Raw genomic sequence first — 72089 nt, forward strand, 5'->3', positions numbered from 1 at the left:
AAACATCTTTTCCTAATTCTCAGTTGTATGGAAAAATAGTGTCTACCCTTAATTTTCTTTTCCCATCCTTTCGGCTATTCTTTAATTAATCCCTCTTTAACCCTTTTTCTCTCAGTTCCACCCTTCCCAAGGATACATGGATACCTATGCAAGAACTGGGATGTTTTCAGCTTCCAGGAATTCTGTACAGATCCTTGCAACATGGGGCCGTGCATTATCATGCTGCAGCATGAGGTGATGGTCGTGGATGAACGGCACAACAAAGGGCCTCAGGATCTTGTCTCGGTATCTCTATGCATTTAAAATGCCATCAAAAAAAATGCACCTGTGTTCGTTGTCCATAACATACACCTGCCCATACCATAACCCCACCACCACCATGGGCCACTCGATCCACAGCGTTCACATTAGAAAACCGCTCACCCACACAATGCCATACACGCTGTCTGCCATCTGCCCTGTACAGTGAAAATTAGGATTCATCCGTGAAGAGAACACCTCTCCAAAGTGCCAGATGCCATCGAATGTGAGCATTTGCCCACTCAAGTCAGTTACGACGACAAACTGCAGTCAGGTCGAGACCCCGATGAGGACGACGAGCATGCAGATGAGCCTCCCTGAGACGGTTTCTGACAGTTTGTGCAGAAATTATGGTTATGCAAACCGATTGTTGCAGCAGCTGTCCAGCTGGCTGGTCTCAGATGATCTTGGAGGTGAAGATGCTGGATGTGGAGGTCCTGGGCTGGTGTGGTTACACATGGTCTGCGGTTGTGATGCCGGTTGGATGTACTGCCAAATTCTCTGAAATGCCTTTGGAGACGGCTTGTGGTAGAGAAATGAACATTCAATTTACGGGCAACAGCTCTGGTGGAAATTCCTGCAGTCAGCATGCCAACTGCACGCTCCCTCAAAAATTTGCGACATCTGTGGCATTGTGCTGTGTGATAAAACTGCACATTATAGAGTGTCCTTTTATTGTGGCCAGCCTAAGGCACACCTGTGCAATAATCATGTTGTCTAATCAGCATCTTGATATGGTAGCAAGTCTCGGTACAGCAGCATAACAAATCTATTCCGCCAAGACCAAATACATTTACATTGTCATGTACATTACCATGCCAATCCCTCTGAGAGTTGTCATGACAGAACTCTATTAATGCATTTTTTTTTTTTTTTTTATTAAAAATCAAGACCTTCTAAGGCTGCCTCAGTTCTTGGGAAACTTGTGAATGTACACTCAAAAAGTAAGAAATGTATTCCCCCCAGCTTTTTTAAAATTGCACTGGAAACAGTAAACCAAACCAGTGGTTATTACAAATAAGTGATTTTAACCATTTTAATTTCCATACACCATTCATAATGTCAAAATCAATCGCATGAACCCCCCATCTTCATACTTTTTAATATCATCTTTTCTTATGTACTGACATTTATTCCTCCAAATAAATTTACAATTCATCTTATTTACTGCTTTAAAGGGGTCATCGGATGCTAAGTTCACTTTTTCATGTTGTTTGAACATTAATGTGTGTTGGCAGTGTATGTACAAATCTACCCTATAATTGTAAAAATCCATGCAGTGGTTTTTAATTAATCTGTAAAAATAATATCCCCTTTTTCAAATCAAGCCGTTCTCAGATGCCTGTCATTGTGCCATCACACCAAGAGAGGCCGCTCCCACGATAGTTGATTGACATGAGTGTCTTACCTCAGATCAGCTGTCACAGTCCAGTAACTTTCCTTGTTTTGATGCCAGAGCAGGGATGTAAGTTAGACAAGAATATCTCAGATTGAGCGATTTAAGGTTGTAGCCATTTAGCTCAAGGGAAATGTATATAAATAATTAATTACAATTATTTATATCAGCTGCCAGTAGTAACTGTAGCAGAATTAATTTTCCATCAACTAATCTGTTTGTCCAGCGAACATTCAGTAAAATTTTTACTTAAATTTTATCAACTCTTAGAAATGAAATTTTCTTGGCCACAGAAAATAACTTTCTTAAAGTACTGTTGCATTAGAGCACATAGCTTGATTCTGAATCGTAAAGGGACATTAATTTACAAGGCAGAATCAGAATCAAAACTCATTTAATTTGTGCACAATAGTTTATTAACGAAGGACTAACACATAACTAATCTAAACAAACAAACATGAAATCACTCAAACATGGCGGAAGGGTCAGTGAGAAGCAGTTAGAGAGAGACAAGCGACAAGTTGCTATGAAAAGAGTCAGTTAGCCACCCAAGTGAAACCATCAGTGCTGTCTACAGCTTATACCAAACCTCTGTTTTGTTTAGTTAAATGTACGATACTTGCATTGCCTTGGTCGTTGAACAAGTGTCCGAATGCAGTCTCTGGTGAAAGTCTTGATGGTTGGAGCAGTGGTGGTTTTGGAATCGTGATTACGTTCTTCTGGGTTCAAAGAGTGATGAACTCCAAAGATGTTCTGACTCGATGGTGACTGGGAGTTTCTTCCCATGTGAAATGTGAAGAAGAACCAAGAGCTGAGAGGGACCCATCTGAAGTCCTGTGATCTTTGGGGAATGGAAAGACAAGGCCGCAAGGCCGCAAGGCCTGGTGCGCGCTTAGGGAAGCCCTGTAGAGTTCTAGCTCATCCTCCTCATCCTCTTAGGTTCTAAAAGAACCCCTGACTGACTGAGGCGAGTCATGAAGATGAATTCCAGGGTTGAGTAAAATGTCTGGCTCTTTGTGGTCGAGAGCCACAACTCTGTATGTCAGGGCCTGTCGGGCCCGCCGGGCACGCCCTGTGCCGGCTCAGGCTCCCCGTGGGTTCCTTCACACGGGCAGCAATCGGAAGATGTTGCAGATGAAAAAGAGAGTGAAGAGAAGAGAGCGAGGTGATCAATCGTTTGATGCCTTTAAGCTCCACGAGGTCCACGAACCAATGGTAACTTTCACCTTTGGAGGGAAAGTTTACGACTCTTTGTCTGTGAGCATGGTATCTTGCATATGTAATTCGAATGGGTGTTGATGCAAAAACTACTAAAGATTATTAAAACACTGATATGTTGCAAAGGTATCAACATATAATATACACCATCATTTTGAATACAAATTCAAAGAGACCAAACATGGCATAGGTGGGTTATATGGCTACTCATCTATCATAACACATGCATAAAACAGTAGAAAGACAAGTACAAATACAACAGACAAAATTAAAATACAATGCAGTAATACTGGACAAAATGACCTGGGCTATGTGTGATAGAAAGGTCAAAGAAAGGTTTGTCTATGAATGAATAGGAAAGAGTCTATTTCTATAGGCATTGTGTCGTTTTTATGGACAAATGTAGCATGGGCAAATGTGCATTCCTTTGGGCAATAAAACCTCTTATCAGATGGTCGTCCTGGCAGCTGAGCCTTTTTGGGGTGTTAGTTGCTTTGGGGGTTGTCTCCAGAGCTCCAGCATATAGCTGGTTTAAAGACTATTTGTTAAATGTAACAATTAATGTATGTCTGATTGGTCCAGATGCTACAAGGTGTTGTGTTGCTGGATGTAATAATGAACATAGTGGTCGTCATTTACTCCCGACATCTGAGCCACTGAAGATGCAGTAAATTACGTTTGTTTGTAAATAAAATGCACCTCCTGATCTACATATATCGGTCTATGTTCACGCAAATCATTCGTGATCCAGCTTCACTTACAGCAGAAGTGTGTATAAGTGTTTTTTATTGAGTCTTTGCGATCGCCTTTCCTTATAACGTAGTAGTTAGGAAGTTTAGCGGCTAAATGTGGCTAGAAGAGAAGAGAGGGGTGAGCAGAGCTCATTTGCATTTAAAGGAACAACCCCTTAGAATAAGATGATTTTTGCAGAGCTGATTTTGACAAGGTTAGGGTTAGGGTTGTTTTACAAAACCATTGAGAATTTTTAATCAAAGTATATTAGAGACTTTTCATTAAGACCCTAAAGAATCATATCAACTTGTGGAAAATGGGCATCCGATGACCCCTTTAATCATTTATGTTGATATGGGTAAGGAAAAGGCTGGGTAGATGAGTCTGGACAGACTTTCCATTTTAAACAAAATATCTTGTTTTTTCGTTAACGAAATTGGCCCTCTGCATTGAGCATTGAGCATTGAGCATTGAGCACGCACGCACGCACACACACACAGAGCAGTGGGCAGTATTGCTCCAGCACCCAGGAAGCAATTGGGAGTTCAGTGCCTTGCTCAAGGGCACTTCAGTCATGGTACTGAAGGTGGAAAGAGCACTGTTTATTCACAACCCCCACCTTCAATTCCTGCTGGTGCAGGAATCGACCTGGCAACCTTTGGGTTACGAGCCCGACTCACTAACCATTAGGCCATGACTCCCCCATGGTTAGAGTAAAGATCCAAGTAAAGATCCCTCTGCAACCATTAATTCAGTATTAATTTGCATTTCTCTATGTTATTCCATACATTTTTATTTTCCATTATTTCTCTCACTTTAGAAATTACAATCCCTAAATATTTAACTTCCTTTTTTATTTGGATATTAAACAATGATTGCAGAGGAAACCCATGTAAACTTAACATTTCACATTTCTTTAGATTCAGATGCAGCCCAGAAACTTTAGAAAACAGAATGTAAAGCTAGAGGAATTTGTTGTTCATTTTTAAAAACAATGTTGTGTCATCTGTGAAGTGATTTATTATTATTTGCCTGTCCAACACTGTTAACCCTTCAATATTATTATTTTTAATCAATATTGATAATAGCTCAATAGCTCAATATCGTAATAAACAGTAATGGAGAGCTACCACATCCTAATTGGAAATCTTGTGCAAGTTCCATGACCTAAAGCTACAGAGCTATTGACATCCTTATATAACATTTCAATTAAATTTATAAATCTTGCTCCAAAACGAAAATGCATCAATGTTTTCAAAATAAATGGATGCTCCACTGCATCAAATGCTTTATAGAAATCTAAAAAAATAAGTCACTATAATCTAAATCACTATAATCGAATAAATCTAAAACCAATCTAACATTGTTATGGATTGACCTTCCTTCCAAAAAGCCTGATTATGTCTCACTAATTATGGTAGAAATGTCTTTTTTCAGTCTAGCAGGGATAGCTCCAGAGAGAAAAAATAAATAAATTCAAACCAGTCCAGTGAGCATCCCAACACTACACATTTTGTAGGTCTCTCATATCTGACACACCCATTTCAGGTCTTGCTGTCTCTACTAATAGGCTGATAAGTTAAATCAGGCGTGATAGATGAGGGAGACCAACCTGATCTCAAAGAAATGCGTGAAATGAACACGAACCCCTAATCCCGATATACGTGGTGGTGGCACGAAATGTGTTGAAATTACGTGTCGGCACCACGGAAACAACACACATACAAAGTCAATGAGGCTAATTTGTGGTGGTGGACACACGGATTCCCTGGTTCAACAACGTCACACAGTGGGCGGCGGTAAATGTTGTTTTCTAGTTTACGAAACGTCCTCCTTTTATAATTTATTATAGTGAATTTGTTGCTATTTTTGTTGTCTAAATAACAGTAAATTGTTTGTGATATAACTATCAATTTATAGATGGAGTAGCTTTAAAGAATGGCCCGAGGCAGTGTTAAATAGATTGTTCCCTTTACGTTATTAAACCCTTTACGATATTTTATGATTTTCAAATGTATTTTCTGTCATAGCAGCGAATATTATTAATAATTATTCTTACAAATCAGAAAACTTTCAGTGCTTACCACGGCAACGATACGTCACGTTACGCACCGTAACGCACGCTTCATACCCATAATCACTTTCACAACTCATTTCACCCGCCAATTGACTACAGTAAGTATCTCAACCCAATGGGTGTTTGTTTGTTAAAAACTACGCAAAACCTTTTTTCTGTTATTTCTTTAGTTGTAGCCCGATCTGTGTAGCGTTCAACCCTGGAGATTAGGTTGAATTTGTTAGTGTTGCATTTTCATTTACACGGCTACCTGTTGATGTCCCCAGCACTGCTAACCACAGCTACCAAAATCCGTTTAAACTCATGTATTTGTGTTGTGAAGACAACAATTAACAACGAGTTGTTGCAGTGGTTAAAGTTTTATTCAAAGTGCAAAGTAAATGTCAGAAGTGTAACTAAGGGGAATTGACGTTACCGGTGTTACAATATATTCGGTTCCTGAAATATTTGGTTCCAATGGGTGGCGCAATAGTGAATATTCATGAGTTTCCACTTTTATGGGCGTGTCGTTGAGACAACGCGTAAACTAATGGAACTGAAAAAATTACTGCACGCTCCTCTAGTCGCTGCTTGTTTAATGGATTGTTTGGAAAAGATAACAACGTTTCAGTGTTAAGCATTAAAGCATTAACTGCAACGGTGTCAAAACAATGCATTTGTGTGATATGATAAATCGTCTATAAGCTGTTTTGCTTGATTTGCTTAATTACAGGCACGAAGCAACGCAAACAATAAGCGAATAGCCCATGTTAAGCTTGGTTAAAATTGTGTCTCTTCAATGTGTTTAACTTTGTATAATTAATTTGTGGTGCTTTCATTTTTGCTTGAATATTTGATTAGCCTATACTAGTTGTCATTGGTGACTATTACTGCAGTACTGTACAGTACATTTGAAGTAGATCAAAAAAAGTTTATCACAGTTGTCCTATAACAAGAACGGTATTGTTTTGGTTTTTAAGAACAACTTTGATGAAAGTTTTTGATCCACTTCAAATGTTGACTAGACATGAAACAAACCTCTACAAATGTATCCGTGGCAAAATAAAACGTATAAAAACTAGACTGTGTGTGTTGTGTCATTCATAACTTTTTTTTTTTTGCAGTTAAAATGTTAATATTGTAATCATTACAATTTGTAATCGATCAGACAGTGCATAAACCTTAAAGCATTGTTATGATGGCACAGTCTTTTTGGACATAGGCCATCAGCTACTCCAAGAATATTATTTTTAAATTGGGATAAGAAATTATACATGTCTTCATTACCAGTGTCATGATGCCAATGGCTTTGATTTGTTTTTGTGATGTTTCCACATATATTTATCATCATGTAAAGTAACTGTCTGTTTTGGATGTGAAAGCTGATGTCACTGGTATCTGGTAATTGTGTGAACTGGACATTGAAGTGGACATACATAGAGGCTGTTTTCATTGGGTGCCAAGGCCTGACACCTGACACCAGACAGTCAGTTAATTTTGCATTGCTTTATTCTACATACAAAAAATGTCCCTTGTCTTTTCAATTTGAGTTATATTCATAACAATTGATTTTGTTTACAATTACCTAATGTATTTGTCAGAGTGACAGTTAATGAATGTAACTAATAATTACAATACAATTTTCACATTAAAACACTAAAAAGGATAATGTCTGTTAACCTGTATGACATCAGAGAAATGTCAACATAAAATTATGTTGTTTGTAAAATCCTGAAATATTAATTTTAATCTCAAAATATATTAATCTTAGGAGGAGACAAGACAACAGAGTTTGGCTGACAAAGGCATTTGGGTTCCATTGTGTGCATGCTTAAAAAATGTGATTTTTAATGAGATTTTTAAATGTTAAACATGATTAACAACACTATGGGTTATGAATTTTTGGATGTTTTCACAGACCATTCTTAAACATGACATGAAAAAGGTTTTTCAGTGCAAAATTTGGTCAAAGAATGTATGCTTATGTTATTTATTATAATATCTAGTACGTAGTTCTTTTTTGTGATTCCCTAAACTGTTAAGCAATGTTATATATTTGGCTGTTAATTAAATACAATAAAGAAAAACATGACACATATGCTTTTGTGGGTCCATTTTAAAAGGATAGTTCCTTCAAAAATAAAAATAAATAAAAAACCTTAAAAACTGTTGTTTTCTTCTGTAGAAGACACTTTGAAAATGTTTTTTCATACTGGTTTCAACTGGGTGACTAAATGATGACAGAGTTGTCATTTTTGGGTGGACTTGGAGATGGGTAATTCTCAAACAGGAGAATGGGGGAAATTTTTCAAAAAAGTAAAATTAATAATAATAAGAGAAAATATGTGTCTGAATTTGAATATAGTACAACATGATATCCAGTTTAATATGAAAAAAGAAGAAAATACTGGCTAATAAACAAAACTAAAAAAAAGGTGAAAGAATGACACAGGATACTCACACCTGTCACGAATCTGGTCGGTGCTCTGCGGACCGCTCACCACCAGATGTCACTCTCACCCCATCATTACATTCAGACTGTTGCTTTGCACCCCGGGCTACTACTCCCATCACCCATTGCGTTGCCTCCGGTAGCCAATCAGGCTCACTATAAAAACCCCGGACTTTCCCCTTGCAAGTCACGGATTGTTATATTGTATTGCTATTGTTAGTGTTTTTCCTAGTTTCCTAGTTTCCTAGTGTTCTCCGTGTTTTTCGCTCTCGCCTGGATTTCTCAGTAACGTTTGTCTGCCGCCTGCCTTTTTGGACTTTCGCTCGTCTCTCCTCTGACACCCCTGTTTGCCCTTTGCTTTGACCCTGCCTGTTTTTCAACTATGTATCTGTCTCGTCCCTTCAATAAAAGCGTGCACATGGATCCGCTCGCCTCTCGTCTCACTCACCCCGTAACAACACCAAGCTAGCTTTTATACAGTTTATTTGGTCACAAATACATTTGTAATGGTTTGTTTCATGTATAGGTTAGCATAGCTTATTAGTTTATTTTTTGTTTTGCTGTGTGCCTGTAAAGCAGCACAGCTTATAGACAATTTATCATATCACACAAATGCATTGTTTTGACACCGTTGCAGTTAATGCTTTAATGCTTAACACTGAAACGTTGTTATCTTTTCCGAACAATCCATTAAACAAGCAGCGATTAGAGGAGCGTGCAGTAATTTTTTCAGTTCCATTCGTCTTCGCGTTGTCTCAAAGAAATGCCCACAAAAGGGGAAACTCATGAATACTCACTCTTGCGCCACCCATTGGAACCAAATATTTCAGGAACCGAATATATTGTAACACCGGAATCAGGGATGGACTGGAGTAAAAAAGTGGACCTGGAGTCTTTCCAGAGGATTTGACTGCTCAGTGCGACTGTCAATGACCGTTCATACCTGTATAATCAATGCATAATTAAATAGAGAGATATAGATAGAATGTCCTGTAACACTATGGTGCCATACTTTTGTAAGACTTTGCCATTTTAGAAGACAATGAAATCATCATGAGATAATTGAGGGTAATTGTTACTTTAGTTATGTGTGACATTGAGAAGAGAGAGCAGTTGTTATCATGTTGCTTGTGTCAAGTGACTGTGGTACAAATCTGACATTTGTACAGTAAGGATTGATTTGTATTGTATGTAGTGGTTGTGATTGATTAATATTTAATTAATAATTACAATTACTCTGTCCTAACAATTAAGAAATGATCATTTACCACAAAGGCTATTCTAATAATCTTTTGCTTTTTTTCTGTTTTACAGCTTTATTGCAACACTTTTTGACTTCACCAACACACACATATTCACACACACAAATCAAAAACAACGACACTTTTAAGAGCCACTCTCTCTCTCTCTCTCTCTCTCTCTTTCTCACTTTCTCACTTGTCTCTTTAGATCACTCTCTTTCTCTATTTCTTCATTTTTTTTTTTTTTTTATTGTGTCTGTATTGTTTCTATTTGTATGTGATGTCCCTCAATTCTGACATCAGGGTCTTTGATGATCCCAATGATGCCAGGATCCACATGGCAGCATTAATTAGTGATGCTTATCTCCGTGATGCCAGGGTAAGGCTTGTCATGAGAACCAAATACCTAAGTCTGAAAATACTAATTGCTATTGCTGTTTATAGATGTGATGAAAAGGGTTAGTAAGACCCTTTTATGCAACTACTGAATAATGCACAATTATAAATGCTGCTGGTATAAGTGTTCTGCAAATATATAGGCTGCCATGGCCAAGAAAAACCCTGCCTTTCCTCAAAGAAAAACGAGAAAAAGCAGGAAGAGATCCCTCACTAATCCACTGGTCACAGGCAGGCGTGAGAAACGTCAGGAAACACACTGCCCTGGATCGGGTTTGTTCTTTACTAAAACATGATTACTGTATCTAAGAATAAACATAATTCATTAAATAGTGCTTTGGTGGTTACACGTATTATAAAATGAGAGTCAGATACCACTTTGACATAATGGTGTTGCAATGTTTGTGAAAAATTTTCTCACTAATATATAAGATATTTTAAGAGCATGTGACTGATAATCCTTACTTGTGTTGTGTTTTAATATCTTTTGCTTAGTTTCCCTGCCTCCAGTCCTCATGGAATATTTTCATTTTGAAATGAATTGGTTTCATGTTATATTGATCAAAGGGTTAAGTAAAATGACTGTCTCTGCAGCTGCTTCTCAATCCAGAAGAAGGGATGAGGAAGGCCTTCAGATAGAAGATCAAGAGTTGGCAAGTCTTGGTGAGGATACTGAGTGTTACAGTAGTAACACTACACTACAGTTTTTCCAATTCCCACCATTTATTTAATCATAATCAAGACTCACAGTATAACTGATATATTAAATTCAATTCAATTCAATTAAATGTATGCATTTAGCAGACGTTTTTATCCAAAGTGACTTACAGTGCATTCAGGCTAACAGTTTTTACCTAACATGTGTTCCCTGATATATACTTGTGATATATACTTGTGTATGATCATAATCATGAGTATAGACCTTTTAAGGACAAGTGAATGTATATTTTTGTTTTTTAGAAACAAGACTCCAAGAGTTCAGGGACACCATAACTGCAGACCAGGTTCCGGAGGGAACAGACAGAATGGTTTCTGCTTGGGAACAAAGGCAGCTTCTCACAGATGTGAGAATGAAAACTGCTAGGCCTATGCTTTTTGATGCAAAGCTCTCAGCCGAGAGAGTATTGGTCCAAAATTGTCACAGATGCTGTGCTGTAGAAGCTGTGATTAGGTGCCTGGACTGTGTACCACTGGACATGGAGTACCTCTGTTCTACCTGTGACATGGAGGCCCACAAGAGAAATGTCTTCCATGACAGAGAGGCTGTGTTCCATGGATTTCTTGAGCCCATTCCCCCTACAACTGCTGTGGTGGTGAATGAAAATGGCCAGCCTCAGTTTTGTGAACAAAGTATGTTAAAATTATTATTATATTAAATTGTCTCATACTTATAGTGTAATTCCCCAAATGTTTTTGTAGTTTGGCACATGTTTATATTTAACAGTGTTTCTAAATGGCTTAGAATTTTTTTTTTCTAAAATGCTAATCTCATTCTAAGATTATTCTCAAAACTCTAAAGTGCAAGTGTGAAATTTAATAGCTGAATAACAAAGTATGATGGGTTTTGACAGTTCTGACCAGCATATCTTTGACCAGCTAAGTCAATTGCATCTTAATAAATGTGTTTAAGCATTTACTTGTTTCTACATAGTGACAATTACAGGTGGTATAGTGGTGTGGCCAGTTTTGATTAATGGTTGTGTTTTAAAGCACTATTTTGAAAATGAGGTTAGCGTTTTGGGAAATGCATCTAAGGGACTGAGGAGAAGCTGTAAATACACCCTTCATAACTTCTTTCTGTTTTGCAGTATGTCAACTGCCTGTTCCTGCACCAAGGTCAATTTGTGAATGCACTCATGACTTCACAATCACTCCAGGGAAGCATATTTCTGTGGATACCATCAATGGTATGTTGTTCTGAAAGCCCTCCGTTCTGTGCATTATTGTACTAGAACTTTACAACTGTGTGCAAAGCAAAGCGTTGCCCAAATGCCATGTCAAATAGCTAATATACCATATATTTGTATCTCTGTGTAGAAGGCAATCTGTTGCAATTTAATTACTGAAATTATTTTAGTCTTTACTACAGTATATTCACTTGTTCACAGGACGATACGATGTCTGCTTGCCTCGGAAATCCTGTTCATCATGCTCTGCAGAATGGACTCCCGAGGTGAAGGACCTGCTCATTTATCGGTACTGGCCAGCTAGCACCAGCTGCCAGACCCTATACAAGTTTGATGTCTTCACCTCTTTTGAACATATGAAGGTGACGGCACCAGCCATGTCCAGGCAGGCCTTCCTGAAAATGTTGGAGCACAGATCTGTACAAGCTGGAAGGGTAAATCTGCCTAAATATCACTGAAACATATAACAAACAAAATTATATTACTATATACCTAATATTTAATTGTGGGCATTGCTTCAAAAAATCCTAACCGATCATTTTTTAATATACAGACAGGTAGTATCTGTGCTGATACATTTCAGCGAAGCTTTTTTGAGTTTACCTTCTGTCAATACAAAGAAGAGGATATGTGCCAGGTCCATCATTTTGAGTGTCCAGCATGTTCTCCAGACATGTTGGCTGTCTGCTCTGATGGAAACCGAAACATTACCGCTTCAGCAAGTCAAAAGGGTAGGTATAGGTATTTTTCAGAAGTTTATTTTAGACTTGTCTAACACACATAGTAGCTCTTCGGGTTGTCTTTGAGTGATCATAACTTACATTTTAACAAATAGTAAATGTAGTACTTGTGATTTTTATTACTGATGCATGTTATCTTATCATGGACAGGACTGAGGAGCCAGCCATATATGAGGGCTTGTTCCTGGCCAAGGACGAGGAAGTTGCTACCTTTGTTGACCTTGTCAGAGGCAACATGAGAAGTGTACGAACATTAGATTTTTTTTTTTTTATAATAGTTGTTTATATAGATGTTTTGTGTTTTTATGTATCTTAAAATGTGTTATAAACTGACTTTATAGGCAAATGAAAGTGCTGTGTGCGGTACTGCCAAGTTCACCGCTGGCAGAGAGATGTCAAAAAAGTCTGGTGCTCAGATAGACGAGGAGGGCATTCAAGTTGCAGTTTGCAGGTATGTATGAGTTTGTGTATGATTTTTGAGTCTGATATTTGAGTTTTAATGGTAATCCAAGTCTTAAGGTCCTTGCACACTGAGTCTGAAATTTTCACATGAGTTTTTTCATATTCATGATTCTGTGGCTCTGAATTGTCAAAACACCAGTCAAACTGCTTGCTACTGAAAAACGCAGAAAATCGAACCTGATTCGAATTTTTTTTATGACAGACGAAAGTTTCGGAGGGAGTCTAACCACTAGATTTTCTTCTGATTTATCAGACATGGGTTTCTCTTACGAGGACTGAACCATTATCATGGAGAAATATTTGCTTACCCGATGTTTCTTCAAAGAGAGATGTCAAAGAAGGCAAATGTTACCTTCTTCTGTATGGATGTTACATGCAGGTAATCCTCATTGTCATATTGCAAATCCAACTCCATGATTAAAATGTCTTGTTTCTCAGCTTTACAGCGATTTTAGATTTCAATTAAAAATGGATCTTTGTTACACTCACATGATGCTGCTCCTGCTTTTTAGGTACTGGCCCTACCTTAACAAAGTAGCAGAGGGTTTACCAGAGCTTCTGCCATTGACAGAAATGAGGCCATTTCTGAGCGTCATGCATGCCAAAGCCCATACAGCAAAATGCGAGGTACATGTAATAACTTTAAGTCTGGTATGGCTGTAGCTATAGGGAAATAATAATGGGTCGGATAATAAAGCATGCTGTGTGTTATCTTTCACCAACTGCTTTTCAGCTGCTTGTTCAAATTTATAGGACATGGATTTTGTTTTCCCCCGCAAAATAAAAAGATTGTGTCATGAGATGTTTTAGAGATAATTGTATGCATTAATGAAACATCAAGATGGCACCGCGGATGGCTGCCTCGGTTTGTTGCTCCGTCGTACTTTTTTGTTTTTGTTTGTTTGTCCTGTCTTAAGCAACGTTTTTCCGATCAGCTTCTCAAGAAACGAGCTCTTGGACATAAGAAATAGCACACCAGATAACTTTTTGCCAACGTTTGAACATTCAGACATCTTACTGGACATTTTAGTCGGAGGGGCTGCGTTCCTATACAAGCGCTGCAAGCGACGCAAGCGAGGAAAACGCGCCGGCGCGCTCGTGAAATTCCGACAGCGCGGTTTTAGGACTCCGTTGCCGAGTATTCACCTGGCGAATCTCCGCTCCCTTGCAAATAAATCAGACGAACTACAACTCCTCACCCGCACAAACAAGGACTTTTTAAACTCTGCTGCGCTTTGCTTCACGGAAACCTGGCTAAACGGAACCATTCCGGACAGCGCGCTTCATCTAACGGGCTTCCAGCTGATCAGAGCGGACCGCGTCACCGAGTCGTCGGGGAAAACGAGAGGCGGTGGATTATGTTTTTATATCAATGAAGGCTGGTGTACAGACGTGACAGTTTTGAAGAAGATGTGCTGCCCAAACTTGGAAGCTATCTTTATTAACTGTAAGCCTTTTTATTCGCCGCGGGAGTTTTCCTCGTTTATTCTGGTGAGTGTGTACATTCCTCCTGATGCGCGTGCAAGCGCGGCGCTAGAACTGTTGGCCGATCAGATCACACACACAGAGCAATGTTACCCGGACTCTTTCATTATCGTGCTCGGTGATTTTAATAAAGCTCATCTCACCCGCGAACTGCCTAAATATAGACAGCACATCACATGCCCCACCAGAGACAGCAATATACTGGACCATTGCTACACTGTTTTAAAGGATGCATACCACTCTGTCCCCCGTGCAGCGCTGGGACTCTCTGATCACTGTTTAGTTCATCTTCTACCAGCCTACAGGCAGAAACTTAAATCTGCTAAGCCTGTAGTAAGAACTGTAAAGAGATGGACTGTTGAAGCAGAGTGGGATTTACAAGCCTGCTTTGAACTTACTGATTGGAGTGTTTTTGAGGCTGCAGCTACTGATCTGGATAAGCTCACTGACACTGTGACATCCTACATCAGTTTCTGTGAGGACATGTGTGTACCCACCAGGACTTATTTAACATTTAACAACGACAAACCTTGGTTCAGTGCAAAACACAAACAGCTTCGCCAGGCCAAAGAGGACGCCTACAGGAGTGGGGACAAAGCCTTGTACAAACAGGCCAAATACACACTGAATAGGGAGATAAGAGTGGCAAAGTTAAACTACTTGGGAAAGCTAAAAAAACAGCTTTCAAGAAATGACCCTAAATCAGTGTGGAATGGCCTGAAAGCCATCACCAGCTGCAAGAGCCCGTCCCCCAGCACTGAGGCCAATCAACAACTGGCTGACGACCTGAATGAGTTTTACTGCAGGTTTGAAAAACAAAAGACTGGTCTGACACCCTACACCCACCCTGAATGTCCCGCAACACAGCCATCAACACCCTGCCCCTCCATCCCCCCTACTGTTTCTCAGCCTGCCCTTAAGATCTGTGAAGGTGATGTTTGCAAAGTCTTCAGGAAGCAGAAGACAAGGAAAGCCAAGGGCCCAGACGGTGTCTCTCCAGCCTGCCTTAAAGCCTGTGCTGTCCAGCTATCATCCATCTTCACTTTGATCTTCAACAGATCCCTGGAGCTGTGTATAGTCACATCCTGCTTCAAATGCTCCACCATCATCCCTGTACCCAAGAAACCAAAAATCACAGGACTTAATGACTACGGACCTGTTGCTTTAACATCTGTGGTCATGAAGTCATTTGAGAGACTGGTGTTGGCCTACTTGAAGGACATTACTGGACCCTTGCTGGACCCCCTGCAGTTTGCTTACCGAGCAAACAGGTCTGTGGATGATGCAGTCAATATGGGACTGCACTACATCCTTCAACATCTGGACAAACCAGGGACCTATGCAAGGATCTTGTTTGTGGACTTCAGCTCTGCCTTCAACACCATCATCCCAGATATCCTTCAGAATAAATTGTCACAGCTCTCTGTACCCACCTCCATCTGTCAGTGGATCACCAGCTTCCTGACAAATAGGCAGCAGCTAGTGAGGCTGGGAAAACTCACATCCGGCACCCGCACCATCAGCACTGGAGCTCCCCAGGGCTTCGTTCTCTCTCCACTGCTCTTCTCCCTCTACACAAACGACTGCACTTCTAAAGACCCCTCTGTCAAACTTCTGAAGTTTGCAGATGACACCACAGTCATCGGTCTCATCCGGGATGGCGACGAATCTGCTTACAGACAGGAAGTTGAGCAGCTGTCTCTCTGGTGCAGTCGCAACAACCTGGAGCTCAACACGCTCAAAACTGTAGAGATGACAGTGGACTTCCGGAGAAACCCCCCTGCACTCCCCCCTCTCACCATCATGAACAGCACTGTGGCTGCAGTAGACTCATTCAAGTTCCTAGGAACTAACATCTCCCAGGACCTGAAGTGGGACATTCACATTGACTTCATTGTGAAAAAAGCCCAGCAGAGGTTGTACTTTCTTCGTCAACTGAAAAAGTTCAATCTACCACAGGCTCTGATGACACAGTTTTACTCTGCTGTCATTGAGTCAGTTCTGTGCTCTTCTATAACTGTCTGGTTTGGGGCAGCCAGTAAATCAGATATAAGAAGACTGCAACGGACTGTTAGGACAGCAGAAAGAATCATTGGTGTGAACCTGCCCAACCTTCAGGACTTATACATCTCCAGAGTGAAGAAACGGGCAGGAAACATCATCCAAGACCCTTCTCACCCCGGACACAACCTGTTTGCACTTCTCCCCTCAGGCAGACGCTACAGATCCCTGAGCACTAAAACATCTAGACATAAAAACAGCTTTTTCCCAAATGCCATCTCCAGTTTAAACAGATAAACATGAACATTACTTGGGTTCTACAATTCATTTATGCATTTCTTCCTCCATTTCTAACTATTGTCTCTTTCTGTAGTATTGTTATGTAAACTTCTGTAGTATTATTATGTAAGTACTCATGCACATCTCTTATTTATATAGCTGTATATAGAGGAAATAATGCACAAACCTGTACATAAATCATCTGCTCAAGTTTCATACATTATTATTTCATTCAAGCAATCTTCAATGCAAAGGATTATTTTTACATTTGTGCATGTTATGCCTGATTGGATGATGTTATATCAAAACTTCTGAAGTACTGCTACATAATGCTTCTCACTCTGTGTTGCAGGTGAGATGGGGTGGCAGAAGCCAGGATGGAGCAGGAAACACGGTGGGAGAGGAAGTGGAGCAGGTATGGTATTATTGTCAGTATTTTAGCTATGGCTACAAAGAGTCTTAATAGAATCCATAACACCAAAAGGTACTTATTTTTGTCATCTATTTGTCATCTAAGTAACAAGCCTGGTGTGAGGGTTAAAGTACATCCTTTATGTTTGAGTTAAAATAAATAATAGGCAGTTCAGTTGTTCATGCATGTGTAAGGGGTCCCAAATTCCTAGGATAATACAGTACACATGTTTTCTGTTAAACCACAACCACAAGATCTATGGTGTGTAGGTAATATTTTTATGTAATGGAGACCAACATTTTATTGTATCATTTTCTTTATAGGTGAACAGCTTTCCTCTCCAGGGCAGCACTTGTCACAAAATACATGACAAAGGCTGGTTAGTGTTGCACTTATACTTCATGCTGTCATAACCTAAATAAATAATAAGTAAATACTTAATTGTGTTTTTACAGGGAATTAAAAAAACAAAGTTTCTCTGTTCTGTTCTTACGAAAGTTAACATTGTATTACTTCAAGGTAATTACCCGTTCAACTAACTTTTAGTGATAGGGTTTAGGCATGTCTGTTGGGTTTCTCTTTTTGCCTTTTGTATGTGAAATCATACTTTCTGGCTTGTGGGTGCATTGTTTTCATTAGGAAGAGTGAACATGCTAACGCGACAGGCTATGGGTTGGAACAGAAGAAAGAGGGACAACCTTCATCAAGTGTTAGCCCACAGATATGTCAAAGTAAGGGTAAATTATAATTGAGATCCTAAGCACTGCCCCTTTTTCTCAGTGCACCATCTACAGCTAGATCTGAAACTATTTGTTGATTAATTGTTTAATCATGTTACATAAAATAAATATGTGACTATTTTGATAATAATCTTGTTTTATTAATTTTAAGTAACTGAGGGGAGGGTAGTGCTTAGGATTGGTCAGTTATCTTCTAAGATTTTAACCTCACTGTTGTACAGACATTTTTCTCCTATTTACAAGTCTGCTTGGTAGTATACACAGATATTTAATGTGTTATTTAATGTAACACCTGTTCTGATGAATGTCTTGTACCAAAAGCTCAAGTAAAATTGGTGTTTTTTTGCATTGTGGTGGTGCGTAGAACTTTTTTTCTGACATTTTATTTTTTCTTTTTAAAAGATCACAGAGAGGGCAAAACTGGAAGCTGCCAGCCTTAGCAACATCAAGAAGGAGCACAACCTTGATCAGGAGACAATACAACAGTGGGTGTGTGATGTCAGACAATGGGCGGTTACAGGTAAAACAGTACACTATGTATATACAGTGTGTGTATACAGTGGCATTTGAAAGTTTGGGAACCCCTTGCAGAATCTGTGAAAATGTGAATAATTTTAACAAAATAAGAGAGATCATACTAAATGCATGTTATTTTTTATTTAGTACTGTCCTGAGTAAGATATTGTACATAAAAGATGTTTACATTTAGTCCACAACACAAAAAAATTGCTGAAATTATTAAAATAACCCCATTCAAAAGTTTGGGAACCCTTGGTTCTTAATACTGTGTGTGGTTACTTGAATGATCCACGACTGTCTTTCTGTTTTGAGATGGTTGTGCAAGAGTCCCTTGTTTAACTGTTCTCAGTTTAACTGTTCAGAACAAACAAGGAACTCATGGACAACCATGTACCTTTATACAAATAAATAAAAGGTGGCTATATTTTGAAAATGTCACTAATTGTCTCTTGTCCAATTGTTTTGTTTCACCTATTTAGAGAGAGTCTACACTCCAGGTTGTACTGAAGAGCTAAGGGCTGACATTGAGAACATCACTGTAACCCTTTTGCGCAAGAAGAAAGATCTGTATCGTCGGCATGGTTTGTTGTCAAATCAAGTTATTTAAATTAATAACACTTCAAAAAACAATAATATTCTGGGATTATGGCACAGTTTTCTTTTCATTTTGATTTGCAGATAGCAACCAGGCAAGACAAAGAAAGAAAAAGAAAATGACAGAGTTGAAGAAGAAGCTTCGCGAAAAGGTCTTGCAATACAACACCGTAGTGGAAGGAGATCCGATTGACGAGGAATTGGCTTGCAGTCTGACAGAGGGATACATCCTACCATGGGAGAGACACAAAGATGGTATGATATGTATGAATTGCTAGTTTAGCTTGTTGTTCTTTTAGTTGATTTTTTTTAGTTGACATTTTACAAATTTTATTCCCTTTTCGATCTTCACATGTAGTAATGGTTCCAACCACATTTCCATATTTACCATTGTCCTTTTTGTTACTTGTCATGCAACAACACAGGAATGGGATGATACACTGAAATAAAAAATATCATGAATACCAAAATATGGAAATATTTATCATGGAGCATAAACATTGAATGGTGACATCAACACCATGTTATTCTGCTGTAGTAATCGCAAATAAAATGCTTGACCATCACAATTTCACAAGCTCTCCATCCAAATTATATTATTGTTACTTGTATTCATATTTTTAAATTGTTTATATTCTACAGAACCAATGCTGTCACTAAAAAGATTTCTCAGAAATAACATAATTCTGTTATACTTATATAATATAATAATAAACATTCCTTTGTCCACTGTTCCATTCCTTTCCCTAACCAAAGGCAACACCTTCAGGTTGAAGAGATCTATCTTCGACCAGGTAATGCTGCTGAAACGCTTGGAGGAGGAGCAGAGCATCCTGTTAAAGGAGATGTCTCAGCACATCAAGTACCTTCTAAAACAAGTGCAAGAAGTGGAGTCACTCAGAGGACAGACTTTGGAGCGCATCAAAACCAGCAGTATGTACAAGATCTTTAGATTTTAGTGTCATGAATTAATTTATAATAAATAGATATATAAATATAGATATATAGATAATAAAGATATAGATATATAGATATATATCTCCAGGGAGCTCTATACATTGAGTTGTGATCAGGCACTAAGCTGACCAGCTATTTGGCACCAGTGTGCACAATGTTAAAGTTGTAAATATAATGACTAAAAAGTAATGTTGGAGTTGCAAATTCAGCATTGTAAAAAGCAAAAATAGCTACAAATGTCATGTTTTGTTTGATGTGTCATCTTTCTCTTTCTATTTTTTTTTTCCACAATTTCTCTACAGGTTTCAGTGACCTGACAGAGGACGCTACACATGGGCTCAACAGTGTCCTCAGTCGGAGGGGTCACTCACTTAGAAGTCAACACAAACAGGCTGTTAATGCGTACAGCAGTATAGCCACTATGGAATGTGATTTTCTTTCCATACAGGAGGACATTGAGGAGTGGGATGACAATGGCTTCACCAGCCCCGAGTCTGAGGAAGAAGACACCTAAAGACTGCTGCCAAACAACACAGAGGAACTGGAGATTTGTACAAAAAAATCTTGCCTTTGTTTTTAAATAGCTGTACCAAAGTATCTACTGGAAAGTTTTTGTAGATTCTGTATTTTTATTAAAAAAAAAAAAAAAAAAAAAAAAAACATTGAAAAACATTGTTTTATTTATCTCTTCTTACATTTGAGCTTGCTGGTTTTAGACCAAAACTGCTTATTGCTGCTTTAAATAATTAATTGTCATCTTTGCATGGAAAAATCTAATGAAGATTCAATGGCAGTATGTGTGTAATTGTAACAAGTATAATACTAATGCACTTTGTTATTTCCATAATATATGTGGATTTATATTTGTTTGCAATCTAGTACCCATATTATTTTGTAGTTATTTGTAGTTATAGCATACTGAATACCATCAAATAGCTTGAAACCATAAATGTTTTTCTTTTATGTTTTCTATATGACATCTACATGTACATACATAAATACAGACAGACAAATCCAAACATTTTTCACTTACATCCTGTAAAACTGTATAAAGAAATGTCTTACATATGGACCACTGTAATAAACCCATTTGATGGAATTGTCTGTTGTGTGAACTTAATATGCCAGTTAAATCCTTCAGTGGTGGACCTGGCCGTAAATAAGTACATTTACACAAGTACTGTAATTAAGAACAAAATACTGGTATTTGTACTTGTGTATTTTCTTTACAGAAAACTGCTTTAGTTACTATTTACTTCACAAAGGTGGAGTTTTGCACACAAACAATATGAAGAGTATAAATTAAGGTACTCAACAGTTTATACAAGTACAGCTAGTACATTAGTTAATCGACAGAACTTTAATTGCCAGCTATTTAGATAATTGTTTGTCATGTCATGTAAAAACATTTCATGGTTCCAGCTTCACAAATGTGAAGATTTTCTTTTCATTTTGATTATTTTAATATATAGATTTTTTAAACATTTTTAGGCTTAGACTGACAAAACAAGCACTGTGAAGGTGTTACTTTTGGGCTATGGTACATACATACAGGTGCTGGTCATATAATTAGGATATTATCAAAAAGTTGATTTATTTCACTAATTCCATTCAAAAAGTGAAACTTGTATATTATATTCATTCATTCCACACAGACTGATATATTTCAAATGTTTATTTCTTTTAATTTTGATGATTATAACTGACAACTAATGAAAACCCCAAATTCAGTATCTCAGAAAATTAGAATATTGTAAAAAGGTTCAGTATTGAAGACACCTGGTGCCACACTCTAATCAGCTAATGAACTCAAAACACCTGCAAAGGCCTTTAAATGGTCTCTCAGTCTAGTTCTGTAGGCTACACAATCATGGGGAAGACTGCTGACATTGCTGCAGTAATTCAGGCAAAAGGAGCCCCAACTAAGTATTGAGTGCTGTACATGCTCATACTTTTCATGTTCATACTTTTCAGTTGGCCAAGATTTCTAAAAATCCTTTCTTTGTATTGCTCTTAAGTAATATTCTAATTTTCTGAGATACTGAATTTGGGATTTTCATTAGTTGTCAGTTATGATCATCAAAACTAAAAGAAATAAACACTTGAAATATATCAGTCTGTGTGTAGTGAATGAATATAATATACAAGTTTCACTTTTTGAATGGAATTAGTGAAATAAATCAACTTTTTAATGATATTCTAATTATATGACCAGCACCTGTATAATACTAAATTTCAAAAAAAAAAAAAAAAAAAAAAAAAAAAAATCTAAAAGTTGAGGTCGGGGCCTCAAAGTCCTCTCTGAACTAATCCTGAGCCAATGCTGTGTCCATGTCTCCATGAGAAGTTAAAATTTAAAATTTTCTTAGGACTAAACCAAATATATTGTTGGAAAGAGCTCGACATGGAGAGTAACATATGTCAGTCTGAAGGTTGTAAATAGCTCCTGTTTTGAAATATTGACCTCTAAACCTCCTTGACCTTGGTGTATGTTGGAAAGCTTGTCATTAAGGAACAAAAAGGGCTACATACATGAAACCAACTGTTATGAATAGTTCTTGACCTCAGTTATATGACTATACCCATATGGATAGAGTCATCAAGAGGGGGTGCTGTCAAAAATGGTCAAACTTGATTTTTACCTATTTAACAGTAAGGTATTTACAATTTTATTACACAAATGTGATTCCCATCCCCTTTAACCCATCACTGTACTTTTACATCATTATTTACAAATTCCAATTTCAGTAAATTGAGTCATATTCCCTCTAGCCACGCCATCCCACTTGATACTAATTAGTATCATATTTGTAGTTTTTCCTGTTTGCAAAGTTAGGGTGTGAATAGGGTCGTAAAAATATGTATGCACTGAATATGTTGAATATCTAGTACAGCCGAACTAGTACTTACACTGTATTTATGTGTTGTATGATATGCAAAAGTAAAGATTTTGGTTTATTTCAGATATTTTCAGAGCTTGAAAAGAAAACAAATCAGCATCACAGTAGTTCTTCTGGTTGGCAAAATAGGGTTTCCATAGAAAAACATATCAGGAGAATATCTTAATGTTTAACTACAGCCGAAGCATATATTACACTGAATTTATGTCATTTATTTGAAAAAAGCAAACTTTAGGCATTTGATTTGTATATTGTTTAATTAGAATTTCAAAATGTTTGTTCGGCCAACACGACTCAAATAAAATTGCTTACAATATTGCAATATTGCATTGTGTTAATAAGGATTAAGGTGCTAGTAAATTACGTAGTCAAGGTCAATGATATATGGACAGACCTGAAAAACACCCATATTAAATTAAAACATTTACAGTGCATACTCACGTTGTTTTTAACTTACTAATATAAGGCTACAAATTACTCCTAAATGTGTTAATATGTATGTATAATTTCCTTTCTCTTTTCCTTGTTGTTATACAGGTATACATTACCTTCTTCAAAATCTCAATAGGCTATTCACTTTTCTTAAACTCTATTTTGATATGAATAACAGAAATGGCAAATGAACAAGAAAATGTAGTACCAAAAACTTTATTTAAGATTGTCAATTCCCATATCTGAAGTTTGTGAAATGTACATTTTCATTCCCATCAAAACTTTAAATACATTGTCAACACACAATCAGCTTCAAGGTGAGTAACTGCTACATAGGGTTAGTCCAGACAGTACGTTATGCAAATTAGGAAATGGCATGATTTCATAGTTAATTACGGTACTGTAATTTAGCACAAGAGGTTGAAAGATTGCTCATAAAAATTAAGGCATTTCGAAGCCTGTGAATAAAATGGGAAGTTGCTCATTTAGTTTAATTTGTGGCGGAGGTTATTTAATATGAAATCTTAAACGAAACAGTGTCCTCTTCGATATTGAGCTATGTCCCCCAATAAAGCACTCCAACTGTGTGTGTCATCAGTGGACTGAACATTTTAGTAGTTGTGAAAGGATCAGTTGTTCCACATAGTTTAGCTTGTCTGAGTCAAAATATGATCAACTGTAGCTTTTCCATGGTCTGTTGGCCACAAAACAATCCATATAGGGATCCTTCAAGTTTAAGAAATGTTAAGTTTGTTGACTGTTGCCCTTTATTGAATCCATACAGATAAAAGAGACTGTAACAAGCTTGAAGAAAAAACATGAAAAATATTAAAGTTCAAATTACATTACAAACTGCTTAGCTGATGTAACATGACAATGTTATGGAACAATACAAGTGGACAACAAAAATATGTAAAGAAAAAACACTTAACAAGAGCAAGGAAAAAAAAAAAAAATGCATGTTTGCAATGTATGTTGCATATTTGCAGGCTGCATGGGATGGGAATCAGGCTGGCTGCCAGGATGGAGGCCAGGTCTTTCCACTGAGAAAAACAAATAAATAAAGAGAGGGAAGTTGAAGGAGAATTAGTAAGTATAATACACAATGAATTGATTGTCATGATTGTAACATTTACTGTTTTACAATACTTTGTAGAGTAGTGCAGTGCATCAAGAATCTGTTGTTCCAGAGTGGGGACGAGGCGATAAAATTATGTAACCGTTAACCTAGTTTTGCATAGCAAGACCTATCTCCACACTAGAGCTGTGCCAGAGCTGGAGGAAGGTCTTGTAGTGATTAGGTCATTATCATTCTGGTGTATCTGGTTTCCATGTGCGCAAGATTACTTTAAAACAAGATCTAAAACATCACGGTCATTATGGTATGTCAGTGTTACTCACAGTAACTGTTGCTCATGGAAAAATAAACAAAACTAGATAATTGTGTAAAAAAAAAATGTAGATAGGCACAATACAGCTGTCAGGTAGACCAAACATGGTCTTAAAATGTCAAAAATGTTGTGGAAAAATAAAATAAATCCTCTAACTGACAAATAAATGTATCCATTCGCAGTGTACTAATCGCCAAACCCTGAAACCCTGATGTTTCCTCTGACTATACCATAAACATCTCCAATCACTGCATTCCTCTTCTAGAGACTTACAGCAGAAACTTAACTTTTCACTTTTGGTTTCATATGGCTATGGATGCACAGTACAACATATCAGTTTCCTCACAATTGTAAACAGCATACAAAAACTGTTTGCATTACAATTTTTCTTTAATAATCTCTACCCAAGACAATGGCTTGTCAACAATCCCCACAAATTAAAACATTACATTACATTTATTCATTTAGCTGACGCTTTTATCCAAAGCGACTTACAAATGCTGTTTATGTCAAAGGTCGCACGCCTCTGGAGCAACTAGGGGTTAAGGGTCTTGATCAGGGACACACTGGTGTGTGAATGCTTTCTGCCAGTACAGAGAGATCCAGGCACAGAGAGATCCAAGAGCCCAATAATAAAATGCATGTAATCATACATAACCAAAAGCTATTTAACATACCACATTGTGCAGGGCTGCCAGTCATAAAGATGTTCTGTCCTCCCCTGTGCCAGGAAGACAAAGACACTGTATTACTGTATGTTATTTAAATGTTGTACTTTAACAAGGAGTGAAAATTGTTGACAGTTTATATACTGCATATTTTGAATCATAGTAATGTGATAATAACTGACACTTCCATAACTGACACTTCAAGCTAAAGGTATTTACAGGATGCCTACTTTTACAGCTTAATGTTGTGACTTACACAACAGCATTTTGTCAAGGTAACATTAAGTAATTGCAAAACAATTTATCCAACAGTTATAGAATGTCATCCAGTGTTTCCTTTGTATTTTTTTAGGGTGGATGGGTGTGGGTGTCTTTAGGGGTAATGTTTGTTTTTTGGATAAATAATAAAAGCGATAAAAGCATTGTTTTTAATCACATATTTGTTGCTGCATTTAAAGTGAAATTTAACTTCATTAAGGTTTTGAAATGACAATTCCAATAGCATTATTTAACTAATTGAGAGGAAACACTGTCATCCAGTTAGTCATTGTCCTACCTTTCTTTTCCTTGTCTTTATTATTTCACGGACTGGGAACATTTCAAGCCGATTGTGAGGGCAATCTGTAATTGTAAGGAATATATTATTTGCACCAATGTCCACAATATGGATTTTTTTTTTTTTTTTTTGTGGAGGAATCAATTCAAAATCCACACATGTATGCATTTTTTCCACTGTTTGTCATTAGCACATTTAGCTCGTCCTCGTGAGATTTGAGAACCACAGGAGTATCAAAGGCTGCACATGGTTCTATTCAAAATCTTTTTTCTTTGCCATTCCTTCTTTATGTTGTGTCTCCTAATGGACTGTTTACATTTTCCATCACTTGCCACAAAGGCAGATATCTTTTACACTGGTATTCTTTACACTGGGACTTTAACTTTGCATCTCTCTAATTACATGAAGCAGGGATGTGTAAAGAACCATCAATTAAATTATTATTTAAAAAACAATAAAATAATATAGTATCTAGGTATACAGTATAATTGCAATTCTGGATCAGATCCATAATAAATCAATAATGTTTGGAGGGTTTACAAAAATCACATTAACTTCATGACAATTATGCAGGGGTAAAACATGCCGTGCATAGACTAAAACACACCTTTAATTTTTGTAGCCTTTTACGTTGCTTTGGACCCCACAGTGGTGGCTGCACAGCTGAGACATGGTGTGCTGGTTCCTGGATGAGTGGAGCCTGGTGTGCTGGTTCCTGAATGGGTGGAGCTGTGTGTGGTGGTGTGTGGCTGGAAAGAGCCAGGTGTGCTGGTTCCTGGATGGGTGGAGTCTGGTGTGCTGGTTCCTGGATGGGTGGAGCCTGGTGTGCTGGTTCCTGAATGGGTGGAGCTGTATGTGGTGGTGTGTGGCTGGAAAGAGCCAGGTGTGTGTTCCTGGATGGTTCCTGGTTCCTGAATGGGTGGGTGAGCCTGTGTGCTGGTTCCTGAATGGGTGGAGCTGGCTGGAAAGAGCCCAGGTGTGCTGGTTCCTGGATGTGGTGGAGCCTGGTGTGCTGGTTCCTGAATGGGTGGAGCTGTGTGGTGGTGTGTGGCTGGAAAGAGCCAGGTGTGCTGGAAAGAGCCAGGTGTGCTGGTTCCTGGAATGGGTGGAGCCTGTGTGCTGGTCCTGTGGGTGGCCAGGTGTGCTGGTTGTGTGTGGTGGTGTGGGCTGGAAAGAGCCAGGTGTGCTGGTTCCTGGATGGGTGGAGCCTGGTGTGCTGGTTCCTGAATGGGTGGAGCTGGTGTGCTGGTTCCTGGATGGGCTGGATGGGTGGAAGAGCCTGGTGTGCTGGTTCCTGGATGGGTGGAGCCTGGTGTGCTGGTTCCTGAATGGGTGGAGCCTGGTGTGTTCCTGGTGGTGGTGGAAAGAGCCAGGTGTGCTGGCTGGTTCCTGAATGGGTGGAGCTGTGTGTGGTGGTGTGTGGCTGGAAAGAGCCAGGTGTGCTGGTTCCTGGATGGGTGGAGCCTGGTGTGCTGGTTCCTGAATGGGTGGAGCTGTGTGTGGTGGTGTGTGGCTGGAAAGAGCCAGGTGTGCTGGTTCCTGGGATGGAGTGGAGCCAGGTGTGCTGGTTCCTGGATGGGTGGAATGGGTGGTGGAGTGGTGGTGTGTCTGTGTGTGGCTGGAAAGAGCCAGGTGTGCTGGTTCCTGGATGGGTGGAGCCTGGTGTGGTGGTGGTGTGTGGCTGGAATGGGTGGAGCTGGTGTGTGGTGGTGTGTGGCTGAATGAAAGAGCCAGGTGTGCTGGTTCCTGGAATCCTGGATGGGTGGAGCTGTGTGTGGGTGGAGCCTGGTGTGCTGGTTCCTGGAATGGGTGGAGCTGGTTGAATGGGTGAGTGTGGTGTGTGGCTGGAAAGAGCCAGGTGTGCTGGTTCCTGGATGGGTGGAGCCTGGTGTGCTGGTTCCTGAATGGGTGGAGCTGTGTGTGGTGGTGTGTGGCTGGAAAGAGCCAGGTGTGCTGGTTCCTGGATTTGTGGAGCCCGCTGAATGTAAAATGGCTAAAAAGCTGGCCTGGTGTGCTGGTTCCTGGATGGGTGGAGCCTGGTGTGCTGGTTCTGGATGGGTGGAGCCTGGTGTGCTGGTTCTTGGATGGGTGAACCACACGGCACCAAATTTAGAATGAAGTTCTCCTCATCTTCTTGAGGCAGTTGGTCTGGGTTGAGTCTTGTCCAACCTATAAATGGACATGGAACACACACAAATATAATATATAATATGTAATTAGGCCAAAGTGAAAATATATGCAACCCCAAATCAACCTAGATGGTAAAAAAAAGATGGACATAGTGAATGTGATTATACCCACAGGATTCTGAAAGACATAGGGCAGAGGAGTCAAGGAAAAATGGAGAACGGGTTGGATATGTGTTCTTTCAACAGCTGTTAAGTATCGCCATTATTGTGTCAGTCTAAGATGCAAAGAACATTGTCATCCATTGTAAACTTTGTGCAACCAGCAAAAGGTCTACAACCGCTAACAATTCTAAATCTAATTTATTAAAGCACCGCCATGTAAAACTTATAAAAAGAAACACCGGTGCTGACTGGTAGGATGCTACTGCCAGTGATGCATGCACTCGTCGGGAGAGTAGCATTAAGTAAAGTTTAATCTTCTGTAAAAACACTGAATACTGCTCTTATAAATACATGTGCAGAAAAACATTAGTTCAAAAATCGGGGTTGATTTTGCGTTATTTTTTATTTCAGCCAGGGATGTAAGGAAATGTTATATGTTTTGTAAAACATACTCCATGCTGCTCTTATCAATATGATATTAGTTAAATAGCATTAGATATCTATTAGTTGGGAGTGACTTTATTATTCTTAAATATGCACATTGCTTCTCTGTATGGCATCACCTGGTTGGAAAAGCAGCAATGTGTAAAGATTGGCTGATTGTTGACTCCTAATGTTAATTATTGTTCCAGTAAAGTGGATTCATGTCTAAAATAAACAGACTAAACAGGTTATCTGTCACTTTTTAGAAAGGGGTGGACAAGTAACGTAACTAGTAACTTTTAATTCCCTGTAATAAGTAAAATAATATTATAATTTTTACAGGAGGAGTAACAATTTCTGAGTAACTTTCCTGACACTGGTTGTGGTCTCAGTTAGGTACTTTTTTGCACATCCAATCTCTATTCGCAGTGGCACAAGTAGTAGATTTACTTTGACTAGCTACCATTGTTTTTAAAAAATACATTAACATAAACACTAGTTAGTCTTAAAGGGCAAAATGAGTAGGATGTTTGCTGTTTGTAAACACATGATTCAAAGTTGGCCCCATGTAGAGAGAGCAGCGATTGAGTGAGATCCAAAGCGATTGAAGAGAGTGAGAGGTGTTAGCAAGAACAAAGCAGTGAATCAGAGAAATAAAAGGTATTCTGATTGTTTCACTTCGGTTACATTCTAAAGCACAAATAAACATGACCCCACCTCCACAGAACCCTGTTGGAAGGAGCCAAATTGGCAGATTTTGTGTGATTACAGCCGAAGCCACCGTCAGCTTTTAATATAGGTCTGCTATAAGTGTGTGTGTAGCTCAGACACACATACCTGCATGACAGAGACAGATCACAGAGGAGAGAGATGAGACACCAACGTAACCTGGTTGCTACGTTACTATAGAGTCAGAGTCGCGGCTTTTATTTTATGAGAAACCACAGGAAGTCCTGTTCCCCATTTGCGCTAGCTTCCCAGCTGAGTGATTAGGCCCAGTCAAAACAATGCACCACTCTACAGGAAAAACCCTGCAAAAGCTATATCGACATACAGTTGCATCAATTTTCTCTTATTCCAAGAATGTGACATTTTTATTGATTGGATTTAGCTGGAGGTCACCAATTTAGCTTTAGCAAACATCCAGTGTCCACTTTGCTTGTCATCTGTTTGAAATTCAAACTGTGACTACATAAGTCTGCTGGTGGTCTTGTGCTAGAGCTTCTAGCATATTTGATTTGACAGTGAGTGTGACTCATTAAAAAGTTCAGCCTCAAAAAAGTGCTCCCACTTTAGCTGGAGATTTCAAAAGTTCAAAAGTTAACTTAAAACTACCAAGGAGATAGAAGTGAGGTATTTTAAAGCACAGGCGACCCCTGCCATCATCCCAAAGCAATTTTTGTCCTTGTTTTCCACAATACCAGCTCTTTAAAGGGGTCATCGGATTCCCATTTTCCACAAGTTGATATGATTCTTTAGGGTCTTAATGAAAAGTCTCTAATATACTTTGATGAAAAATTCTCAATGGTTTTGTAAAACAACACCCTTTTTACCTTGTCAAAATCAGCTCTGCAAAAATCATCTCATTCTAAGGGGTTGTTCCTTTAAATGCAAATGAGCTCTGCTCACCCCGCCCCTCTCTTCTCTCTGTGAAAAGACGGTATTGTTTACATTAGCCGCATGTAGCCGCGTTTAGCCGCTAAACTTCCTAACTACCACGTGATAAGGAAAGGCGATCGCAAAGATTCATAAAAAAAACGCTTATACTCACTTATGCTGTAAGTGAAGCTGGTTCACGAATGATTTGCGTGAACATAGACGGATATATGTAGATCGGGAGGCGCATTCCCTTCACAAACAAACGTAATCCACTTCATCTTCAGTGGCTCAGATGTCGGGAGTAAATGACGACCACTATGTTCATTATTACATCCAGCAACACAACACCTCAATCGCTCAATCAGAGATATTCTTGTCTAACTTACATCCCTGCTCCGGCATCGAAACAGAGAGGTCTGACTGTTACAGCTGATTCGAGGTAAATCGCTCGTGTCAATCAACTATCATGTGAGCAGCCTCTGTTGGTGTGACGCCACAACGACAGACATCTGAGAATGGCTCGATTTGAAAAAGGGGATATTATTTTTACAGATTAATTAAAAACCGCTGCATGGATTTTTATCATTATAGGGTAGATTTGTACATACACTGACAACACACATTAATGTTCAAACAACATGAAAAAGTCAACTTAGCATCCAATGACCCCTTTAAAATGACTCTAGGTTGCAGCTAGGCTACAGCCAGATCAGAATTTCTAGTCTTTGCTGATTGGAAATGTACAGGACAACACCAACAATTGTTCAATTGATAGAGAATTGAATTCAATAAATAAGGTTAAATAAATGCAATCTCACCTTCAACCATCAATTTGTAGATGGCATTCACATTCTCTAAGCATGTCTTAGCGGATGTGCTAAGTTGGGCATGCACTGGCAGCATTATTTTAGTCTGGTACGTGTGCGTCCCTGTCACCATCTTAGGAGGATGTGCAATCAGCAGCAGGGGCTTCATGCCAAGGGCATACAACTTCTCAAGCTGGAACAGAGAGGTAGAGAGATCAATTGGATATATACACAAAACTGTAGTTTACAGCTGAAGTTGTCCTCAAGCTTGATCTGAAGTTACATCAAAGCTAGAAAACATCTACAAACAATCAAACTATGGTTTTTACATAATTTTTGGATAGATAGATTTGAGGAGTTTTATGAGTTTCAACTCCCTAGACATAATAGTTTGGAAAAACCAGTAAATATGAATTATATTCTTATTAATAGTGTGGATGTATGAGGCAATATATTATACCAGTTATTATACCAAGAAATTTATTTGCTTATGTCAAAATAATAAAACACATTTGGTGAATGAGATGATCGGAAAACTACATACCAGAATGGCAGCATCATCAAGAATGTGGGACTTTATTTTATTTTTTTTCATGGATGCCAACCACTGCTTCTGCTGACTTTTAAATTTTTCCAGCTTTTTTTGAAGTCTGACATGTTGGGGTTGTGGATGTTTGCAAAACGAACAAATTTTAAGTCCGAGTAGGTTTAATGTCATTTCTAGTTAACATACTCCAGGACATTTACTAATCTTACTTAAGATTTAATAGTAAGATTACTTTATTAATTCTATTTACCTAGCAGTGTTATTTTGTGTTGTGCAAACATCTTAAATGCTGTTATTCTCAACATGGATTTAATCTGCCATTTTAAGCTATGGGAACTTAAAACATTTCGTGCAATCGGTTTCCACATTTTCTTTAAGTAAACTGAACGTATTTTTATTCGTTCAACCAGCATGAAATGAACTTAATACAAGTTTGAAATTCTCAACAGTTTATTTTTGTAAAAAACTTTAAGAATATCACAATAATAAAAATTAGCTTTTAAAACATCTGTGTTCTTATAATACTCTTTACAGACTTCTTAACTAAACAGCACTTTGTTGTCATAACATTATCTGGACCCACTGGAACACTGTTAAACAATAGAGCATTTTCAGAATGGCATGCAAACAGAACAGCAAAAATAAAATACAGGCCTTTAAAACCCATTCATGACAATTCTTCCCTCCATGATTGCCTTTATTGCATCCACAATGAGGCCTATGGCAGTTAGCGGAAGTGAGAGAAAAGTGTATAGTTTTAGATATGGACATTTTTCGTACAAAAACATATATTCGCTACAGAAGGCCTGTATTCACCTCTCGGAGCCGTGTGAGGCAGGTGAATCGCATTCGATTATGAACGCGATATTGCGTAGCTTGTGAGTGAACTAAGGCTCTGTGTATTAAATTCCGCTCCATCTGAATGCATGTGATAGAGATTTACTACTAATCACAGAACCATCTTCACTGTCGAGATGCACATGACAATCACATGTGATTTATCGTGCAGCCCTAATATACACCTAGGATGCCTTGAGAGTGAGTAAATCATGGGCTAATTTCCATTTTTGGGTGAACTAGGCTCTTTATTTCAAGAAGTTTATTTCAAAGTGTGTAATGATGTTTGTGATCACTCAACACAATTTCACAAATTTAAAGCATTTACACCAATTTCAGTAATAAACTGTTTCACAAAAGACAAATATAGCATCTACTGCAAAACTAAAAAAAAAAAATACACAGAACCTTTGACAATTTTTCATAACCAGAACTATATTCATATTGAATAAAACAAAATGATGAGAGCAGAAAATCCAGTAATACTTACGAAACACATCCTGTAAAATTCCTGTGGGTCATCCTCCAGGATGACTGAAAGGCCCTGAAGTACTGCAGTGGAAACATCAGATGACTATGAAAAAATAGAGACAGGCTAAGGATAACAATCATAAGCAAATCATGATTTAAAGATGACAACTACAGTCAACATGATAAAGAAATACCTTTTAATTAACTTAATGTGAAATTTAAAATCCTTTTTTTCTAGAAAATGTCAAAAGTGCAGAGTCTGTGTCCAATGCTGCGCAGAACTCAGATCCGAGATATGCGACTGAATCCTGCAAAGATCTAAGAACAAACATTAAGTGGCTATTAACATTTTGAAGGACACAATCCATAAACACACTTTTTGAAAAGGAATAGGGTTTTGAAAATTTTGGAAATGAAAAAAAAAAACAGGTTCACCCAAAAATAAAAATTAGCTATTAATTTACTCACCCTTACGCCACCCAAGATGTTTATGAGTATTTTTCTTCAGCAGAACAGCAAAGAAGATTTTTAGCTGAAAATGTGGCCTTTGGTGATTGATAAAATTTAAGTCAGAGACTGTCCATTTTTGGAGGGAAAAAACATATCAAGGAGCACAAAATTAATACCTGTTGCTCCTGATGATATACTGAGGTTTTATCAAGATGATCGATCTGTAGAAGAAAATGAAATAAATGCTTTTAAGTCTCATTTACTGCATTCATCTTATATTTATCTAAGTAGATCCTCTCTGCAAAGTAAACAAATGTAAAGAATGTCTGTTATGTCACAAACATAGCACTTGTAACAAACATAAACTAAAGCATCTGAACTTACATTTCCACTGCACAGCAGTCATCAGCTGGTATTCTAAAATAATAAAAAAGTGTTATCCATCAATCAAAAATCAGTGAACAATGAACAAACAAAACCAAATGTATAGAGTATTTTTTTCTTATGTAATGTAAATGGAAACATATGGTATTTTAAAACTAAGATCGTTAACTTACATTTAAATAAGTTTCAATGTTATATATACTCTGCTTGAGGAGGTGGGGGTGATGGGTCTGCTAAAGACTCGTTGACAATCTCAGAATGCGTGTTGTTTGTTACTGCCTGCACATTACCGTAATTATCATACTAAGCACGCATACTATTTTCGTCGCAACCAGGTATTTCTAACAAATAATGCTACGGCTTGACTACAGTTTAGCACTCATAGTTGCTTTCAAAATCGCCGTGTCAAGTTAAAAAGAGTTATTTTAAAAGAACCCGTCTGAAGATGTAGCGTTCTTTTCCATCCGTTTGTACACTGACCGGATTGCGCGCTCTCTAGCGTGAATGCGGCGGTGTCTCTGAGCTCCTCATTTGAATGTGCCGCGTCCAGAATAAAATATCCTACAGCATATGCTAAGCGTTTACGAAATTAAAAACGATCTCCTCGTTTGAAGTGTTTTGTTTACTTCTCACTGAATTTTGAATTCTGCAAAACTTCACATGAAACAACCGTCGTTCAAATTACTCCTATTCTCGTAACTTATCACTAGCACGAATGGATAACATAGTAATTAATAGACAACCAGGCAGCTAATTTTACAGATATGAAGTGGACATTAAGTTAAGTGGTTTGAACAGAAATCGCTTCAAATAATGTGCAGGGTCAACCGTGTTTGAGTTCTTTGAATGGGCTAAGATGTTCCACAAAACAACATGCAACAAAGTGCATAAAATCTAACCATCATAAGGACTAGCAAGCAAAAAATGAGACTTAAATTAAAAGCTTTTACCTTGATTTTACCGAAATAGATCCTCTGCAAACACACGTTGAGTCTTCAGCCGTTGTGCTTCTGCGACGTGGGGGAGGGGCAATTGTCGCCCAGTGCGCATGCGTAACAGCATGTCTTGGACATTTTGAGTAATTTTACTTAAATTTCATTAGTTATGGGAACTATCTGTTGTAATATTTCAGCAATGACAAAAAATTAGTAAACTCAACATTTTGGTTAAAAAAGAGTAAACTTACTAGTATTTTTATGGCAAGGAATACTATTTGGTTTTACAGTCTAGAACACTTTTTCTAGTGTTCGTATGGTGTGCTGTTGGTATAAAATTATAAATGCATTGATGTACATGGACCCCTCTGTGACATTGTATCAATTTATTAAAATACTTAAATCACAATTACAAGAGTAGCATTTTGTATGTATGCATACACTTCATTTAATAATGTTTTAAATGGGCTTTAAATGCATTTATCATGTTTTATTACTTTCTGTTGTAAGCATGAAGTACACTTAAAAATTACTCCAAAATTTTACTTAAAGCATACTAACAAGTTCTTTAATAATGTACTTTAAAAGTATACTTTCAATGCATTGTTACATTTCAGCACACAGTTAAAAATAATACTAAAATATATTTACATAAAGTGCAAATAAATACACTTTTAAAAACAAACAAAACTACATTTCAAGTATATTTTTAGAAAATATATTTTTTAGAAAATATACTAAATTACAATTATTTTAAAGTGTGTTAAAAGTTGTATTGTGAAAATAGGTAAAAGCATGGTGGTAATACACTTATAATATATTTAAAGTTAGTACAACTTTTGGTTAGTATATTTGCAATGTACTATTGAAACAGGAAATATATTACAAATACAATAAAGTATACTTTTTTTTCACTAGGGCTATACATTCAAAACAAACAAAACAAGCCCTGCAAATTAAAACCCACATTTTATAGAGACACTTCATATTTAATGGTATTTTATTATTATTTTTATTGTATTTAATGTACTATCCTTTCAATAAAACTTTTGCAATGGGTTTTCAAAAGCTGTTTTTATGCATGTTTTAGCCTGAGTTTTTGTTGCATGTACACACTTTTAACCAGCGGGTGTCACTAGCGTGTGGAGTTTCGAGCGCTTCGAAACAGTGAATCATTTTGCAAATGAATTTGATTCTCCCATCACTAGTTTAGACCAATAAGTGTTAAGCTGTTTTGTCAATGGTTTCCCTACTAGCAGGAGTTTATTCACACTGCAGAGTTTCACTAAGCCACATAAGAACTAATCAGCAGGTCTGTCACTTACAGCTGTTCTGATACTTTATATTACGAAATGTTCAGTGTTTATTATGGCATTTATGTTGTGCTTTGTTTAAATGTAACGTTTACAAAATTTGTAACTGTTGTTATTTGAAACCTTCAGCAAAACAACAACAACAACAACAAAATGTATGACATGATTCTATTCTGCTTGAGCTTGTGGAGTCTGAATGGTAAGTATTTTTATGGCTTAATTTCTGTGTATGTTATCATTTGTCCACATACAAACCACACTGTTCTACTATTCATGTTTTAGCAGTAAACTCTATATTATTTTTAAATATTTTTGTTCATGATGTTATTGATGACATCATCGTTTTAATTTATTACACATTATTGGATTATACATTGAAATTAAAGACTTGTTTTGCAATGAAAACAATTTAAATAGTTTAAAATGACAAAAATTCCAAAACCTCCAAATTTTGAGTGAATATTTCTGTTTTTTCATCAGGTGTGTTTGGTGTCGATGCAGCAAAGTTAGTGTCAAAGTCAGTGATGGAGGGAGATCTTGTCACTCTAGGGACTGATGTTACTGAAATACTGCAACATAAAGAGATCCAGTGGAAGTCTGGAGACAACAGTGTTCTCATAGCTAAAATCGAAATGAAGAAAAATAGGAGCATGTTGTATAATACCAGTGCTGCTGAGAGACTCAGAGACAGACTGAAGCTGGATAATCAGACTGGATCTCTGACCATCACAAACACCAGAACCACAGACTCTGGACTTTATAAAATAGTCAGCACTGAAAAGATACAACGCTCAACACATACAATCTTACTGTCTATGGTGAGTAGAGAACTTTATATTCATCTTTAACAAATTCACTGTCATAGTTATTATGAATATTATACAATTACAGACAATTCTATGTTGATACAGTTTAATTTCTGCATTATACTAAAATATTTTGAATAAAGAACATCTTTCTCTGCTATATTAGTTCAGTTTTAAGCAAATGAACTGACAAATATCACAGCACTTTATACTGAATTATTCTGTCATGTTTTCCAGCTAATCTGCCTGTTCCTGTCATCAGCAGTAATCACAAAATTCAGCATCATCAGGATCATCAGTGTCCAAATGTGTGTTTCTGTGTTCAGTTGTGAATGTGAGTCATGTGAGTCTCTCCTGGTACAAAGGAAACAGTTTATTGTCCAGCATCAGTGTTTCTGATCTCAGCAGAAGTGTTTATTTACATCTGGAGTGTCTGGATGATTCCTACAGCTGTGTGGTGAACAATCCCATCAGCAACCAGACGAAACATCTCAACAACACTGAACTCTGTCAGCCATGTTCAGGTACTTCAATGTCACTATCCTGTCAAACACATTCAAGTATGTCAGCGGCACTAATTTTCTTCCACAAAGAAAATTAATCATATTTCTTTTTTTTTAATATTGCTCATTTCTTCTCTCAGATTACTTTATCCCCTTCTGTGGTTTTACTGAAGCTGTGATCCGATTGGCACTGTCTGCTCTGTTGGCCGTGGTTACTGTTGCTATGCTAATTTATGACATCAGATCCAGAAGTCCTCAAAAAAGAGAAAGCAGACATCATTGTCAGAAACTGAATAATAAGATACATGGAAAATGTTCTTGAATGACATTGTTACAAGAATATTATTTACATTTTTTCATTATTGTTTCCTTTTTTAGTCAGTTGTGTTTGTATATCACTTTTCATAATACAAATTTTGAAATTCTAAAGTAATGATTTTTTTTTTTTTTTTATACTGTTGTATTATTGTAAGATGATTGCAGACCCAAGACTTCTGCTCAGTTAGAAATTGATCTCTAAACCTGTAATTATCTGAATAAAAGCTTTAGGAAGAAAGCTTGTTTGCTTGTTTGCTGACAGATTGTTGGGGGTTACAAGAAAGAATGGTACTAGTACAATTTCATTACACACTGTCATTTTTAGACAACACAGAAGAATGTGATGCTATTAATATAACATTTGCTATAAGCTATGATTAATGTTCAGCTATTTAATGTGTGTGCTTTTTTAGTATAGGTAAATGCATTTTATTGTGATTTTTGTAATGTTGGTTTGTTTTTTCCTTTCATTTTTCTCAGATGTAATATTGATTGTGTGATGTTCTTAGTGTAAACAGCCAGGCTTTAATAAGTAGGAATCGTTTCCTTTGAATCCAAACTATTATTTGTTAGAATATTAATTTTAAGTGGGTGGACATTTTTAATAGCTATTTTGGGTCAAGCTCAAATTTTGAAGAAAATAGTGTTTACTTCTTACGATATAAAAAAAAAAAATCTTTCAAAAGTGTTTCAGGAGTTGACCTGTGTCTTTAATGTATCAATAACTTCACATAAAAGGTGGAGGGATGATGAAAGAAATAATGTAAGCAGTATTGTATACAGGTTCACTACATGTTTTTTCCACAAACAAGTTTTAACCCTGTTTTTTTTTTTTTTTTTTTTAGTATTAAAGCCTACACAAAACTTTGAAAAGATAAGACATAAAACATTTTCTTTTTTCTTTCTGCATTCTTTATTTATTTTTTTCTTCTGAGTCTATGAGAACTGGGGTCTTCTTGGTGTGGGAAAATAATGCTAACCACTGAGAAATTGTTAATGAGCACAACTATTAGGTCAGAGTTGCATGTCAGTAGCCTATAATACATGACAATTTCATGATATGAAATATTCATAAAGACTTACAACCTGTTAAATATTGAATTAAGGGGAATGGGAACCTTGGTAACAACTCTTCTTAAACATACACCGTATCTACATCGGACGAGAGAAAAAAGTCTCATCGAACCCATTAAATTCAGTAGTCCTACTGTTCAATCAGTGATGAGCACAGGATACGACGCCACACGACAATACGTAACTATTCGTGCTACACGACGAACGAATACATTTGTAGACAGCCTTAGTCTGCTGCAGCACGGTACACATGGTTTAGTAATTACTTAGTAAAAGTAAATAGGCTACTAAAATATGTCTACTGCATGTGAAAAAAAAAACATATGTAACAGGTCATATACAGTCTCTGAAGGGAGGTGCCATCTAGAGGAGTTCAATGACGTCGACAGTAGAGTTTCAGTAAACCTCTTCAGATCATCAGCACTATGGTTAGCTCTTCTATAACTTTCCACGTTCAAATGTTTATTATAACGTTTATTTTGTGTTCGGAATTTTGAATATTAGGAACTTTTATTTGAAACCGTTAAGGAAATATTTGACATGTTTATATTATTCTGTTTGTGCCAATGGCGTCTTATTGGTAAGTATTTTTATGGTTTCGTTTCTCTTTATCTTTTGTCCACATCCGTCTTTTTTGTTATCATTATTTCCATAATTAATTTTCATGTTTTATTAGACTAATATACTCAAACATCTTTGTTCTTTACCTTTACCTTATTTTTTTTTTTTCTCCTGCATTGACATTAAAAGGGTTTGTTTTATTGCACATTATTGAGTTATACATTGAAATTAGGAAAGAGTAGTTTTACAATGATACATTTTTTAATCTGATAAATCTCCAAATTTTGAGTGAATATTTCTGTTTGTTCATCAGGTGTGATTGGTGTTGATGCAGCAAAGTTAGTGCCAGTGTCAGTGATGGAGGGAGATCTTGTCACTCTAGGGACTGATGTTACTGAAATACTGCTACATGATCAGATCCAGTGGAAGTCTGGAGACAACAGCATTCTCATAGCTAAAATCGAAATGAAGGGAAATAGGAGCGTGTTGTATAATACCAGTGCTGCTGAGAGACTCAGAAACAGACTGAAGCTGGATCATCAGACTGGATCTCTGACCATCACAAACACCAGAACCACAGACTCTGGACTTTATGAAATAGCCAGCACTGAAAAAGATACAACGCTCAACACATACAATCTTACTGTCTATGGTGAGTAGAAAATTTACCCTGTTTGATGGTATAGATGTTTCCTCAGTGGCCAAATTTGTCTAGACTTCAAAAAAATAACACAACTTTAAATAGCATAAATAAATAGCATAACTTTGTGACAGCTTTTTTTCTTAATATTCCTGTAGATAATATATTAAATTACAACTTGATTGTAAATGAAGCATAAGAATAGCCTGTGTATTTTATGTTAATGTTATGCTTTATTTACATGTCATGTCTCATATTTTATCTCAGGCTCTTCAGTGACTGTTTTCTCCTTGTTGTTAAACATGTACAATATTTTTTCAATATAAGACAGTTTGAATATAGCAGTGGTTCTCAACCTTTTTGGGGCCGCCAGCATCCCCCCCCAATGCCATTATCCAGGTCCCTCAATGCTCCCATCAAATAAAACATAGTCTAATAGTCCTCACTAAATATTAAAGTTGATTATTAATATTTTGTGTTTTTAATGAGGACTGTTGGTATATTTACAGTAATTCATGTATGGGGTCAATGTGATTTTTAAATAAATTACTTTAATTCAATGATGCATTAAATTGCTAAAAAAAAAAAAAACAACAACAACAACAACAACAGTGAAGTACTTTTGTACAGTAAATTATTTTAAACTAAGTGTAATAACATCATTTACAGAGTTTTTAAGCATGTTGGTGATTATCATTGCTACAGCTTAAGTGTTGTTGCAATGCTGATATACCTTGTTGCCCCAAATTTCAAATGACTAAATAATAATTCTTGTTTAAAACATATCCACATGGACATTTTTACTGAAGAGATTTTAGTTTGTTCTTCCATTCTTGGAACTTTTGAACATCCTTTTTACTGCTGTGATATGTTTGGATGTTTTCAATTAGCTTTCTGTGAAATATAATAATATGTATCCCTTAGTTTGAGAAAACACAGTTTTTTTGAGAGTATATTGAATTCCCCTTTTTTTCTGGCATAGTGGACATGGTTATTTTGGTGAAAATGGAAGAAATGTAAACCATACTTTACTATATTTCATACATTTTGTGAGAATATTTCTTTCAAAGTTTGCTTACAAATACTTAATACAATCCTATTTCTAGAAAAGTTGAGATGTTTTGTAAAATTATAAAATCTGTGATTTGTTAATTCTATTTATCTTTCATTTAATTGACAAATGTACAAAGAAAAGATTTCCAAAGTTTTCACTCACCAACTTGTGAAGTATTTCTTCGTATTTTGTAAATATAAACAATTTTTTATTTTGAAATCTGCAACACACTCCAAAAGGCTGCAACAGAGGCAAATAAAAGTGAAAAGATTACAGAATAACCAAATAAACTGCTTTGAAACAGTTCACAGTGAATCGGTAATAGGTGAGGGTATCATGTTTGGGTGTAAAAGGAGCATCTCAGTCTTTGCAAGCAAAGCTGGATCATGGTTCAAAATTTGTTTATATTAACACAATAAAATGAAGTTGGCCAGTGAAAACATTGGATTTTTTTCTTTGTACTTCAGTAAATTAAATAAAGATTAAGGAGAACAAACTAAGTATTCTTGGTTTTATGGCATTTCACAAAACGTCCCAACTTTTCTGGAATTGGGGTTGTAGAAAGATAAAAATTTGTTCTTTATTTTCAAAATAGTTACTATTTTAGTGCTGTCCTGATTTATATATTTGTTATAGTCAGCATGATTTCTGAACGATCAAGTGACACTGAAAGCTGGAGTAATGAAGCTTAGCATGAGAGGAAAACACATTTTAAAATATGTTCAAATAGAAAGTTTTTTTTTTTTTTTTTTAATTGTAGATTTACTGTTTTTACTGTATTTTTTAAACAAACAAATGCAACCTTTTTATCCATTAACAAATCTTACTGACCTTTATTTTTTAATGGTATTGTATATATGCTATATTTTATTTATAATATATAGGCCTATTTTAAAAGCATGCATTTTAACCCAAATATAACAGCCCACATTATCCCACACATAATAATAAAAAAAAAAAAAAGCCACATGACATTCATCACGTATTTTATTACATTATCATTACAAGGAGCAAAAAGGCCATGTGGATATAATATAGTCTATATTTGAAGATATTTAGAAATATAAATTTCTAGGGTATTGAAACAATTTGGCACTTTCTCAGGTTATAAATTACATTTTTCAAAAAGTATTTGTTTTCCAATAAACAATAACGCTCTCTATATTTCAAATAGTGATATACCTTTTCAGTTGTCTTCATCAGGCTTTAAATATTTAGGGATAAATATCACACAGGGATTCTCTAACGTTTACAAAAAGAACATTGTTCCTTCAATTGACAAGTTGAAACTAGACCTCAAAAAATGGAATTTGCTGTTTCTATCACTTGCAGGTAGAATTAATTGTGTAAAAATGAACATTTTACCAAGGTTCTTATACTTGTTTTTCTACCCAAATCCTTTTTTCAGAATTTAGACAGACTTATCTCATCATTTATATGGGGCGGAAAATCACCAAGGATTCGGAAGGAGTTTCTCCAAAGACAAAAATCTCAAGGTGGTTTAGCACTTTGTAATTTCAGATATTATTATTGGGCTGCAAATATCTCAAAAGTACTTTATTGGCTTCAGAACTCCAAAGATGTCTGGTGTATTTCAGAGGCTAATTCTTGTAGTTCATCATCCCTTCCAGCTTTAGCCCTATCTAAACTGCCCCTCTGTATTTCATCGTACACTCAATGTCGAGTTGTAGTAAATACCCTTAAGATTTGGTTTCAATTTAGACAATGTTTTGGTTTTAAAGACTTCTCCATAGCCAGCCCTATATGCAAGAATCACCTATTTCCTTCAGCTCAACTGGACTCAGTCTTCAGTCAGTGGCAAAAGTTGGGTCTTACCAAATTTAGTGATCTGTTCATTGAGGATGTTTTTGCCCCATTTTCAACTCTCTCTTCAAAATATAATCTGCCAAAATCACACTTGTTTAGATATTTTCAAGTACGTCATCTAATCCAAAAGCATTGTTCCACATATCCCTCTATTCCTCCTAGTACAGGATTGGATAAAGTTTTAAATATTCCCTTACATCTGAAGGGAGTAATTTCTAATATATATAACACTTTAATGTCAATTAAAAATATTAATCTCAACAAAATCCATGCAGAATGGTCAAAGGATTTGGGAGTGGATATATCAGAGGAAATCTGGAACAAAGCATTACTTAAGGTGGACAGTACAACCTCTTGTACTCGCTTAGGTTTAATTCAGTTCAAGGTCCTTCACAGACTCCATTATAGTAAGGTTAGACTATCCAAGATATACAGAAATGTTGCTGACACATGTGAGAGATGTCATTCTGCTAAGGCAGATTTGGCTCATATGTTCTGCGCTTGCCCCAGACTGTTTGATTACTGGACAGCTATATTTAAAATTTTGTCTGAGGCATATATTAAGGATATCAGGCCTAGTTTTGAAATGGCTGTTTTTGGAGTACCTGAGCAAGGTACAGTAATGTCCAAGAATTGTCAAGACGCTTGTGCCTTTGCGAGTCTGCTGGCTAAGAGAAGAATATTGCTTGATTGGAAATAAAGTAAACCACCTTTAGTTTCAGTCTGGCTTAGTGATGTGATCATGTTTTTGAAATCGGAAAAGATAAAGTATTCTCTTAGAGGATCATCTAAACGTTTTTATTTAGTATGGTCTCCATTGTTGTCATATTTTGAAAAGGACGCAACTCTCACCCCGACCTAAAACTAAAATTAACAGTGTAACTAAAAAGGCCTGTGCGCATTGTAATGGTTAACACATTCAGACATAATGGGCTAACAATGATGTCAAGTATTTCCTCATTGTTTGTAATATCGTAACTTTGTGATTTTGTTCTCTATTTTGGAATTTGTTCTTATTTATTGTGAGTACTTCCCTTGGTATGTCTGTGTGTTCCTTGGGGTGGGTTGTGGGAAAGGGGGAAAAATTGTAAAATCAGGAGGAGCCTTTTTAAAAATCTTTGTATGTAATATGCCACAAAAAAAAAAAAAAAAAAGAAATATAAATTTCTATATTTAGAAATTTGGCATTCAAACCACCTGCAGCCAATCAGCAAACAAAAAGCTTTCATATTAATTCTTCTAAACAAGAAAAAAACATATCATACTTTATCGTGTCTAAATGCTTGCTATTGTTTTGACGGGAAGTTCGGTAGCTGCGCTACAGAAAGTCAAGCGAACACTGAAGTAAAAAGTCGTTGCTCAGGAAATTACACACCGTCTAGTCTAGTGTTTCTCAACGGGGGCGGTACCAGGGGGCCTTCGGACAGCATCGGGGGGCGCTGGAAGCAGTATTTTTGAAAGGGGGGCGTTGAGCTGTTCCTGGGGGGGCGTTTGGTCAAGACGAGTTTACACCAAAGACGCATGAGCTGAAACTTGCAAAAGAAAATGGTCTGCCACATCCTAACGCTGTCTTTACTGGATTCATCAAAACGCACTTTCTATACCTATTTTTCAACTGGTCGGTAGCGCTGGCGTGTGGAATCCTGCAGACAGAAATAGAACGCCGCATCCGTTTATTGTAGCGCTCAGGTGTTACTGAATGACTGATTATAACGGGATCTATGTGCTTTAACGCAACGTGTCGCGCTGTTCGCGGTCAGTGTAGTAGTGGTGTTCGCAGCTAGTTTACACCAAATCTCCTGCTCCTAGACTAGACTGTGTATCATTTCCTTAGCAACGACTTCAGTACTTCAGTGTTTGCTTGACTTTCTGTAGCGCAGCTGCTGCGTCAAACCAATTAGATATGATAAAGCAAGATAGGTTTTTTCTTGTTTAGAAAAATTAATATTAAAGCTTTTTGTTTGCTGATTGGCTGCAGGTGGTTTGAAAGCAGTATTTCTAAAGTTTATTCAAAGCTCATCAAAGATTTGAAATTGAATTGACTATAACAAATATAAAAATCAGGACAGCATTAAAATAGTCACTATTTTGAAAATGAGGAGCATATGTTTCTACAACCCCAATTAAAAGTTGGGGCATTTTGTGAAATGCCATAAAATTAAGAATATGTAATCTGTTCTCTTTAGCCTTTATATAATTGACTTAAAAAATCCAATGTTTTCACTGGCCAACTTTAGTTTTATTTTGTTAATATAAACAAATTTTGAGCCATGATCCAGTTTTGCTTGTGAAGATTGAGAAGCTCCATTTATAGCCAAACAGGATACCCTCACCTGTTACCAATTCACCTGCTTGCTGTGTTTCAAAGCAGTTTATTTGGTTATTCTATAACCTTTTCACTTTTATTTTGCCTCTGTCCCATCTTTTTTGGAGTGGGATGCATACTTCAAATAAATAAATAAATATTTTATAAATAAATATGCTTATATTTACAAAATACATTTAAGTTGGTCAGTGAAAACTTTGGAAATCTTTTCTTTGTATTTTTGTCAATTAAATAAAAGTTAAATAGAATGAACAAATCACAGATTTTATCATTTTACAAGATGTCCCAACTTTTCTAGAATTAGAGTTGTACTTAGTTTTTTAAGTAAACTTTGAAATATTCTCACAAAATCTATGAAATATAGTAAAGTAGGGTTTACATTTCTTCCATTTGCATGAGTAAATGTGGTATTTACTCACCAAAATAACAATGTCCACTGTCATTTTTATTTAGTCTTTTTAAATTTCGGGCAACAAGATATATCCGCATCTCAACAACACTGAAGCTGTAGCAATGAAAACAACCAACATGCTTAAAAACTCTGTTTAAATATTAATGTTATTACACTTATTTTAAAATAATTTACCATAAAAAGTACTTCACTGTCTTTTTTAATTAATTCAATGCATCCTTGAAATAAAGTAATTTCCTAAAAATCATAATGGCCCCAAACATTTGAATTACTGTAAATATAATAACAGTCCTCATTATAAACACAAAATAAAAATAATCAACTTTAATACTCAGTGAGGACAATTTGAAGACGATTTATTTGATGGGGGGCGGTGAGGGACCTGGATAATGGGTAGGGGGGCGCTGGCCCAAAAAAGGTTGAGAATCACTGGTCTAGTCTAAAAGCGGGAGTATTGGTGTAAAATATAGCAGCGAACGGCGCTACATTATAACCTTTATAATCAGTAGTTCAGTAACTGAGCGCAAGCACTACAGTAAACAGATGCCGCGTTCTATTTCTGTGGGATTCCACGTATTCCACGAGCTTGCGCCACCGACAAGTTGACAAACAAATACAGAAAGTGCGCTTTGATGCACCCAGTGTAGAGACGGCGTTAGGATGTGGCAGACCATTTTCTTTTGCAAGTTTTAGCTCATACATTTTTAATGTAATCTCGTCTTAACCAAACATCCCTCTAGAACAGCTCAGAGTCCCCCTTTCAAAAATATTGCTTCCAGCGCCCCCCGATGCTCTCCGAACACCCCCTTTGAGAAACTTTAGAATAGAGGATTGTTTGTAATGCAGTACTTTTGTTCAGTCTTGATTCCTCATCTCTTTCTCATTTATCTTTATTTGCTCATGTCTTCCAGCTTGTCTGCCTGTTCCTGTCATTAACCAAGACTGTACATCATCATCATCATCATCAAACAAGAATTGTTTATTGTTGTGTTCATCTTTGAATGTGAGTGATGTGAGTCTCTCCTGGTACAAAGGAAACAGTTTATTGTCCAGCATCAGTGTGTCTGATCTCAGCATCAGTCTCTCTCTACCTCTGGAGGTGGAATATCAGGATAAAAACACCTACAGCTGTGTGATCAACAATCCCATCAGCAACCAGACCACACATCTCAACATCAGCAAACTCTGTCACACATGTGCAGGTACATCAGTGTTTATACATCTATTTATTGAACTATGAAGTAATATAGTGCTAATATGTTATATGCTGGTTGTTGTAGATCAGGCTGACAGATTCATTCACATAATAATGCTTTGTTTTGTCCATTTTAGATCAAGGCATATCCTGGTTTTACAAAGTGCTGGTTTCTGCTGCTACTGGATCTCTGATGATTTTAGCTGCAGCTGGAATATTCTGGATCTGCAGGAAAACAGACAAAGAAGGCAAGTATTACCTACTACTGAAATATCTGTAAACATACATGATTTTGAGTTGACTGTGGAATTGATTAAGTAGAAAACGTTTTAAAGAGATTGATAAATTGCTTAAGTGTGTGTGCAAGTCTGTGCATTCAATGGGCCCACAGAATAATGAGGAAATTTAAAAATGTTGTAAAGAAAATGCAACAATAATGTAATTCTCAAAGTTTTGATGTTTTTACATGTTTGTCACTACTGTTGAAACAGTTCAGAGTGGTGAAGAAATCACTTACGCTGATCCAACATTCTACAAAAGAAAAGCACAGAAATCGGTAAGAAATGTTTGGTGTGTGCGTATTATTTCAGCAGTGTGTTTGTGTATATGAGTTCTGATATGTGAGCTTCTGGTTCTATCACACAACATCTAAATGTGTTTTCAATATTCCCCATAAATGGCCAAAAATATTCCTAATAACTATATGTGCATGTGTGTGTGTGTTTTTTTTTTTTTTTTTTTTTTTTTTAGAAAGCTCAAGAGGAGGAGGATGTGGTATATTCGGGAGTCACCATGAGACACTGATGCAGCTATGAGATACTGCCAACTTTCTAGAACCCAAATAAAGGAGGTGGTTAACTGTATAAGTGCAGATGTCTTATGTGAATATAATTACATATGCATATTTGTGACTCTTGACCACAAAATCAGTCATAAAAAGTATATATCAGCTACATGAAAGCTGAAAGCCTTCCATTGATGTATGGTTTGTTAGGATAGAACAATATTTGGCTGAGATACAACTATTTGAAAATCTGGAATCTGAGGGTGCAAAAAAAAAAATCTAAATATTGAGAAAATCGCCTTTGAAGTTGTACAAATGAAGTTCGTGTAAATGCATATTATTAATCAAAAATTAAGTTTTAATATATAGTAAATTTACAAAATATCTTCGTGGGACGTGATCTTTAAGTATAACTTGGATACAACTATTACATGAAAAGACTGGATAGTTCACCCAATTGGACCAGTAAAGGTTTCTAATTATTATTATTCTGTTGTTATCTACTAGTCTGTTGTTCTAGTTAACTCTTTGTATTTTACACGTTCGTCTATTTTGCGCAGGCCATTGTATGTGGACGTCATGATCACAAACTCACTGGTTTGATCATTAGTCAGAGGTTATGGTTAATGCTATTTAATAGGCTGTCTCTTGCTTGCCATTATTTAAATAGTAGTTCTGTTTAGTCCCCTACAGGTACCTCATCATGACTATTTTAATGAATATTTGCATTTATTTGTTTATTGATCTACAAGTGTTTAGCCTGATCAAGTATCTCCATTATGTTCAGCTGTTAAAGTCATTGTTTGGTTCAGTCTGTGTTACTCTGCTTCCCACAAACTATAATTAAACTCCACAGACAGAGAGAGAGAAGAAGAATTGTATGTATAGAGACACTTTAACACTCAATGTGGTTAATGCACTGCTAAAATAAACACCGATAAGCAGTCCTTCTCGAAACTGAAGTTGTGAGGAGCTAGAAGTGTCATAAAGATGCAGTTACTTTTGCTTTTATGCATCTGAATCTGTGTGAAAAAAATGAAGTGTGAAAACCAGAACAGAAACAATGATGTTTTAACCAAGTCTAAACCATTGTCTTTGTTTTTTGTGCAAAAATTTGAGATTCATGATTCATGACTGATTCAGACTAAAGGTCAAACATACAAACAGACGGACAGTTGATGATCATGGGATATTAAATGCATTTTTATAAAGGGGGTTTTAAGATAAATCTACATGTCAGGATCTCTATGAAACTTTAAGTCATGAGAACTCTTTGATGTATTTCAGTAAGTTTATTACTAACTATAGCCACTAGATGGAGCTCGATCAGTGTAATTTATATTATAAGATCTGAATTATTCATATTTACCACATTATGGACAATGAAATACCAGAATTTTTGCTTTGTTTACCAAAAGAAAAGCTCAGTTCAAATATACACCTCTATGTACATGTTTTTTACTGTGCAGAGCCAGTTCAACAACATGCTGAATGACGACGATGAGAAAATAAAAAGAAATGATCATGTAAACAAAACAACAAAATAGAAGTTGCTTAACTATTTTTAATTAGAAAGAAGTTTTAAAGAAAAAAAGCTATTATTATGACTTACAATGTAAGGCTTTAAGAACCACAGATATTTTGACCTCCCGAGAGATGCACAATACACAGTGAATTAGTAAACAGGCCTTTGTTTCTGCTCTCACTCCGTAGAAAGGCTTAATAATATCTGTTTAAAACAACATTCTGTTGACCAGTCAGTCTAAATAGAAAAAAGTCTAAACCTGTTCTTCTTTCCAGATGCATCCTGTTATTCAAACTGATTATATGTAAATATAGGGCTGTCAGGCAATTAAAAATTTTAATCTAATTAATTACATAATGTTTTAAGTAATCTAATTAATCACAAAATAAATTTGACCATGAAAATACCCACAAAAGATTATTTAAAGCTGTTTTTTGTGTTAAATGATAAATTATCAAGTAGACATTAAAATTGTAGCTTCAGAAAGATAATATTTTATTTGATTCAACATAAAATTTATTACACATAAACATTTAGGCTGCAACGGTATAACATAAACTATGGAACATAAAGGCAGATAATTTGAGAAACATCTCAGTATTTGTTGTTCATACAATGAAAGTCATTGGTAACCTTTAGGGTCTTAATGAAAAGTCTATAACAAGCTTTGGTTAAAATTTCTCAATGGTAGGGTAAAAAACACACACCCCCTTTTGTCTTGTCAAAATCAGCTCTGTTCACAGCAACCTGTTTTGTTGCATGTCCCTTTAAATGCTAATGAGCTCTGCTTACCCCGCCCCTCTCTTCCCTGGGGTGATGAGCCTACTGTTTACTTCAGCACACTCAGCCGTGGAACTGTGCTAGCACATTATTAGGAAAGGTGATTTGGAAAAAAAAATAAAATAAAATAAAAAAAAACTCATAAAAGAACCTTATACTCACTTCTTTTGTAGGTGAAGTTGGATCACAAACAGATACATAGAACATAGACGCAGTTAGGCATTACCTTCAAAAACGAAAGTAATGTTAATCCTCTGTGTTTTCAGCAGCTCAGAGTTTTTGAGCTGCACATATAGTACTCTTAAATGCAATAATCATAATTTTCCTAAATAACTTTTCTTGTCGGTTTACCAACAATTTGATATGTAAATAGGTAGAATAAATGTATTGGCCTTACCTGTGTTATTTTCCACTTTGTTTTCCATTCTTCATGTTTTCCTTGGCTGCATTCATCAGTCTATAACATGCTTTTAGAGCAACCTAATTCATCTTCATGCAATGCATAGGGCCTAATTCAATTCAATTCAATTCAAATTTATTTGTATAGCGCTTTTCACGATACATATCGTTGCAAAGCAGCTTTACACCAAATTGACATTTTTACTATATATGTAGTAGTAGCTTGATGTACATATGGTAGAGATGTCTGGTAAAGATCAATTAATGACGTAATCAAACAGACAAAGAACACTATAAATTTGTAGCAGAATTTGGTAGTGCTGTATGTTTTCAGGGTTGGCATCAGGGTTGGCATCATCTGAAGTCCTCTGAAGGGTTGGCATCATCTTTTCTTAAGTGTTCTGGATCCACACTGGAGCTTGTGAATTCCTAGTTACCATGGGATGTCAATCCCATGGCAGAAACAGAGAACAAATAGGAACATAATTAGCGTAGCTGCTGTTCAAACTAAGAAAAGGAAGGTTTGTTAAACCAGAGCTAAAAGATTAAAATGAACATTTGATCAGATATAGCTGCAGAAAAAGTTTATGAGATGCATTATTTGAATGCTTGGCTAAAAAGATGTGTCTTTAATCTAGATTTAAACAGAGAGAGTGTGTCTGAACCCCGAACGTTATCAGGAAGGCTGTTCCAGAGTTTGGGTGCCAAATGTGAAAAAGCTCTACCTCCTTTAGTGGACTTTGCTATCCTAGGTACTACCAACAGTCCAGAGTTTTGTGACCTTAGGGAGCGTGATGGATTGTAGCGTGGTAGAAGACTAGTTAGGTACGCAGGAGCTAAACCGTTCAGTGCCTTATAGGTAAGAAGTGCGATTTTGTAGCTGATGCGGAACCTAATAGGTAGCCAGTGCAGAGAGTTTAAAATTGGGGTAATATGATCATATTTTCTTGACCTGGTAAGGACTCTAGCAGCTGCATTTTGGACTATCTGTAGCTTGTTTATTGAAGATGCAGGACAACCACCTAATAGTGCATTACAATAGTCCAGTCTAGAGGTCATGAATGCGTGAACTAGCTTTTCTGCATCAGAAACAGGTAACATGTTTCGCAGCTTGGCAATGTTTCTAAGATGGAAGAATGCTGTTTTTGTAACATGAGAAATATGATTTTTTATGGTAGCCTATGTTCAATTATTTTATTAAAGAGTATCATGTTTTTGATGTTTATCCCTTGTGCATCAATAAAAAAAAAGTTACACATGGCAGATTACTGATGAAGTAGAAAAAGATAAAAAAAGTGAAATAAAAAAAAATTATAGAGGTTTTAGTGTATGAAAATGCTTTAAAAATGCTATAAAGCATATTTTATATTTGATATATATATATATATATATATATATTATATATTATATATTATATAAAATATAGATTTTATGAAATATGTTGAACTCTAAACCTGCTAGAAAATAAAGCCATAAATCTAAACAAGTTGTGTTCCTATTTATTTATTTATTTATTTATTTATTTATTTTCAGGCATCTGTCAAATTTAAGATTTTGGGCTTTTTGGTTTTTCATAAAGTGCTTTTTTTTTCTTTTTTCAAATTAGTGGAAAGAAAATATCCAAAAGACACTGTCAAGTGTTTCTTTTATAGGACTTTATGTATTTGTGTAAGCAGATTTTAATTACAATTAATATTTTTAAATCCTGTTTTCACAAAAATCAACTGTTTGAAATATAAGATGACTTACGTGTCTGGAAGTGGGACCAGCGCATTAACTGCCTGAAATTATTTTAATCACATTATTTTTTTCATAAATAATTAATTAAGTTAACACCCAAGAAACACATTTAAGTATTAATCTTCCTAAATACATGTGTACAGATTATTTTCTCACTGAGCAGGAGTCTTTGAGACAGTAAATTGTCTTACAATAATGCAAAAGAATACAACAACAAACAACAACATACATTATAGTTCACAGTGGGTTGTAAGACATTATTTTTTGTAAAGCAGAATGATTTGCATTGTATAGAAGTTTTTTTAATTTAAAGGAGCATTTAGATTGATAGAATGAATTAATAATCACATAAATAATATATATTCATGAATGCTGTTTACTCAAATCATTTTTTTGTAATATAATGTCTATAATCATTCATGAGCACCTCAGTTTTCATGAGTATCTGATTAATCAGTGTCTGACGCTGATGTCTGCACCCTTTTCTTCTGTTGAAAATTTCTGGATCTGATGTCATAAACCAGCACAGAAACAGTAGCCAAACCCATTAGAGCAGAGAGAGCCAATCGGATCACAGCTTCAGTAGAACCGCAACAGCAACAGTGTTCTGAGAAAAAAATGAGCCACTTAAAAAAATATATGAAATATGATTTAGTTTGTGGAATAATATAGTGCTGCTGGCATACCTGCACATGTGTGACAGAGTTGACTGATGTCCAGATGTGTGGTCTGGTTGCTGATGGGATTGTTGATCACACAGCTGTAGGTGTTTTTATCCTGATATTCCACCTCCAGAGGTAGAGAGAGACTGATGCTGAGATCAGACACACTGATGCTGGACAATAAACTGTTTCCTTTGTACCAGGAGAGACTCACATGATGCACATTCAAAGATGAACACACCAATAAACAATTCTTGTTTGATGATGATGATGTACAGACTTGGTTAATGACAGGAACAGGCAGACAAGCTGGAAGCATAGCAAAAACATAGCAAAAGTATAGCATTACAAACAATCTTAAAACTATCTTATATAAAAAGAAGTGTACATGTTTAACAATAAGGAGAAAACAGTCACTGAAGAGCCAGATATAAAATATGAAACATGATGTGTGAATAAAGAATGGAAATTTTAAAGTTAAATTATACAGAATATTCTTATTATGCTTCATTTACAATCAAGCTGCAATTTAATATATTATCTACAGGAATATTAAAACCCTCATGCGATCTACAGGGTCTTTTTGACCCGCAAATGACTTTTGCTAAAATTTTAAAAAATGTTCCCTTTGTCAAAAAATGAAAATTTTTGTTTTTAAAAACAAAAAATTACATTTATTTTATTAAAAAAAAAAAAAAAAAAAAACTATTATTTTGTTAAAAAATTAAATTTGTTGCGTGGGGTCTCTAGAAACCCCAAACACCATGAGTGTGCAACCCAAAATGAAGACTGCATAAAAGAAAAAAGCTGTCACAAAGTTATGCACAAATGCTGTGTAATTATCCTTAGCAAGACAAAAAAGAGGGATGTTATTCCCAGTTTTAAATTATTAAGATACTTATTTTTTAAAGTCTAGATAAATTTGGCCATTGAGGAAACATCTATAGCATCAAACAGGGTAAATATTCTACTCACCATAGACAGTAAGATTGTATGTGTTGAGCGTTGTATCTTTTTCAGTGCTGGCTATTTCATAAAGTCCAGAGTCTGTGGTTGTGGTGTTTGTGATGGTCAGAGATCCAGTCTGATGATCCAGCTTCAGTCTGTTTCTGAGTCTCTCAGCAGCACTGGTTTATACAACACGCTCCTATTTTCCTTCATTTCGATTTTAGCTATGAGAATGCTGTTGTCTCCAGACTTCCACTGGATGGGATCATGTAGCAGTATTTCAGTAACATCAGTCCCTAGAGTGACAAGATCTCCCTCCATCACTGACACTGGCACTAACTTTGCTGCATCAACACCAAACACACCTGATGAACAAACAGAAATATTTACTCAAAATTTGGAGATTTATCAAATTATAAAATGTATCATTGTAAAACTACTCTTTTTACTAATTTCAATGTATAATTCAATAATACGCAATAAAATAAACCCTTTAATGTCAATGCAAAAGCAACACCAAACACACCTGATAAACAAACAGGAATATTTTTCAAAATTTTAGTTTTTGCCATTTGCCATGCTCACAGAAATATTTGAGTAGGTTTAGTCTGATAAAACCTTGTAATACTTACCAAGCAGACTCAATGAGAACAAACAAATAATAAATGTATCAGACAAAGAAATAAATGTATCAGGCATTTTCTTCAGCATATTTCAAACAGTTTCACAATAAAAATGTTATAACAATCAAGTCCTGACTGATTGGGCTGCAGGTCTGTAATGAAGTGGTTTAGTGAAACTGCAGTGAGTATGAGTAAATTGTCCAGTAGCCCCTCCCAAACAGGCCAACCTTTTTTATTTCATTAAAAAGTTTAGGAACAGTTAATACTGACTGATGTCCTGCCAACATTTTAATAATTTGACATAGTTTCATTCTTGGAACAGAATTAGTCTGTTGTGTAATTTGTCTAGTTTCTTCATGTTGATAACATGATGTAGTTATTAAATATATCAATATATATATATATATATATATATAAATGTTACAAAATATATATGTGTATATTCCCCTGATTATCATCATGATTGTAATGATTTTGAATTCATGACAGTTTAATAAACAAGAAATCAAATGTAGATGTGTATTGCCTGTTTTTGCTCCATTAAAAAAAAATGATTTGGATACTGACTTAGGAAGCCATTCAGTGTTGATTTTTTTTTTTTTTTTTTTTTTGTTATGGTTTTGTGTTATACCCACTGCATGTCTGCATGTCTTGAATCTGACACAGTCAGGTTCATGATTCTTTTAATTGAAGGTCTACAAACCTAGAGGTTCATTTTTGTTTTATGAATGGAAAATTGTAAATATTTTTTTAGAAAGAGTCACATTCTCCATTCTTTCTGTAGATCAAACTATGTAATTTTGAGAAGTCATATACATTCTGTGATGGGAGGAGCTACTGGATGAGTTTATTCACACTCACTGCTGAGTTTCACTAAACCACTTAGATTGACAGCTTAATTTGCCCTTCATTTCAAGAGTATCAGGACCCAATTATTATCACAGTCCTTGTTGAAAGAAAATGTTTATTTTGATCTATTTGTACTTGTGGAGTCTGGCTGGTGAGTATTTTTTGTCTTCCGTTATGTTGATATTACCATTTGTCCAGAAAAAATAATTTTATTATTTGTTATTCCATCATTATTTTTGCCTTATTATTTTCCAGCTGTATCAGACCAATATACTCAGTTTTTGTTGTTGTTGTTGTTGATACTGTTGTCCCCTTCAATGAGTACTGCAATTTAGTCCAGAGTGAAGAATTGTTTTGTCATTACAATTTTTAAATAGTTTCAAAATGACTGTTGGAAGATGTTTTATTAAATAAATATTTCTGTTTGTTCATCAGGTGTGATTGGTGTTGATGCAGCAAAGTTAGTGCCAGTGTCAGTGATGGAGGGAGATCTTGTCACTCTAGGGACTGATGTTACTGAAATACTGCAAAACGATCCGATCCAGTGGAGGTTTGGAGATGTTCTCATAGCTAAAATCTACATGAAGGAAAATAATATAATTATTCATGAAACCAGTGCTGCTGAGAGACTCAGAGACAGACTGAAGCTGGATCATCAGACTGGATCTCTGACCATCACAAACACCAGAACCACAGACTCTGGACTTTATAAAATAGTCAGCACTGTAAAAGATACAACGCTCAACACATACAATCTTACTGTCTATGGTGAGTTAAAGCACATTTTCACACTCTAACATTTAATTTTACTAGTAAAAATGTTCCACAAAACATACTAAGTGCTCTGCACAAATTTCTACATTTGTTCTTTTAAAATTTGTTATATATAAAATGTCTAACAGTACATATACATCATCACACAAGAATTCTGTCATTTTTCTCTTTTCTGAAAGTCATGACCATTTTGTACATTTTTCCCCAATACTTTTTTATGTAATCATTTTAACTTAATAATGAGTATTTTATTCCCTATTACACATGAATTATTTATAAATGCTGAGAAAGGAAAAAACATCTTTCTTACTGTTAATTATTTATGCTGTTCCAGCTCATCTGCCTGTTCCTGTCATCAGCAGTAACTCATCACAAAATTCATCATTATCATCATCATCAGGATCATCAGCATCCAAATGTGTGTTTCTGTGTTCAGTGGTGAATGTGAGTGATGTGACTCTTTCCTGGTACAAAGGAAACAGTTTATTGTCCAGCATCAGTGTTTCTGATCTCAACAGAAGTGTTTCTTTACATCTGGAGTGTCTGGATGATTCCTACAGCTGTGTGGTGAACAATCCCATCAGCAACCAGACACAACATCTCAACAACACTGAACTCTGTCAGCCATGTTCAGGTACATCTGTGATAATATTTTGTTTATGTACACAATATACATTCACTCATACTGTCTAATGTGTCTAATGTCTCCTTCACATCTTCCAGATGACTCTGTATCTCAGATTGTATTGATCTCTGCTGGTACTGCTTCTGCTGGATCTCTGTTGATCGTAGTTGCTGTCGGGATCTTCTGCATCCACAGGAAACGCAGAAAAACAGACAAAAAAGGCAAGCATTGCCTATTTTCACCTACTGCGTATGTGTGTATAATGTAAAACAATGCTTAAACATCAGTTCATTGAGTATTTTGTTTGTTTGTATTTTATTACAGTTCAGACCCATGATAGAGAGATCACTTATGCTGATCCAACATTTTACAAAAAACATAAATCGGTAAGAGAATATATTTTTGTCTGTGATGTTTCTACATTATTTTAGCACTGAGTCCAGTTTAGGTGTGTTTAATTATTTACAAACATGAGAACCACAACAGAATTTATAAAAGCAGCAGATGTATTTTAGTGTCTTTTTGTTTTCTGCTTTAATGCTTTTATATTGTAGGGTTTCACAAAACCATCATTTAAAGGCATCACAATATTGTCACATCACAAACTCTTGTATGTCATTAAAGATATTTTTATCCCCCCAAAAAAATTAAATTATAGGCAATTTAAAATGACTTAAACAAACAAAGAGAGAAATACTGAAATACTCCCTCCATCTCATGCCAATTTATAACTATACTATGTTTTGGTGAAAAGGTGGCTAATTTATATATTTGTACAATTATATGTGTTTGTAAAATCTGCTTGCACATCAGTAATGGGACTTCCATGCTTACATTTTTCTAATAATGGCAAATTTTTGTACAATTTAAACCATACAAATTCATGTGAAATCACCACATTGTCACATAGTTACATTTTCCTGTGAGATCAGACTGTCTATTTTCCAAAGTACTTGGAACCTGGTTTAAAGAAAATTGCAGATTTCTGCTAATATGAGTGTGTACTGTGTGAAAAAATGCCATAAGGGTGGACTGGGACAAAATTTTAGGCCAGGAATTCTCACACTTATCCAGGCCATCTCATACACCCACAACAAATTATGAAAGCACAAACAACAATATTTTTTGTATGGCATCATCATCATCACATAAAAAAGTTTAAAGCCCTAGGCTGCGACCATGCAAAAAAATTAAAAACTTCCATTTTTCTTTTTAGTCTCTTAATTTTCCCTGACATCTCTTTGTCTCTCTCTCTTTGTTTTTTTGCTAATTCTCTTGTACTTGTCACCTTTTCATCAATACATCTCCACCTTGTTGCAAAACAAAACACCTCACTGTAATTTGTTTGCACATAGTATTACCTTATTTTAGAAAAATTAAGTATTACATAGGACCATTTGTTATTATTTTATCTTGCCTAAATGTCAAAATTAGTGCAATAATAGCTACATCTTGAATATATTTTTTATAGAAAAATCTTAAAACTGAACATGTTTTTGCATTATCATGTTTTGTCCTAAAGAGAATTAATCATGGTTAGGCCTATGGTAGAAGTACAGTAACCATGTTTTTTGGTTGATTGATTACCATTTGTATAGCCAGAGTTTTGCTGTAAATATCATGGTGAAAACTATATAGTGCAGCAAAACCAGTGTTACTTTGTGCTTACCATTGTTTAGTAACCATGGTTTTTGGTTTTATTTTTAGTAAAACCACATTAATTTTCGTAAGAGTTGTGTTTTCTGTCTCAGCTTTCACGAAATCTAAATAATTCAAAATAATCACAAATTCAAAATAATCACTTTATTACATTCGGCAGGCAACAAAAAACAACAACAAATTGTAAGGCAGTGGGCCAACTGGCTGCCAGGCCACAGGGAATTGTCCCGGTGCTCCCGATGACCAGTCCGCCCCTGCTTAAGACTGGTCTATTTGTAGATCAACAAATAAAAAAAGGAAAATGCTTTTATTTAAAAATGCTTTTTTTGCCCATATTTAAGAAAAAAAAAAAAAAAAACTTTTTAATAAAAAGAAATATAGACTTACATTTTAGAGTGTTCTTGGAAATAAGAGGATGTAAATAACTTGATAAATAAGTCAGTGAATGTGTATCTGTGTTTTCTTTCAGAGTGCTACAGAGCAGGATGCTGTGGTGTATGCAGGAATCTCAAGACGTTGATGAACTTCTGAAAGTTTGATTATAGTTTTGGATTACTAACATTATACATTCTGCAAAAAAATAAATAAATAAATAATGTTAACATCTAGCTTATGTAAGACTACAACTCCAGGCCTCAAGGCCCACCGCTCTGCACATTCTGTATGTTTCTGAATCTGACACACTTCAGTTCATGGATCTTTCTCCTAATGAGCTGATGATCTGAATAAGATGCATTAAATGAGGGAGACATACAAAATGTGCAGAGCAGTGGACCTCAAGTACTGGAGTTGAGAACCACTGATGTAAGACACTGATGCTGATCTTTCAGCATCAATTTTTAAATCATTAAATGAAAAAGGTCCTTTGTCAAATTAACGTTTAAAAATATATATATATGTATATATATATATAGTATCAAGCAGCATAATGGACAGTTTCTGTAATGTTAAAAAAGAAAAAAGAAAAAGGGAAGCAGATAAGGTTCAGAATATATTTTATCATATATTTTTTCATTATTTCTTCATATGCTTATGATTAAAATGATGTATATACAAAATATATAAATAAACAAAAATCAATCAATCAGTCAATCAATCAATTAACCAGTACATACATACATACATAAACCTGGCTAAAGAATGTCTTGAATTAATGATGATCTGCCCCTGTGGCTATTTAAGTATCACTGTTGTTTCAAAATTTACTTTTATTTGTGTTTTGGCACATTTAAAGTGTCTGTGAGTTTACAGTTTAATGTGGTAATAAAACAAGGTCAGAAGGTCAAACATTATAACATTATCCCATTTAAAAATGTGATATTAATATAATTCATGGCTTTTGAGCAGTGTTTTTGTCTCATTTATGTTTGTAATCATTTCATTAATTTTGTCCGTCCAATGTGTCTCTGCTCCATCTAGTGGATAAACATGTTATTTCATTAACAGCTCCTCTGTCACATATTAAATTCAGTAACATCGTTTTTTAAAAAGCTGATATGTATTTCATGCATATTTTTAAGTTGTTTAATCTGTTTCTGAACAATGTTAAATAAACATTTGTATAGATTCTTTAAATGTATGATTTAGGCCTCTTTCTTGTCCTCTGGAAAACAAACATCACAATATATGCATTTGTGCCATCATTCATCTCTTAATTCATAAATACTGAAATCAAATATAAAATCTATTTAAACCTATTGAAATCTCATGTATAGAAAGTGTTACAAATTGTTTCAGAATATTGTGTCTTCACACGGGGCTCAATTGCTGCGGTCCGAGCCCGGACGCGCTTGTTCCTGGTGCCCCCCCGCAGAGTTGGTCTGGTTTCACACTCAACTTCGTGCTATATCAATCGTGCTATAGCAAATATCACTTGGGCTTATTATATGTGTCGCATTTTGACTGCATTCCGCCGCCTGCAAACAGACTTGAGCATACGACTTAATTTGCCGCTCTCAACGCACGAATACACTGCATTTTAAGAAAAATCAACAGTATTACATGTGTTTTATTGAAGTAAATACATTGCAATAGTCTAAAATGCACGCGCAGGTTGCTTTACTTCTTGAACAAGTGCGCACTCGAGTCCGTGTTCCTTTCATTTTCATGCGAACGACCACCTCCTTCAGGTAGTCTCGGGTTCCATACCCCAGTGCGCACCCGAGTTCGCGTGACCTGCTAGCATTACCGCGGGAAGTAGGGGTGCTGAGGATGCTGCAGCACCCCCTAGTTTGGAGCTAAAGAAAAAATGGGGGTGCTGGGGGTGCGGTGTTAAAATAAATAAATTAAAATTTTGTAACAAAAATGAAATAAAACATTTAAAATTAAATTAAAAAAGATGAAATCAATGTTTTAAATATAAAGTTTTTAATAAAGAAATACTTAATGATTTAAATAACTACAATTATTATTATTTTTTTTTTAAAATGAAACTAAAACTGTCAGTAGATGGCAGTGTTTGTCAAATGATTCGTTTAATGATTCGTTCAAACAGTTGATTCATTCAATGACTCACTACATTCATTAAAAAACGCAGGTTCAATCATAAACGAAACACCGCTGTGTTTGCGGGGAGATGCGAAGCGGCTCAGCTGTGGCTTCGTTTCGAATATTTCCTTTGAGGAAATGCAGCAAAATCAGACAACAGTGTTCAACGCGGTTCATTTCAGTTTTTGCACTTCAAAAAATCATATCAAATTCATTATTACTTTTGATTCTTTATAATTATTTGTGTAATTTACAAAAAAAAAAAAAAAAAATCAGATATAAAATTGTTTATACAGTCAGTTTATTCTCTCTCTCTCTCTCTCGCCAGCGTCGCCAGGATCCTGCAGTTGTGCACTTTGTGTTTTGGAGATGTTGTGCTTTGGCTATAGGCGTACGCATTAATCCTATTTTGGTTTAGTAGTGTTACGTTTTTTTTTTTTTTTTTTTTTTTATTTTATTTTAGGCAAATTAACACTTCTAACTTCTAATAGTCGTTTCAACTTGTTATTTAATAAACTTTTAAGTGTGTAAATTTTCTTTTATATTATACCAATTAAAAAAAAAAAAAAACTTTGATCATTTTATTTTATTATATTTTTTTGTTTAACACGTCGTACCCAAATTAAATATTAACGAGTATGTCTAAAATGAATTAAAAACATTTAAAACAAATGCTCAGTTTGTGGTTCAGCGTTATATTAGATTGAAAACACAGCAACAATACAGACCAACTCAGTTATTTTAAACGAAGAAATTAAACGTTTATTAACAATCGTTCTCCTGCGCTTATGGATGCGCCAAAAGCTGAACAGACGCGCGGCGCCTCCCTGTATGTAGCGTAACATGTCCAGCTTAACTAAATTTATTTTATTTCTATAAAAAAAGGCCTAGTAAAACCGACTATAGGACCAAGCCTGTGTATTGCACACTTATAACTTTATAACTTAGCTCCTGGCAATACTCGACAACCATCCCCCCCCCCTTTCTCTTTGAATTTTTTTTTCTCTGCCCCCCCTGCTCAAAATATGTTCGCGCGGCTATGCCTGCTAGTGTGAATGTGTTTTAGCTTTAGTAGCTTTCATTGAGCACCCAATAACCATTGAGAATGAAAGATCTGTACACAATATTCCACTAGCTACAACATCCGCTACTTGTTATGATGTGAAACAAAATCACTTCATTGCTCCTGGATTCTGGATCCTAGTTACATGTATTTATTTAGAAGACACCTTTATAAAAATAAATACTAGATACTAGATTAAAAACTGTTAGATGAAAATAATAAATTAGCGTATTTAATCATTTTGCATATACATAGGCCTAAAGAATATTTTTAAAGAATCTATATAAATGTTTATTTAACATTGTACAGAAATGAAATACAGAAGCATATCAGCTTTTTAAAAACTTTCATGTTATAGAATTTAATATGTGACAGAGGAGCTGCTAGTGAAATAACATGTTTATCCACTAGGTGGATCTCCAGCAGATTCATCTGTAATAGCAGAGACACACTGGACTGACACAGATATTGAAATGAATACAAACATAAATGAGACAAAAACACTGCTCAAAAGCCATGAATTATATTAAAATCACATTTTTAACTAGGATAATTTTATAATGTTTGACCTTCTGACCTTGTTTTATTACCACACTAAACTTTCTAAACTCACAGAAAGTTGTGACAAAATACAAATAAAAGTATGTTTAATATATTTAATGTTAGATAAAAAAATAATAATAATATTTAGTGTATTTTGTAAATTTGCATATGAAGTGTTCAGATGCAAAACCCCCTAAAAGCTATCTTGGTAAAAAATGAGATAATGATACTGAGTGAATGCTCTCGACACATATTATACATCCATTAAATACTTTTACTTCAAACTCACTAAAATACCAGCCTCGTAGGTTTCTATGTAAGTACCGGTACTTCTGATTGGGCTGAGGCTGGAATTTTAGCGAGTTTGAAGAAAAAATATTTGATGGATGTATAATATGTGTCGAGAGCATTCACTCAGTATCATTATCTCATTTTTGACCGAGGTGGCTTTTAGCTGGTTTTGCATCTGAACTTTTCATATATATTAAAAGGTAACAAACATTAATCCTATCATGGCTGCGGATGTGTTTTAGCTGAAAACACACTGTTAATCAGTTCTAAGAAGATGTTGACCACTGGAATGCAAAAAAAAAAAAAAAAAAAAAAAAAAAAAAAGAGAGGCTGAGAAAAAAAAAAAAAAAAAAAAAAAAAACTGACCACAGTTGCTCAGTTGCAAACATATATGTGTGAACATGAGTCAGTTCTTCAGTTATATTACACTCTGCACTAGTTTGATCTGTCACCACAACTATTTTAACACATTTGATGTGCATGTCAGTTTAACCCCATGATGCACAGATGTTTGGCCTGTTTCAGTATGTCCATTGTCCTGCAGCTTGTAAAACTGTTGTTTTGTATAGTTCGGCTTTGGTTCAGTGGGTTTCCACTCTCCACAAACCACAATGAAACTCCACAGACCAACTAAACCACCAACACAAAATCACCACATGAAACAATTTTCAGCAAGAGATCTGAATACAAACGTTTCACATGAACAAAACATGCATTTTGTGCAAATACAGAAGCAAGATATTTGTTCTTCAGCCTCATTATTGTGATCTGATACAAAAGAACATTAGGTTTGCAAACACCAACACAACACGCTTTTGATCTGCTGTCATTCAAATCTGGCCTTCTATTCTTTAAAATAAAGGTGCATAAAAGAACCATTTTAGGTTCCACAAAGAATCATTCAGTCAAAGGTTCTTTAAAGAACCGTCTCTTTCTTACCTTTTTTATAATCTGAAGAACCAACTTTCACCACAAAGAACCATTTGTTGAAACAGAAAGATTCTTGAGATGTTAAAGGCTCTTTATGGAACCTTTTAGACAAAAAAAAGGTTCTTCTATGGCATCGTGAAGCACGTATTTTTAAGTGTACTTGTTGATTTGATTTTACATTTACACTGATGCATTTAGCAGATACTTTTTTTTTTTCAAAGTGACTTATATCTTACATCAACTGTAGTCTTAAAGACTAAATCTTACTCGCATGTTAAGATTGCAAATACACTGCATCCCAAAATACAATATCATACAGGCCATCATTCTGTTATACTTACAATTGTTCATTTAGCACACATTTTAACTACAGACACTACTAGGCCTTTAATTGCAAAAAAATAAAATTTAAATAAATAAATAATTACTTAAATACAACAACTACATGAAAAGAACGATTCAAAAGAGAGAAAACTTTAAGTGAATAAACATTCAAACCTTAAAAATGAATTTTAAAAGGTGACAAACATTAACCTCATCATGTCTGTGAGTGACTCTGCTGAAAACAAAGATGGAAGATGTTAACCACTGGAGTGAAGAAAAAAGACGTAAGTGTGAAATGAGAAGCTGAGAAGACAAAACTCAACACAGTCACACGATCACAAAAATAAATGTGTGAACATTAGTCATTTCTTCACTCTGCTCTGGGTTGATCTTTATCTCTCATCAGAATATTTTAGCACATTTTTGTCTGTTGAACCTCTCAATCCACAGATGTTTGGCCTGATCAAGTATCTCCATGGTGTTCAGTTGTTAAAATCATTGTTTGGTCCAGTGGTTTTCCACTTCCCACAAAACATAATCAAACTCCACAGACCAACTAAACCACCGACATCAGCTGCATCAGTCACTGAATCACCACATGAAAGAGTCTTGCTCTTTTCAGCAAGAGATGAGTTCAGTACAACAATCTGAATGATTCACATCAACAAAACATGTATTTTGTGTGAATATAGTAGCAATTGATCAATTGAGCAGATGAGAGAAGAACTGCAAGTGTTGAGACACTTTAACCTTTAAACACAATGTGGTTTAATGAGCTTCTGCTGATATAAATGCTGATAAACAGTGATTTAAAAAACTGAAGCTCTCAAGAGCCAAAAAGATCCTGATACTTCTGCTTTTATACATGTGAATGTGTGTGTGAGAGAGATGGAGTGTGAAAATCAGTGAAGAAACTGACCAGTGCTTTGGAAATTTTGTTTTTAATACTAAACAATAGCATTCAGATCTGCTTCATATAACATAATCAATTCATGTCATATATCACACATTTAAAAATGACAGAGCAGTAGAGCACACAGATAATGAGGCCTTGGACAGGATCTACAAATAAAATGAATTCTGATGACTCAGTATGACTTACTTCTTCAGGATTATTGTTTTGAACAATTTTCAACCATTTACAACTGATTTTTAACAGTTTATTGTAATTCTGAATGTCACTGTGTGAATAATTTAGACCGAAGGTGTGAAAGAAAAATTCATTTTACTCATCTGTGTGCATATGGAATATTGTGTAAGGGTCTGTTTTATTTAAACCTGCTATAAGAATGACAAAAGAGAAGTGTATTAGGGCCCTAAATATAAAGATTTGAATCTTGGGAGTATGACGTAGCAGAATGTATTTATCTGACTCTAATTATATGTGGAAAGTTACCAGTTAGGAGATGTAACCTTGAAGGTTAGGGAAGAGATATAAATTGGAGTGAGCCCTCCCTTCTGGGTCGCACTCTGCAGTAACCTGTGTTTCTGTATGACTGTCTGACCTTTGGAAAGAATAAATTATAAAACTTTGTCTCGGTTTTATGTCGGTTTTATTTTGTCACAACAAATTGGTGTCAGAAGTGGGATTCCTTGGATGTGCCTTTTTGTCAGTTTAACCCCATGATGCACAGATGTTTGGCCTGTTTCAGTATGTCCATTGTCCTGCAGTTTGTAAAACTGTTGTTTGTAGTTTGGCTTTGGTTCAGTAGTTTTCCACTCTCCACAAACCACAATGAAACTCCACAGACCAACTAAACCAGCAACACAAACAGCGTCAGTTAATAAATCACCACATGAAACAATTTTCAGCAAGAGATCTGAATCCAAATGTTTTACATAACAAAACATGCATTTTGTGCAAATACAGAAGCAAGATGTTAATTCTTCAGCCTCATTATTGTGATCTGATACATAAGAACATTAGGTTTGCAAACACCAACACAACATGCTTTTGATCTGCTGCCATTCAACTCTGACCTTCTATTTCTCATTGATTTGGTTTTACATTTACACTGATGCATTTAGCTGATGCTTTTTTTTTTTTTCCAAGTGACTTATATCTTACATCAACTGTATTCTTGAAGACTAAGGCCCAATTCCAATTCTATTTTCTACCCCTTTGCCTACCCCTCGCCCCTTCCCTTTGCCCCTTGAAATGAAGTGGACAGGGGAAGGGTTAAAAAATTTCCCCTAAGAAATGGGACACCACTACTACACTGTTATACATCATCATACGTTGTCGTTAGCTCCTAACGTTGCGTCAGAGGACATGTGCCGTCCCTATGCAGAATATAAGTTACAAAAATGTTGTAATAAGTACGAATAGTGTAAGCACCGTTCATTTACATGTACACATATGGCTGTAAGCAAAACAAAATGCGTTACCACATGTGTGGTTAAAGCAAATTGCCTTGCCACTGGACTTTCATATTTGTTTCTAACTTGCAGTCAAGTCACCGGGTATATGACATAGAAATATATTTTCTAATATCATGCAATCAGTGCTATCCACTAGCAAACTTTTTTTGCAAACGTTTCTTTACAGAACATCACCGTAAACAAAAACACAAGATTGAAGGTAATATACATATAATGAAAAATTCATAATATAATAAAAATCCTCATTAATGGCAAAAATTACTTATAATTATGGGTCTGCTTGCTCAAGTGAGCAGCCATGTTGGAAATTTCTCTTAGCCCTTCGTTTGAAGTAAGGTCCTGAAAAATCTTCGTTTGGAGGGTTATCTAGCCCTTCCCCTTCCCCCTACCTCTCCAACCAAAAGAGAATTGAGACACCCCTACCCCTACACGTGAACGTGCCAAACAGAGGGGTAGGGGAAAGTGTAGGGGTAAGGGGTAGAACTGGGATTGGGCCTAAATATTCCTTGCATGGTCTTGCATTCGCCTCATGATTGATTCAATACACTGCATCCCAAAATACAATATATCGAGGTCATCATTCTGTTATAATTTCAATTGTTCATTTAACACACACTTTTACAAGAAAATACAACAGACACTACTAGGCCTTTAATTGCAAAAATTAAATCAAATTTAAATAAATAAATAACAATGACTTAAGTACAACAACTACATGAAAAGAACAATCAAAAGAGAGAAAACTTTTAGCGAATAAACATTTAAATCTTAAAAATGAATTTTAAAAGGTGACAAACATTAACCTCATCATGTCTGTGAGTGTCTATGCTGAAAACATAAGACATACGTGTGAAATGAGAAGTGGAGAAGACAAAACTGAACACAGTCACGCGATCACAAAAATAAATGTGTGAACATTAGTCATTTCTTCAGTTTATATTCCACTCTGCTCTGGGTTGATCTTTATTTCTCATCACGACTATTTTAACACATTTTTACATACATGTCTGTTGAACCTCTCAATCCACAGAAGTTTGGCCTGATCAAGTATCTCCATGGTGTTCAGTTATTATAGTCAATATTTGGTCCAGTGTTTTTCCACTTCCCACAAAACATAATCAAACTCCACAGACCAACTAAACCACCGACATCAGCTGCATCAGTCACTGAATCACCACATGAAAGAGTCTTGCTCTTTCAGCAAGAGATGAGTTCAGTACAACAATCTGAATGATTCACATCAACAAAACATGTATTTTGTGTGAATATAGTAGCAATTGATCAATTGAGAGCAGATGAGAGAGAAGAACTGCAAGTGTAGAGACACTTTAAGCTTTAAACACAATGTGGTTTAATGAACTTCTGTTTATATAAATGCTGATAAATTGTGCTTTGAGAAACTGAAGCTCTCAAGAGCCAAAAAGATCCTGATACTTCTGCTTTTACATGTGAACGTGTGTGAGAGAGATGGAGTGTGAAAACCACAGAAGAAACTGACCAGTGCTTTGGAAATTTTGTTTTTAATACTAAACAATAGCATTCAGATCTGCTTCATATAACATAATCAAATCATGTCATATATCACACATTTAAAAATGACAGAGCAGTAGAGCACACAGATAATGAGGCCTTGGACAGGATCTACAAATAAATGAATTCTGATGAATCAACATGACTGCCTTCTGCAGGATTACTGTTTTGAACAATTTTGAACCATTTATGACTGATTTTTAAGAGTTTATTGTAATTCTGAATGTCACTGTGTGAATAATTTAGACCGAAGGTCAAAGGTCAAACATCACTCCAAGAGAGAGAGAGCTAATTATTATGGGTTATTATTATAATTTAGGTAATTATTATAAATTATTATTATTATTATTTTTATTTTTTTTTGACCAATCTACATGTCAGAATCCTTTATAACCTTCAGATTCAGTCATTTTAACTCAGTTTAATGGTGTACAGATGGTACATCTCTCCTAAATACCCTGCTGGTATTGGCCGTATATGGAAAAACATTAATTTTACAGTCATAGGCCTTAAAAACTGACATGTGAAAACATTTTCACATAAACTCTTTTTTTTAACAGCAATCCTAACTATTTAGTATTTCCATAATGTCAAAAATATCTTTATTTTATTTATTTATTTTGTTATCACTGATCCAGATCACAATCAGTAGAAGCTGCTGTGAAAACCTCAGTATCTGTGTTTGATCAGAAAATATCATCAGATATTACATTTCCTCACTGAACTCTAATTAATGTCTATTATAGTAAAGGCCAACAGTATATATAATATAATTTGTACAGTACATGTATTTTCATGGCTTGTGGCGTGCTTTGTTTTCTCTCTTCTCTTCCGGTCCATGATCACCTCTGCTGGTAGATGTTGTAACTGTCCGGGGACACAAGGCAACTTCCTTCTCTGAAGGCCATTCAAACAAATATGTGTAGTTTGTTGTAAGAAATGTTTTTGCAGACAACATGTGATATTGCAAATATTTCATTATATTTTATTCGCTACTAATTATTTTTTGGATGTTTTCATGATGATGTTGTACAGCAACATGTGACTTTCCTAATTCAGATGATGCTGTTTAAACTCCCTCTTGTGACTGAATATGAAAATCGCTCCTCACTTTGATGGTTTAGTCATTTAGGAGCTAATGTGTGGACAGATTAATTATCACTTTGTTTCTTTGATCGTTTGTACATTAATTAACAATCATGTTGATATTTCTCATGTGTTGTTTGTGTTTCACGCAATATTAGCCAAACATGCCCTTCTTCTTCTTTTTCTTCTTCTTCTTCTTCTTCACAGAAAACGGCTGCTTGAAATGTGGAATGTGTATGTTTTTTATCATTTATTGGATTTTTTTTTTTTAACAGTGATTTAGAAATATAAAATATGAAAAGTAAACTTGAATTATTTAAAATTATTTTAAGTAGTAATGCTTATTAACGTTATAAATGTATTTATTTTATTTTTAATATTTATATTGCACCATTCACACATGTACAATGTAAGACAGGGATCATGTCTCACTAACATTTCACATTTCTTTTTTCTTCTACTGCCATCTTGTGCTGAAAAACAGGAAGTGCATTTAAAAGCCTTTTCACAGCAGCACTTGAATCGTAATAAATATTGTATATATGGTACTTTTAAACTGTAAAATAATAATAACAACAAAAAAATGTGAGCTGCAAAATAATTTAACATCTGGTCATATCCAGTCAACTCTGTTGATTTGATTTTGTAATTTTGTTCTTTTTAAAAATGATTCATATTTTTTTTTTTTTTTTTTTTTACCAAGCAGATGCTTTTGTCAAAATTAATAAAACAAAAGCGTGAATAAAAAGGCACTATAATACGGGTTGCATATCTGACATTCAGATCTGATTATATTTGAGGGTGAGAAATATTAACTTTAGAACTTTAGAATATATTTAAATAACATATTTAATTTAAATCATTTTAAATATTTATACACATACATACACATTTGTTTTGTAATATAGCAATAATATAATACATGTATGTTTCTTGATTAATCTACAATCAACAATGCTTTTTAAATGCAAGTTTAAAAACAGCTCAACACACAGACTCATTTCTCACTTTTACTAGACAGATTCTAGAGGCTCATGAAAACTGAAAAATGTTTTTTTTTGTTGTAGATACCCTCCTGCTCATTTACTCCATCCAGATCCTTACTCATTCACATGTCTTTCTGTGCAACCTGAATAAAAATAGAAATAAAATGTGTGAAATAATTTCAATGCAGAAGAATTAATTGCAGAAACAGAACAGAATGTATGAAGAAGAACTGTGATTGTTATTACATTGTTATTGACATTTCACCTGTGACATATACAAAGATTTTTCTGCACAAGGTTCTTCCTCTGCTAAGGATCAGTAGTTTATAGAGTCCAGCATCACTAGTTCTGATGTTGTTGATGGTCAGTGATCCAGTCGTCTCGTCCAGCTTCAGTCTGCCTTTAAAGTTCTCATCAGCATCTTCATGTTTAGTGATCACTCTGGTCTCTCCATTAAGTTCAACTTTAATATCAGCTATTTGAGTGTCTTCAGCTCCAAACAGCCACTGTATCTCATCATCTGTCTGTATTACAATATCAGTCTCCAGAATGACAGAATCTTCTTCATTAACTGTCAGTGTCTTCGCTGCATGTCACAACAGCACAAAGACGAAAAAGGAGAAAGAAGAGAAAGTCAGTAAAGCTTCATTAAAGATGTGTGTGTTTGTACATACGAGAGCAAGTATAGGTAAGAATGAGGAATTTCCTTTTCTTGTATAGTTTCTTTAAGTTATACTGAACTTTATTTTTGTGTTGTTGTGAAGATGTTTGAGTTTCGGTGTGTATATGATATACTGAGAGTTTCATCAAATTAAATGGTGAAATGCTCATGATGTGAACTCTTATAGCACTTCTGCTGATGAAGTTCACCTTATATGAACTACACTTTACACATCTTCAGCTGAGACCTTTAAAGAGCAGGTCAAATGGGTTTTCTGAAAAATGTCTTTTTTGCAGTTATCCCTCAATGTAAACAGTATGCAAAGTTGGTAAGCCATTATACATAAATATAGGGCTGCACAATAAATCAAAATGAAATCACAATTGCGATTAATCATGTCATATTATGTTGTATCTTTCAGTGAAGCATGGTTCTGCTTTCATTGATTCACTGTGACTAATAAACACACGAATATGACAATGTATGGTATAGTTCTTCTTATTATAAATTTCCTTATAATACATCATATAATGCAATGCCTTTATAACTGCTTAAAATACTATGCGTGCCTTATTTTGTGTAAAAAGCCACATCAGCTCACAGAATGATTTATTTCAAACACTCAACGGATGTTATGAAGTGAATTTGGAGTAAAAACATGTTATTAAATGTGGTATTTTCACGTGCTTTAAGATGTAGCAGCATTTCTACACAGAGCCGTAGTTCACTGAGAAGTTACGCAAACAGCTGTCATTATCACAAATGATTTCTTTTGATTTCATAATTTGCATAATGATTAAATTGCCTGCGATAATGTACTGTAACGGGGTGAAGAAGCACACAACTCGGATTGCAGTGGAAGAGAGCCCCGGAGGGTGGATTTATTCAATATCGTGCAATGACAGAAACAAAACGGTGCAAAGCGTGAATAATCCGGTGTCCTCTGGGTTGAGCTCGGTGCACGGTGGGGTGAGTTCCAAGTGGGGGCCGACCGGGCTAAGAGCTGCTCTCTGAAAAACAAGAGTGAAACGTTAGTTTCAGTCGTCTGCTCGGGAGACATGTCTCATCTCTTTCCTCGTTGACGCTGCTTATGTAGCCCGGCCTTGATTGAGAGCAGCCGTGCCCGATCGGTCCGTGATGACGATCGCCAGGTGCTGTGCATTTGTTTCCCCGGCGACGCTGACAGGCAATCGGGACGCTCGTCACACTCCCCCCCCCAACCGTCGTCCTGGTCCTGTTTGTGAAGATGGAGCGATAACAGTGGGGAAATTAAGGGAGGGTGGGGAGTGACCCCTGACAGACCTGCGAAAGCTGACCAGATCCTGGAGAGGCCATCTGCGTTGGCGTTGGAGACTCCTGAACGGTGTTGCACGTCAAAGTGGAAGTCCTGGAGTGCGAGAAACCAGTGGGTTACCCGACCGTTGGTTTCCTTCTTTCTGGCCATCCACTGGAGTGGAGCGTGGTCGGTGATAAGGGTAAACTTTCTTCCCAGGAGGTAATAGCGCAACTCCAGGACTGCCTACTTAACGGCTAAGGCTTCTTTCTCCACTGCCACGTAGTTTCGCTCTGGCTTGGTCAGCTTCCGGCTGATGTATATCACAGGGTGTTCTTGGCCATCGGTTACCTGGGATAGGACTGCACCCAGTCCTGTATCTGAGGCATCTGTTTGCACCAGGAAGGGGCGGGTGAAGTCTGGGGCTCTCAGGACCGGTTCCGAGGTTAAGGCTTTTTTCACCCGTTGAAAGGCTCTCTCGGCTTCCGGGCTCCACTCGATCTTCTCCGGCTGCCCCTTCCTGGTCAGGTCTGTCAAGGGGGAGGCTATAGAGGAGAAG

The 72089-nt window shown here is 35.9% G+C and overlaps 2 protein-coding genes and 2 long non-coding RNA genes across 5 annotated transcripts in view; 2 read left to right on the plus strand and 2 right to left on the minus strand.

Moving 5' to 3' along the window:
* LOC127158221 (uncharacterized) overlaps nt 1-20541 on the plus strand; it is a 35124-nt gene extending 14583 nt beyond the window's left edge. Inside the window, exons 14-19 of the mRNA XM_051101370.1 lie at nt 17717-17808; nt 18220-18337; nt 18816-18917; nt 19015-19185; nt 19687-19863; nt 20190-20541. Of these exons, the coding sequence (XP_050957327.1) occupies nt 17717-17808; nt 18220-18337; nt 18816-18917; nt 19015-19185; nt 19687-19863; nt 20190-20401 (872 nt within the window). The 3' untranslated portion in view covers nt 20402-20541. The remainder of the gene's footprint in view (nt 1-17716; nt 17809-18219; nt 18338-18815; nt 18918-19014; nt 19186-19686; nt 19864-20189) is intronic.
* A 2918-nt stretch (nt 20542-23459) lies between these two features.
* Nucleotides 23460-25907, minus strand: LOC127158224 (uncharacterized). Its single transcript, XR_007826095.1, has 3 exons — nt 25835-25907; nt 25288-25331; nt 23460-24262 (listed from the first exon to the last, which is right to left on the minus strand). It is a non-coding gene; the product is annotated as an uncharacterized LOC127158224 (long non-coding RNA).
* Nucleotides 25908-33036: 7129 nt separating this feature from the next.
* LOC127158219 (uncharacterized) lies at nt 33037-34754 on the minus strand. 2 transcript variants are annotated; one of them, XR_007826093.1, is made up of 5 exons: nt 34593-34754; nt 33643-33675; nt 33435-33479; nt 33277-33353; nt 33037-33126 (listed from the first exon to the last, which is right to left on the minus strand). It is a non-coding gene; the product is annotated as an uncharacterized LOC127158219 (long non-coding RNA). The 2 variants fall into 2 exon arrangements; XR_007826094.1 differs by lacking the exon at nt 33643-33675 and having other exon boundaries at nt 33277-33479.
* Nucleotides 34755-36034: 1280 nt separating this feature from the next.
* On the plus strand, nt 36035-56583 carry LOC127158226 (SLAM family member 9-like). Its single transcript, XM_051101376.1, has 4 exons — nt 36035-36089; nt 55352-55684; nt 56025-56324; nt 56414-56583. The coding sequence occupies exons 1-4, from the start codon at nt 36044-36046 to the stop codon at nt 56581-56583; spliced, it is 849 nt and encodes a 282-aa protein (XP_050957333.1). The 5' UTR covers nt 36035-36043.
* Nucleotides 56584-72089: the final 15506 nt, after the last annotated feature.

The sequence above is a fragment of the Labeo rohita genome, unplaced genomic scaffold, assembly GCF_022985175.1.
Source record: "Labeo rohita strain BAU-BD-2019 unplaced genomic scaffold, IGBB_LRoh.1.0 scaffold_140, whole genome shotgun sequence".
Taxonomy (NCBI): domain Eukaryota; kingdom Metazoa; phylum Chordata; class Actinopteri; order Cypriniformes; family Cyprinidae; genus Labeo; species Labeo rohita.

What these genes read in the sequence shown, in the direction of transcription:
- LOC127158226 (XM_051101376.1), top strand. Translation starts at nt 36,044, where the DNA reads ATGTATGACATGATTCTATTCTGCTTGAGCTTGTGGAGTCTGAATG. An exon ending in GAGCTTGTGGAGTCTGAATG is followed by an intron (nt 36,090 to 55,351) that starts GTAAGTATTTTT and finishes TTTGTTCATCAG; the next exon opens with GTGTGATTGGTGTTGATGCA. An exon ending in ATACAATCTTACTGTCTATG is followed by an intron (nt 55,685 to 56,024) that starts GTGAGTTAAAGC and finishes ATGCTGTTCCAG; the next exon opens with CTCATCTGCCTGTTCCTGTC.